The sequence below is a fragment of the Quercus lobata genome, chromosome 3 (assembly GCF_001633185.2).
Source record: "Quercus lobata isolate SW786 chromosome 3, ValleyOak3.0 Primary Assembly, whole genome shotgun sequence".
Lineage (NCBI taxonomy): Eukaryota > Viridiplantae > Streptophyta > Magnoliopsida > Fagales > Fagaceae > Quercus > Quercus lobata.
In genome coordinates, this window is record NC_044906.1 from 35,284,027 (window position 1) to 35,356,115 (window position 72,089).

At 37.8% G+C, this 72,089-nt stretch overlaps 2 protein-coding genes and 1 long non-coding RNA gene across 8 annotated transcripts in view; all 3 read left to right on the top strand.

Annotated features, from left to right (window-relative positions):
* The first annotated feature begins 16,066 nt into the window (after positions 1-16,066).
* On the top strand, positions 16,067-17,011 carry LOC115980814 (uncharacterized protein K02A2.6-like). Its single transcript, XM_031103026.1, has 2 exons — positions 16,067-16,256; positions 16,632-17,011. The coding sequence occupies exons 1-2, from the start codon at positions 16,067-16,069 to the stop codon at positions 17,009-17,011; spliced, it is 570 nt and encodes a 189-aa protein (XP_030958886.1).
* Positions 17,012-34,892: 17,881 nt separating this feature from the next.
* LOC115981609 lies at positions 34,893-39,247 on the top strand. Of its 6 annotated transcripts, none has more exons than XR_004089402.1 (5): positions 34,893-36,293; positions 37,782-37,893; positions 38,299-38,451; positions 38,639-38,783; positions 38,880-39,219. It is a non-coding gene; the product is annotated as an uncharacterized LOC115981609 (long non-coding RNA). The 6 variants fall into 6 exon arrangements; XR_004089401.1 differs by having other exon boundaries at positions 34,894-36,293; positions 38,639-38,726; positions 38,841-39,219; XR_004089398.1 differs by having other exon boundaries at positions 34,894-36,293; positions 38,639-38,726.
* A 31,530-nt stretch (positions 39,248-70,777) lies between these two features.
* The window catches only part of LOC115979038 (1-aminocyclopropane-1-carboxylate oxidase homolog 4-like), a 3,491-nt gene continuing 2,179 nt past the window's right edge, over positions 70,778-72,089 (top strand). Inside the window, exon 1 of the mRNA XM_031100983.1 lies at positions 70,778-71,480. Within this exon, the coding sequence (XP_030956843.1) occupies positions 70,903-71,480 (578 nt within the window). The 5' untranslated portion in view covers positions 70,778-70,902. The remainder of the gene's footprint in view (positions 71,481-72,089) is intronic.

Below are 72,089 nucleotides of genomic sequence, written 5' to 3' on the forward strand. Positions count from 1 at the left end.
TAAGCCAACGGCCCTCACATCAAATCAAGCATGTTCAAATATTCATTCAACTTAGAGACATCAAAGCACGATTCAAGATCAAGCTTCATAGCCCCTTCAGATCGTAACGTTTCTTGGAGATCAAATCAGAGGAATTTATTGTACTATTTCATTGTAAAGATTCATACAGAGGATTGTACTCACATATATACAAATCAATACAAATTAATTATTTGTTACACTATTTCATGACTATGTGATTTATCTTTTACAAAAATTGTGTGTACGAATTTTTGGCACGCCTAATGGGACCACTCTGCCTCTCATCTCTTTCTCCACCCTAGAAATCTTCAAATCTCCAATCCACCAAGTTCAATGGCCTCAAAGAAGTCTCAGACTCCCAAGAATGCTACGAAAAGCATTAAGGGGTCAACAAGCAGTAGTACTTCCACAGGTCCCATGACTCGAAACAAAGCTAAGGCAATAAGACTCCTCACATCATAAGAAGTTGTGGGAAAAGCTCCTATGACCAAACTCATAAGTGCCCCAACCCAACCAAAGACCGTCATCTCCTTGAGCACTTTAAGGACAAGCAAGCACACTTCCTCTAGGAAGGGAGATTCAGCATTCGTTCTAGAGGACTCAACGATAGGGAGCAAATATCACTATTCTACATCAAATGCTGGGTCGAGTACTACTTCACAGTCAAGTTCTTCCTAAGGATCTCCCCGAGAAGTCACTTCATCTATCTTCTCAAAAAATTCTTCTTGTACAATAGCTATAGCGGCCATGATGACAGAGACTGCTACCACTGACAAAAAGATTGCTGAAATAGGACATGCTATATCTAAACTTACCAAGACTATGGAGGAGAAAGACCTTCAGATCGCCATGCTTATGAACAAGCTTGAGGTTCAAAATCGAGGAGAGTCTAGCAAAGGCCATTCTCACACGCAATAGTATACATCCCAAGGAGCTCATACATCTTCTCCAAAGAAGGCTGACGGTCCACAAGGGAGCTCTACCTCAATTTCATCTCTATCGGTCTAGCAGTTGTAGGACATGACAATGAAAACCATTTGAGATCAATATGGTGGGGCACCACAAAACTCTCTAATGTATTCAAAACCATATACTAAGAGAATTGACATTTTACAGATGCCTGCGAGTTACCAAACTCCTAAGTTTCAACAGTTTGACGGGAAAGGGAATCTGAAGCAACATATCACTCATTTCATCGAGACTTGCAATAACACCGGTATGGATGGGGACTTGCTCATGAAGCAATTTGTGTGTACTCTTCGAGGAAACACCTTCGATTGGTACACGAATCTTAAGCCCGAGTCCATTGATAGTTGGGAGCAAATGGAAAGGGAATTCTTGAATCGTTTCTACAGTAGCTGACATACCGTAAGTATGCTAGAGTTAACTAACACGAAGCAATGCAAAGATGAACCAATGGTAGACTACATCAATCGTTGGCGCTCATTGAGCCTCGACTATAAAGATCGCCTTTCCGAGTCTTCAGGAGTACCGATGTGCATCCAAGGTATGCACTAGGGGTTGCTTTACATCCTCCTAGGAATCAAACCTCGTACCTTTAAAGAGCTTGCTACACGAGCCCATGACATGGAGGTTAGCCTGTCTAGCCATGGAGAAAAGGGCTTACCTATTGACAAGCAGCATAAAGAGAAGAAAGATATGAGGAGAGGGGATAAGTCTTCCAGACTCATGGTTAAGGAATCTATGGCCATTGGTATGGAGCTTGTGAAGATCTCCAATAAAGAGTATAAGAAAATGGAGAAAGGGTCGATCCAATGCAAGAGCGAGAGAAGCATCGATTGACTTTGAAGGAGATGGAAGAAAAGACATATCCATTTCCAGATGCTGACGTTCAAGGCATGCTCGAGGACTTATTAGAGAAGAATGTGATCAAGCTTCCAGAATGTAAGTGTCCAGAGGAAATGGGGTCTACCAACGACCCAAAATACTGCGTATACCATCGAGTTATAAGTCACCCTCTGGAAAAAAAATTTGTTCTAAAGGACCTTATCCTAAGGCTTGCAAAGGAGGGTAAAATTCTTTTAGACCTAGATGAAACTGCGAAGGCGAATCATGCTATGTTCACTATCGGATCCCCAACTTCTATGAAGTCACCAACTCTAACGGAAGTGGAGTCCACCTTGCCATCAACATCAAGGGCATATTACAAGCACATCCAATTTGGAACACTTGAGTTTATGCAGACATCATGCTTTAGCCCTCAAGATGATGATAAAGTTGACAACGAATTGGTAGGTGACAAAGAGGGCTAGACTTTTATGACCTAAAAGAGATTTCGAAAGCAATGTAACCCAAAACCCCATGTTCCTTACAAGAAAAGGGAACTCCAAGCAAGCGATTCAAAAGTTGCTCCCAAGTGGAAAGGGACAAATGGTTTGAAGAAACAAGGAAAGGGGGCTTGCTCGAATGAGTTATTGTAGAAGGAAGGCCTCCTATCGGTCACGCTGCGTGAGTTTTTCCCTAAAGGCTTTCTTACAAGGGCCTAATGACAACCACTTGCACAGTCTCTTGCCATGATGTTGATGATTAAGAAGACCTTACTGAAGAGGAGGAAAAAGTGAACATTGAAAAAACCAAAGTAACAAAGGAAGAGGAAAGTGAAACCCATGCCTCGGAAGAACTGATTGCTTTATGTGCTCACTGCCGTGACAAGATGACATTCACCGATGAGGATCTCCTATTGGGCTCCAAACCACACAATCGACCTCTTTTTGTCTCAGGTTACACAGGAGGGGAAAAAGTAAGCCGTATCCTCATAGACAATGGGTCTGCCGTCAACATAATGCCCAAAGGAACAATGAAACACCTAGGCATATTCGTGGAAGAGTTATCCAAAAGTTGACTCGTCATCCAGGGCTTCAATCAAGAAGGTCAAAGGGCAATCGGCATGATTTGGTTAGATGTGACTATTGATGAGTTGAAAGCAAGACCTCTCTTCCATGTGATCGATTCGAAGACTTCTTATAACTTCTTGTTAGGACGACCATGGATTCATGGGAATGGTGTTGTACCTTCTACATTACATCAATGCTTCAACTATTGCGATGGCAAGAAAATAAAGGCGGTGACAATAGATTGGCAACCATTTACAGTGGCAGAATCTCACTTTGCAGATGCCAAGTTTTACTTGGATTGTGACACGACTTGCGATGTAGCACAAAAAGAGTCTATGGAAAAGAAGAAGGCAAAATGTAAGGACGAAGGCAAGCCCCTCACAAAAGGTTCCCAACCTAACTCTGAAGTGAGACAGAAGTTCTGTAAAGAGAAGAAAGAGAAACCCATGGTCTTACGATATGTGCCCACGTCTAAATGGAAGGAAGGGCAATTCCTATTTGGATTGACGATGGAGACCAAGGATAAGTGCAAAAAGTCTATTCAAGAGGAAGATATCACTATCCTTAAAAGTGATTTCACCTTGCCATTACCAAAGTTAGACTAGGTGGCATCAACAAAATCCCCACTCAAAGGTTTCACTAGAGTCACTCATAACCTTGTTAATGAAGATTCATTGCCAGTCAGGAGAACAGAAGAGGGTTTCGACCCTAAAGTGTATAAACTTTTGGCAAAATTAGGCTATGATTTCTGATGGTGTCATAATCCCAAGTCCATAACTCGTCCATATGTCTCGTCCAACGAAAGAAGCTACAATAGGCGGTGAAAATTGCAAGTGTACTGGCGAACCTCGTCCATACATGGACGAGCAATACCTTGTGAGATCTACTTATCATTTTTGAACGTCAAGCCTTCCAAGATGATCTCGTCCATCTTCCACTAAAAATGGATGAGATCATCCTGGAGGTCTCGTCCATCCTTACTATGGATGGACGAGTTCATCGGCCCGTCCGACCTAGGTAACTTCCAAAGCGGTTATGGAAGTTACTCCCAATTCTCCGGACTCCTCAACATTGGGAACGGTTACTAAACAGATAACCGTTCCACACACACACTATATAAGGCTTCTTCGATGAAGGGTAAGGGGATTCAGACATTTTCACTTTTGAGAGAACATTTCTTCGTTACAGAGAGTTCAGAGTAACTAACTTGATCATCGGAGGATTTTTGGCCGGTCTCCACCGGTCCCCTCTGATTCTGTGTCTTTTGTATTATAGGAGATAGCCCAAAGATCAACGTTTCGAGTCCTGTCAACCCACTGATAAAGAAGGAATCATCAGTTGGCGCCGTCTGTGGGAAGAGAAATTGTTTCACAGTTTACTTCTCCGTGACAAAGGGTTGATGGTTCGGACTAGATCAAGGGCAACTAGCCCAGGCCATCAGGGAAGCAACAACCCGCATCGTGATCGCCAGTCTGCACCGGTCATGCAGTCATCGGCCCAACATGCACAATCTATGGCGGACGCTATGGCGGAGTTGACTCGCCAAAACCAAGAATTACGGATGGAGATCAATATGAGGAGACAAACGCATGAAGAGCGTGAAGGTGGACAAACACAGAGTCATGGCGGAAGAGAGAGTACCGAAGTTGGAAGTCATTTTAGAGGCACCACTTCACGAACGGTACCACACTTGAAGGAAGAAATGGACCAAATGAAGAGAGTTATGGAAGAAATGAAGGAAAATATGAAAAGGGCGAATCCGATAGAAGATTTGGTTCACAGGACTGACTCTCCCTTCACGGCTTCCATCAACGGTCACCCCCTACCATCAAAGTTCAAGTTGCCTTCTCTAGATTCATATGATGGAACACGTGACCCGTTTGATCACATAGCCACTTTCAAGACCACCATGCATCTTCAAGGGGTGCCTGACGAGATAATGTGTAGAGCCTTCCCTACCACCCTTAAGGGTTCAACGCGAGTTTGGTTTAGCAAAATACCTCCAAATTCGGTGAGTTCTTTTGAAGAGTTGAGTAAGTTATTTGTTAACAATTTCATTGGAGGACAAAGGCACAAGCGTTCCTCGTCCAGTTTGTTGACGATAGAGCAGGGAGAGAACGAGAGCCTTCGGTCGTTTATCACCCGTTTTAACAGAGAAGCTCTCAGTGTGGATGAAGCAGATGATAAGCTTCTACTGGCAGCCTTCCACAACGGGGTGAATTCGGATTTGTTTATACACAAGCTCTATGAAAAAGAGCCCCAGTCAATGGCCGAACTCGTCCATTCGGCTCAGAATTTTATGAATGCAGAAGATGCAATCATCGCTAAGAAGAGGAAGAGGTTCGAGAGAATGGACGCAAATCCCAATCGTCAGCACGAGCAAGGCACTCGTCCAAAGAAGGGACGGACGGAGGAAAGGAGAGATCGAGAAAGTAAGAAGCCAGGCCCTCCAATACGGAACCAGCAGTATACCCCTTTAAACGCCCCACTTGAGCAAGTCCTAATGCAAATCAAGGATGATCCTTCCCTGAAGTGGCCGGAGAAAATGAAGGGTGATCCCAACAAGCGCAACAGGAATAAGTATTGTTGCTTCCATAGGGATCATGGTCATGACACGGACGAGTGTTTTGACTTGAAGCAACAAATTGAAAACCTCATAAGGCAAGGGAAGTTGAGGGGTTTCCTTGGACGAGACCAGAGGGACGAGAAACAGAAGGGAAAGATGGAAGATTCATCGCGACCACCACTCGGGGAGATAAGAGTCATCATTGGGGGAAGTTCAACTGGCCAGTCGTCCAAGTCCAAGAAAGCATACTTGAAGGTAGTACAGAGCGTCCAGCTTTCTAGACGATCACCAAGAGCAAGGTCTACGGACGAGCGGGCGATCACTTTCACGGACGAAGATGCTGACAGAATTCATCACCCTCATGATGATGCCCTCGTCATCTCCCTACTAATTGCAAACTACACAACCAGAAGAGTGCTTGTGGACAATGGAAGCTCAGCAGACATTTTATACTATCCAGCTTTTCAGCAGATGAGATTAGGACGAGACCAGCTCCGTCTAGTGAACTCCCCCCTAGTAGGTTTTGGTGGGATGAAGGTGCAACCAGTAGGTACCATTTCCTTATCTGTGGTAGTGGGGGCATATCCACGACAAATTACCAAGGACGTGAACTTCCTTGTGGTAGATTGTCCATCCTCCTACAATGCCATCATTGGGAGACCAACTTTGAATAGCTGGAAAGCTGTTACCTCCACTTACCATTTATCAGTCAAGTTTCCAACAGAACACGGGGTAGGACAGGTACAAGGTGACCAACTGGCAGCAAGAGAATGTTACTTAGCCATGCTGGCCATGGATGAACAAGTTCAAGCAATGAATATTGAAGAAAAGAAGGTTGTAGCAGAGCCTACTGAAGCATTGGAAGATATTTCCTTGGATGAAGATAACCCTAAGAGGTGTACCAGGGTTGGAGCAGATTTAGAAGAGAATATTAAAAAGGACCTCGTCCAATTTTTGAAGAAAAACATCGATGTGTTTGCGTGGAGTCACGAGGATATGCCGGGTATAGACCCTAGTGTCATTACCCACCGTTTGAATGTATGTCCTTCCTCTAAGCCTGTGCGGCAAAAGAAGAGGGTGTTTGCCCTTGAGAGAGATAGTGCAATCAAGGACGAGGTCCAAAAGCTGATGGTAGCAAAATTCATTCGGGAAGTGTACTACCCGGATTGGTTGGCCAATGTAGTAATGGTCAAAAAAGCGAATGGCAAGTGGAGAATGTGCGTGGACTTCACTGGTCTGAACAAAGCTTGCCCCAAGGATAGCTACCCGCTACCGTGCATTGACAAGTTAGTAGACTCAACTGCAGGACACAAATTGCTTAGCTTCATGGATGCCTTTTCAGGGTACAATCAGATAAGAATGGACGAGGCTGACCAAGAGAAGACATCTTTTGTCACCAGTCAAGGCTTATTCTGCTATAAGGTGATGTTGTTTGGCTTAAAGAATGCAGGGGCGACATATCAGAGGTTGGTCAACCACATGTTTCGTCCGCAGATTGGGCGAAATGTGGAAGTCTATGTGGATGACATGCTGGTGAAAAGTCAAGACGAAGGAAAACATCTAGACGACCTGCAGGAGACATTCGAGACATTGAGGCAGTATCACATGAAGCTGAATCCTAGCAAATGTGCCTTTGGAGTATCATCAGGGAAATTCCTTGGCTTTATGGTATCCCACAGGGGAATCGAAGCGAATCCAGATAAAATTCAAGCAATATTGGACATGAAGCCACCGCAAAACACCAAGGAAATCCAATCCCTCACTGGACGAGTTGCTGCGCTTAACAGGTTTGTCTCTAAAGCTACAGATAAATGTTTGCCATTTTTCAAGGTTCTCAAAAAAGCATTCGAATGGACCGACGAGTGTCAGAGAGCTTTTGAAGATTTGAAGGTATACCTTACCATGGCACCGCTGCTAAGTCCATCAGTGGAAGGGGAGGAACTCTATTTGTACCTAGTAGTAACCCCGCATGCCGTGAGCTCAGCATTGATAAGAGAGGAAGATAAAGTGCAAAGACCTGTGTACTATACAAGCAAGGCATTGAAAGGAGCGGAAGGACGGTATCCACAAATGGAGAAGTTGGCCTTCGCACTAATCACAGCTTCAAGGAAGTTGAGGCATTATTTCCAAGCACATGTCATCAATGTTATGACAGATCATCCTCTCAAAAAGGCAATGAATAGGCCGGAAGCTGCAGGACGATTAATCCAGTGGGCTGTGGAGCTAAGTGAGTTCGATATCAAGTATCAACCAAGGCATGCCATAAAAGCTCAAGCCCTAGCAGATTTTATTGCGGAGTTTACCCCAAGTCATAACGAGACAGAGAACAGTAAGAGATGGATCGTCCATGTGGATGGTTCGTCTACACGGCATGCAGGAGGAATCGGTGTGGTCCTGTAGTCCTTAGAGGGAGATAAACTGAAACACAAAGTCCGTCTACAGTACCAAGCGACAAACAATGAAGTAGAATATGAAGCCCTCCTCAAAGGGCTAGAATTGGCCAAGTCCGTGGAAGCAAAGTCCATATGTGTCATGGGGGATTCCCAACTAATCATGGGGTAAGTGAATGGGATGTATGAGGCGAAGGAAGAACGAATGAAGAAATACCTTGGTAGGGTGATGCGCCTTGTGAAAAGGTTTGAAAAAGCTGACTTCGTTCAAATCCCAAGGGAGGAGAACGTGGAAGCTGATACTATAGCAAAAGAGACCTCAGCAGATGAATCATTAGAGAAGTCAGATGAAGTTCAATATATGCCAAGTATAGATGCCCAGGAAGTACAGCAGGTGGATAACAGAGAAAATTGGATGACTCCCATTATATCATACTTGAAAGACGGACGACTGCCAGAAGAGAAGGACGAGGCCAGAAAGGTGAGGGTGAGGTCAGCTAGATACGTCCTTATGAATGAAGTTCTATACAAGAGAGGTTTCTCTCAACCTTACCTTAGATGTTTAGCTCCGGACGAAGCAAACTACGTGCTGAGAGAAGTTCATGAAGGGGCATGTGGCAATCATTCAGGAGCAAGATCACTTGTCCACAAGGTCGTCCGTGCAGGGTATTACTGGCCTAACATGCAAGCTGATGCTAAAGCATATGTTAAGGTCTGCGACCAGTGCTAACGATTTAGCAACGTCCCCAGGCAACCATCGGAATACCTCACCCCAATGGTGGCACCGTGGCCCTTCACACAATGGGGACTGGACATTTTGGGTCCCTTCCCTTTGGGAGTAAGGCAGATGAAGTTTCTAGTGGTAGGCATCGATTACTTCACCAAATGGGTGGAGGCAGAACCGTTGGCAAATATCACACAGCAGAATGTGAAAAACTTCGTATGGAAGAACATTGTATGCAGATTTGGAGTGTCGAAGGTATTGGTGTCTGACAACGGACGACAATTTGACAATGCACTTTTCAAGGACTTCTGCTTACATTTTGGAATTCAGAACCATTACTCCTCGCCTGCACACCCCCAAGCCAACGGCCAGGCTGAAGTTGCAAACCGATCCTTGTTGAAAATCATCAAGACTCGGCTTGAGGGGGCAAAGGGAGTATGGCCAGATGAATTACCAGGAGTTTTATGGGCATATAGGACCACAGTGAGGACACCTACAGGAGAGACTCCTTTCAAGCTAGCCTATGGAAGTGATGCAGTCATACCTGCAGAAGTACATATGACTAATCACAGGGTGATGATGTATCAAGACAAGGATAATGAGGATCAGCTTCGTCTGAACCTCGATCTAATAGACGAGGTAAGGACAAACGCAGAAAACATGGCAGCAAAGTATAAGAACCTCATGGCTAGGCAGTATGATGCGATGGTGAAGCCTAGGCATTTCAACATAGGAGATCTCGTCCTGAGAAAGGTCTCTTTGTCAACCAAGAGCCCAGCACATGGGAAGTTGGGCCCAAACTGGGAAGGACCATATAGAGTTATCAACTGTAAGAGGCAAGGATCCTACTACCTGGAGGCCCTGGACGGGAGAAAGTTGGAACATCCTTGGAATGTGGAGCACCTGAGGAGGTACTACCAGTAAGAGTGAACCCATGGACGAGACTGGGTCTTATCTGTCTATTAACGTACTACTATGTATGATGCTGTTTGTGTTTGATACTATTATGTTTGGTGTTGCTTATGTGTGGAGTTTGAAACTATGATCTTATTACTTATTATAGTTGTGTTATGGTTATGGACGAAGTCATGAAGTATGTATTTATTAAATAAAAAGGCATCAGTGTGCATATGCCTTGTCTGTAAACAATATTTATGTTATGTACTAAATGTTGTGTGAAATTTCTCCATGATATTGTCGTCCAAGTCAATCCTCAAGAGGGTTGAAAGATTCAAGACGAACAAAATCTCTGGACGCAGAGATGTAACGTCTAAATTTTCTAAGGAAAAAACCACATCCACACTCGTCCAACTCATGGACGAAGTGGAGCCAACTAAACAATCCAAACTCTGGACGAGGGAAAAAGTTGGCAAAATAAGTAAGATGGTAAGTAAAGTTAGTTTGCAAGTCCTAAGACGAATCAAGCTAATTAAAAATACTACCTGCTAAGACGAGTTAGATTAAATGAAAAATATATATTCTCGACATGGACGAACTAAAGCTAGAATTAAAAATAGCTTAGCAACATTCGTCCATGCAAAGAAAATGAAATCACTTGTCCATGCAAAGAAAATAAAGCTTCATTCAAAGGGTGGACATCCTACGTCCAAAAACCCTTGATTAAGTTTGAAAAGCAGAAATAGTATACTTAAAAAACCCGTCCTAAAACCATGGACGAGTATAATGTATTCTTGTTACATAAAGGTCCAAAAACAAAGGACCAAATATAAAAAAAAAAAAAAAGGAAAGAAAGCCACTAAGGTAAAAAGTCTCGTCCTAAGAAGGGGGAGCATTCACAACTGGTCCGTCCTGAGGCTGGGTACTAGCGTCGTCTTCCACGTTGACGTCATCAGAGCCAGTCTGGAGAAGAGAACTTGTGGCGGCAGCAAGGTTAAGCTTGATTGCGCTAAAGTCAACTTCAGGGAAGTTCTCAATAGCGTCCATTCTGAAATCTTCAAAACCAGCTGCATAATTGCGATCCAAAGTGTCTGTATATGCTTTGGACGACTTGAACTCAGCCACATCGTCCTCTTTTGCCTTGGAGAGACGAGCATTCAATTCATCGTTCATCTTTTGCAGGTGATCAATGCGCGTATCCTTCTCCACTGCATCCGTCCTTAGCTCCTCAATCAGCTTGTTACGCTCCTTGACCTCGTCCTTAGCTTTTTCAGTAGCCCCAGCCCATTTTTTACAATCAGCATTCACCTGCTGAATCCTCGTCTCCAACAAGACTCTCGTCTTGTCCAGCTCCGTTGCCTGTCTAGACGCTGCTATAAACTTTGACATGGCCTATGAATAGACAAAGCAACAGAGTGATTAAATAAGGAAAAGTGGCTAAACTGAACAAGGACGAGAGATACTAACATACCTTGAAGAGGTCATGGACGCCTGAATGCTCAAATTCCTTCAAGCCCATGTTATAGCACATTTTTATGTCCTCGTCCTTGACGGCTAACTGGAAACGTTCCCAAGCCAGGTCTTCGTTCTCAACAATGTTCGTAGAAGGCTGGGACGAGCCAGGCGTGGTAGACTTGGCCAAAGGAGTTCTGGACGGAGTCTTGGACGGAGTGGACTCAACTGGAGTGGACGAGTCCACATCGACTATCTGGACGGCAAGCTGGGACTGGGGAGGTTTGGACTTGACCACCTTGGACGAGCTTTGTTTAACCCTTTTGTCTCTACGACTGGGGAGCCCTTCCAAGTCAATATTCTTTGGCAAGAACTTCCTTTTGTCCCCAGCCGTTGGACGTGTCTGACCCTCAGGACGATCCTGGGTCTGACCCTCAGGACGTTTCTCCTCTCCTGCAATCTCCTTCCCTCTGTTCTCTTTCATTGTTGACATTCCTAAGACGAGATGAACAAGTTAGAAACGTATACATAAAAAATAAAAAGAAAAGGAGGTTTAGCTAAAAACTTACTTTTTCGCACAGTAACTTCGTGGGCGATAGCTTCGTCTGAAGGCTCAAGACCTAAACCCCACTTGGCTAGACGTCTAAGCGTGACAAGAGAACGAAAGCTCCTGTCTGTATGTAGATGAGCCCTGTGGACGCGGTCACGGTGAAATTTGCTCAAGGACGGACGTTTGGCAGCTACAGCACAATGAACAAACAAAGGTTAGAAATTGTAAATATACCAAATAGAAGTGAGAATAAAAATAAACAAGGGGAAGGGACATACCTTCTGGACGAAGGTTCCCTAGGTCCCCAGTGTAAGGGGGAAAGGGATCCCTGCCAACGTCCACAGGGTTCCCTGCCCAGAAGCCTGAAACGAAAATGAACTCTGTCTTCCATTTCCTATCAGACGAAGCTAGGGACTTGATCAACCTACAATCATTCCCTCTAGCAGTAAACTGATAAAAACCTTCAGATTGACTTATGGCAGAAGGTTTATAACAATAAAGGAACTCGTCCACTGTAAGAGGACGGTCCCCACCGAAAACTTCCCTCCACAAAATTTGCATGGAGATAATTAGTCTCCATGCGTTAGGATTGAATTGACAAACACCTAAACCTAACTTAACTAATAACTCTCTAGCGAAGGCATTTAAAGGAAACCTAAGGCCACCTAAGAAGTAAGATTCATAGACGCCTATACCAAAACGGGGCTCACAACACCACTCTCTACGGACGAGCAGCCTAGGGTTAAACTCGTCTGGGATTTGATACCAGGATTTAAGGCTATTTAACCTCTGTTCGTCCGTCTTAGAATGGACGCCTACAGCACAACTGTAGACGGTTTCTACCTCGTCCGTAGGATTGGACGGAGAACCAGCTTGAAAGCCAGAAGCTCTCCTAAGCTGTTCTTGAACGACCTCAATAGGGAGCCCAGGGGCCCCAGAAGAGTAGTTCTCGTCCGTGCTTCCTCCACTCTCATCACTAGCGCTGCTAGAGTTAAACCTCTCACTAGTATCCTCACAGTACTCGTCTATAGCCTTATTAAGGCTATCAGTAGACGAGGAAGCAGCAGACATCTCTAACAAGAAACTTAAAACCTAAAGACGAGGAGAAGAAGAGTACCTGGCTCTAGACGGAAGAAGACTCTAGACGCAAAGGAACTCCTAGACGAGGCTCTAGACGACGGATGTCAAGGAAGAAAATCTCTGGAATGAAAAGGGTTAAGGGAGGCATTCCACTATTTATAGGATGCTGACCTGGGTAATCGAAACGACCCAACCAATACGAAAGCGACACGTGACATCTACCTCGGAAATATAAATCGACGGAATCAGTCGCCAATAAAAAAATGACACGTGGTGCAAATAATTAATAACCAATTACACCAGTCCAAGGACGTTCAACCATTTGGATGACTCACATGGACGAGGGGGCAACTGATGGTGTCATAATCCCAAGTCCATAACTCGTCCATATGTCTCGTCCAACGAAAGAAGCTACAATAGGCGGTGAAAATTGCAAGTGTACTGGCGAACCTCGTCCATACATGGACGAGCAATACCTTGTGAGATCTACTTATCATTTATGAACGTCAAGCCTTCCAAGATGATCTCGTCCATCTTCCACTAAAAATGGACGAGATCATCCTGGAGGTCTCGTCCATCCTTACTATGGATGGACGAGTTCATCGGCCCGTCCGACCTAGGTAACTTCCAAAGCGGTTATGGAAGTTACTCCCAATTCTCCAGACTCCTCAACATTGGGAACGGTTACTAAACAGATAACTGTTCCATGCACACACTATATAAGGCTTCTTCGATGAAGGGTAAAGGGATTCAGACATTTTCACTTTTGAGAGAACATTTCTTCGTTACAGAGAGTTCAGAGTAACTAACTTGATCATCGGAGGATTTTTGGCCGGTCTCCACCGGTCCCCTCTGATTCTGTGTCTTTTGTATTACAGGAGATAGCCCAAAGATCAACGTTTCGAGTCCTGTCAACCCACTGATAAAGAAGGAATCATCAATTTCAAAAACCCTTCACAATTGGGGCAACTTTATTCACATTATGTGGAAGAGAAGTCATATGGGCTTAACTCGACCTAAAGCAAATTGAAGCAACAAGGCTATGTGATCAAGATTCCTAGAACCGAGCTAGGGTATTCATCACAAGAGCCAATTCGAATCTCGGTCAAAGGGAAAGGAAAAAAGGGGACAGCATAACACATTACCTTTGAAGTTGAGGAGGAAGAGAAGTCTGAGCCTGTGTCAAGATCTTTTGTATTTAACCGTTTAGGAACATCTGCTCCTCGAGAGTCAATATTTAATAGATTGAGCATTTCCCTCCCTACAAAGGAAGGAACCTCACGTGCACGCAAATCAACATTTGATAGGCTTGGGTCTACGAGAAGCTCAACTGACACCCCGCAACCTGAGAAGGGGAAAAGCGGTCTACAAAAGAGAAATGGCATCGAAGCCCACAGCCTTATCCCTTCGCGCATGAAACGTGAGTTGATTGTAGAAGTTAGTACAAGAAACTCCCTTAAATTAAAGTAGTGGACTATTGTGCACACACGGGAGTTTGAGAAGCAAGTTGACGATAGGGAGAAGGATCACGAGACACTAGTCCTTCCTTCTTGCCATGCGATAGTGGAAACTGATTTTGAATCAGACGCATCATACTATGAACCAAATGAAGCCCCTTGGGCAATAGAAGATGGGGGGGGGCAAGCAACTATAGATAAGCTTAAAGAATTAAACTTAGGGACTAACGAAGAACCTCGCCTAATCTATGTGAGTTCGCTTTTGACACCGGAGGAAGAAAGAAAATACTTTGAGTTTTTAATGGAGTACAAAGATGTGTTGCCTGGACATACAAGGAGATGCCGGGTTTAGACCCAACAATTGTAGTTCACCGATTAGCAATAAAGCAAGGAGTGCGTCCAATCAAGCAGGCTTAATGCCACTTTCAACCTGAACTCCTCCTACAAATTGAGTCAGAAGTTAACAAACTCAAATAGGTAGGATTCATCCAGGAGGTACAATTCCCGAAACAGATTGCAAACAATGTCCCTGTCAAAAAGAAAAATAGACCAATCTGAGTTTGTGTTGATTTTCGAGACTTGAATAAAGTGTGCCCAAAGGATGACTTCCCACTTCCAAATACAGAGCTCATGGTTAACGCAACTATTGGTCATGAAGTATTATCATTCATGGATGGCTCATCAGGATAGAACCAAATTCAAGTGGCACCTGAGGATGAACAGCTCACTACCTTTTGAACTCCAAAGGGGATTCACTGTTATAAGGTGACGCCTTTTGGGCTCAAGAATGCTGGCGCAACATATTAACGGGCAATGCAAAGAATTTTCGATGAGTACTCCACAAAATTGTTCAATGTTACATTGAAGATCTAGTTATTAAGACAAAGAAGAGAGGGGATCATTTACGTGACTTGCACATTGTATTTAATCGACTAAGGAAGTATCAACTCAAAATAAATCCTCTCAAATACGTGTTTGGCATCATGTTTGGGAAGTTTCTAGGCTTTATTGTCCAACATCGAGGTATTGAAGTGGATCAATCTAAAATAGACGCTATCCAAAAGATGCTCAAACCAAAGAACTTACGAGAACTTCGAAGCTTACAAGGCCATCTTGCATACATTCAACGTTTCATATAGAATCTAGCAGGACGGTGTCAACCATTCAGTCGATTGATGAGGAAAGATGCCACCTTTGAATGGGATGAGGCTTGCAGGAATGCGTTTGATAGTATTAAAAGATATCTACTTAATTCGCCTGTCTTAGGAGTGCCTATGCCGAGAAACCTCTAGTGCTCTACATTGCTGCACAAGAACAATCACTTAGGGCCCTCTTAGCTCAAAAAAATGAAGAAGAGAAAGAGAAAGCATTGTATTATTTTAGTCGAAAGCTAACTAAGGTAGAGTTAAGGTATTCTCCAATAGAGAAGATGTGTCTTACGCTTTTCTTCTCCATTCAAAAATTAAGGCATTACATGCAAGCACATGTAATACACTTGGTTGCAAAGATAGATCTAGTAAAATACGTCTTATCTAGGGAAATCATGTTTGGATGGTTAGCAAAATGAGCTGTAGCCTTTCAAGAGTTTGAAATCACGTATGTGCCCCAAAAGGCCATCAAGGGGCAAGCACTAGCAAATTTCCTTGCCGATCATCCTATTCCTACTGATTGGGAGCTCTCAGAAGATTTTCTAGATGAAGATGTATTGTACACCGAAGTCCTCCCACCTTGGATGATGTTCTTCGATGGGGCCACACAGTGAGAAGAATCTAGAGCTGGGGTTGTTTTCATGTCACCACAAAGACAAGTGTTACCATTCGCCTTTGTGCTTAGTGAACCATGTTCAAACAATGTTGTTGAGTATCAAGCCCTTATTAACGGCCTCCAAATGGCCCTCGATATGAAGATCTCATACTTGGAGGTCTACAGCGATTCCAAGTTAGTAATCAATCAACTTTTGACACACTATGAAGTTGAACATGAGGGTTTGATCCCTTACTTTTAGATGGCTATGTGACTAATTGAGAAGTTGGACGGAGTTTCCCTAGAGCATATCCCCACAAATGAGAATAGGATGGCAGATGCTCTCGCCAACCTAGCCACCACGTTGGCTTTGTCAGAGGGTGAAAAGGCAAATGTTCTCGTCTGCAACCGTTGGGTGCTCTCTTACACAGGAGAATATGCGAGAGATACCAATGCCATATCGATATCTATAGTGGAGGATAAGGATTGGCGCCAACCTTTGATTGATTACTTAGAACATGGTAAGCTAACTGAAGATCCCTGCCATAAGACCAAGGTACAGCGAAAGGCGCCTCGTTTTATACACAACAAGGGCACATTATATAGGAGGTCTTTTGACGGTCTATTCTTACGATGTCTTGGCAAGGACGAAGGTGATCAAGCCATGGAAGAAGCTTATTTGGGAGTGTGTGGTGCCCATCAGTCTGGCCCTAAATTGTATCACTGGATAAAATGAATGGGTTATTATTGGCCCACCATGGTCAAGGATTGTATGGACTATGCAAAGACATGTGAAGCATGCCAACTTCATGCAAACTACATCCGTCAGCCGCTGGAGCCCTTACACCCTACAGTTGCGTCCTAGCCTTTTGATGCATAAGGACTTGATGTTGTAGGACAATTGCCTAAGTCATCGGGTAGGCATTTATACATACTAGCTACGATCGACTATTTTTCTAAATGGGCGGAAGCTGTATCTCTCAAGAAAGTAAAAAAGGAAAATGTGGTGCATTTCATCCGGACCGACTTGATCTATCGGTATGGTGTCCCTCACTATATCATCACGGATAATGGTAAGCCATTCTACAATAGTTTGGTGACCCAACTGTGCAAGAAGTTTGAGTTCAAGCAATACAAGTCATCCATGTATAATGCACCAACCAATGGTCTTGCTGAGGCTTTCAACAAGACGCTTTGCAATTTGTTGAAAAAGGTAGTAGAGCGCTCGAAGAGGGATTGGCACGAAAGGATTGGAGAAGCTTTATGGGCATACTAAACAACATACAGGACACCTACGCAAGCCACTTCATATTCATTAGTATATGGTGTTGAAGCAGTCCTGCCTTTAGTGCAACAAATTCCATCACTTCGAATTGCTATCCAAGAAGGGCCCACAAACGAAGAAAATGCGCGTTTAAGACTCAAAAATTTGGAAGCACTTGATGAAAAGAGATTGGAACCTCAACAATGTCTTAAATGCTACCAAGCGCGGCTTTTGCGAGCATTCAACAAGAGAGTCCGACCTCGATCTTTCGAAGTAGGGGACCTAGTACTTGCAGTACGAAGACCTATCAACATCTCCCACAAGACTGGGAACAAGTTCACATCAAAATGGGATGGCCCCTATGTTGTGCAGGAGGTCTACACTAATGGCGCTTATAAGATAGTCGACGGAGATGGCCTGAGGGTAGGTCCCATAAATGCAAAGTTTTTGAAGCAATACTATGCATGAAGTATTGAAGTTGCTCCTCGATAAGAGCTTAAACTGCCCACTAAAATAAAATAAAAATAAAAATAAAGAATTCCTACTAGGTTGAAATCCTTGAAAGAGGCAACCTAGGCAAAAGTTATGGACCAAAAAAAAAAAAAAAACTACTCTCTTGAACTACGTTATAACTTGATCCCTTTTGAGTAAGTAAGTAGCTTAGTATTCATTACTAAGTTCAGTTACACATGTACTAAAAATAATAATAATAATAAGTCCTTTGAACTACGTTATGACTTGATCCCTTTTGGGTACGTAGGTAGCCTAGCATCCTTTGCTAAGCATAGTCGCACCAAAAAAAAAAAAAAAAGAGAAACAAACATTGATCTGGGAATAAATGAAGTTTTATTAATATTGAGATAGTTCTCGTTACATCGTAATGACTACATCAATGAAAAAAAAAAGGGATTAACCTATTCAAGTTAAATGCTTAAACTCCTCTTTGCTAGTCTCTAGTAACCCTTGTAACTCTTTAGTTTTGCATCATCAGAAGCTTCTAAAATTGGAATAGCCTCAATCTTGGAAACCTCCCCTTTGATTTGAGAAATGATCACTTGTTGCTAGGTTAGCTCTTCATCACAGAGGGTGCTTGACGCTGTAAACTCTGCCTTTTACATTGAAAGTGACTCAAGTTCCTTCTTCAATTCAATCTCCCTAGATAAGACCTTGTCCAAGTTCACCTTGATTGCAACTTTTTGATTGATCTTAATGGCTTTCGAATCAAGGGCAAGAGTGAGACGATGCCTAGCGTCGGTGAGCTTCCATTACTTGACTTTAGACACGATGCCTTGTGAAAGGGTATGATGGGGGGAAGAATATCAATCTGCATCATCCATATATTTCGAAATACGCTCTCTTAAAGGCGTTACATCCACAACTTTTATTTGTGTGATAACTTGAAGGACCTTCTCGACTCCATCCCTAAGTGAAGTCACAAGCTCAAGACACTTCACAAGCTCAACTACTTCATTGGGCTATTTTATTATGAGTCTTATCTTGCTTGGGTTAACATTCCCAATCAGTTGCTCAGTCCCACTTGAAAAGAAACCACCAGATCTTCTAGCCCACCAATTCATATAGTCCTTTGTGCACGGAGCCCCGTGCTCAAATGGGCAAGTAGGGATTAAGAACTTCGAACCAGTAGCAAGACGAAGGCATCGGCACCAGAAGCATACTACTTGCTCTAAGGTGACAGTGCGAAAGTCCTCGTTAAGCTCCCTAGGGATGTGGATTGAAACCAAACTGTCAACCAAAGCAGTGAAGGCTATATGGTTCAACTATGCATATGCTTTCGCGGTGAGAGGCCAAGTAGTTGGAGCGTTGACTGATGAAATAGTCCACATAGGAGCTAGGTAGCTTGTCGTCATCCATTAGGATCTCTCGATGGCCTTTAAAAAGGCCAAAGCGATGAAACTTGAAACTACTAACAGCACGAAATAGCTTACATGCCATAACTTCGTCATAATGCTTGGCTATACCTTCCCCGGAGTATCTAAACATGCACAAAACAGCCTTGGAGCGAGACCCCCCAAGTTCAAAGTGAGTGTCGAAGTATTTGGCCAACCAAGCATTCGAGTAGTGTGCGGGGAAACTGGCTTTGTATTTACTAGGAGTCTTAGAAGAACAATTTCATTCAAGCCCCTATACATGTTGACTAGGACTGGGACTGCAAGGCAGTATCTCTTACCATAAGCCATCGCACTTGCACTCTTGAATACACCAGGGCTGATTAAGTTTGGTCCCCCGTCAGGTAGAGCGAATTTACACAGCCAACATGAGGTCAAAGCAGCTAACCAAGTCTCTTCTATGAGCCTTTTCTCCACTTTGAGCACGTCGAAGGGAGCCTCATCTTCTACTGTCAGAATTTTGGGGGCATTGATTTTACCAGAGGGGTTATGAAATTGCTTGCCTCTTGTAGTCCTCTTTATTGACCTTCTAGTCGGCGGTTTCTGATATTTAGACTTGCCACATAACCAAAACTTCACCCATGTGGCTGTAGTGACCAAGTGTGAACCACCAAGCTCAAGACTTAGGAGATGGAAAGTGGTGAATAGATGACGACAACTTGAGGGGAGAGATGATATGTCTTTTGCGTTTGGAACAACCTGGCCAAGATGAGAGCCCGCATCTGGTTCGTTTTGCACAGGCTCAACTCCGGACAACCTCGCTGCTTGTTACGCACAGGATGGCCTAGCAGATCCGGGAGTCCCGAGTGGAAGGGCTCTCGCTCAACGGATCAAAGGTACGCCGGGGATAACAGGCTGATGACTCCCAAGAGCTCTTATCGACGGAGTCGTTTGGCACCTCAATGTCGACTTATCACATCCTGAGGTTGAAGAAGGTCCCAAGGGTTCGGTTGTTCGCCGATTCAAGTGGTGAGCGAATTGGATGTAGCGATTCATAGGGGCTTATAGTTTAATTGGTTGAAACGTACCGCTCATAACGGTTATATTGTAAGTTTGAGCCCTACTAAGCCTACCGCCCCCTTCTCTTCACCCGATACAAGGCAGTCGAAGTCCCCGCCACCCTGCAGATCTCAATCTAGCGACGACACCTGGAACCACACTGCTGCCGCTGCCCTTCACAGCATACATCAAGGATGTTCCGGTTCCCAAAGTTCAGATTGACCCTGGAGCATCTCTTAATCTCATCACTCTTCCTGCTTTAGAGGAACTTGGGATTTCTCCAAGCAAGCTAGCTCACACTAGAGTATCTATATTTGAATATGACGGAGGAAAGACCTGTGGGCAAGATCAGGATCAAATTGCAATAAGCGCGAGATACTTCTCGAAGTTGGATCTACGGTCAGGCTACTACCAAGTGCATATCGCGGAAGGAGACAAGCCAAAGACGACCTGTGTGACAAGCAAACAACCTTACTAAGAAAGGGGCGTTTGATTGTCGTAAAATGAGCCATACACAGGAAGCCCACTAATCAAATGTAAGTCCTATAAGCTAATGGAGACCTCTCCTATAGATGTGTGCAATGTGTTCATAGCTGCACACCAACGCTCTAGGAAGGCTTGCAAGACATGGGTTTTTCGATCATAGGTGAATATCAACGCAAGTAGTGGCTCATAAAGCTTGGCATCACTTAAGACTTTAGAATTGCGGCTCAATATGTCTTCCAACCACCCCCAATATTTAGGGAGGTAGGAAAACTTGCCATTATATTGGAGTGGAGGAGTCTTGGAAGTAGGTAGGGTGTATTGCACTATTCCCGCACTTATCTGACGATCGAGGAGAGGAAATGGATTGATGTGGTCCACAATTAAGTGAAGGTTGGAGGCCAAAGTAAACGTCCTTGAGATGACATGCAGATCCTTTCTAGTTGGGTCATATAGTTCGTGAGATGATTCAAACCACCGTTGAGATAGACTTGGAGGTCGATAAATGGCAGTAGATGAGGATGAAGGGACACTGCTACCAAGTGGATGGACTTTCAAAATGACGCCTTCCGCCACAGGTTCGTTTGTAGAACGTAAGATAGTGATGGATTGATCATTGAGAGTCTTTGATGAGTCATAAAAGATGACCATGATGGAGTGCACTTGATTGCAACTATTTGGAGAAGAAAAAGCTTGTAGAGGTCACGACCTAAACAAACGTAGAAGAGTCACAAGTCAAGCAAACGGTTGACAGGCCCGAATCACCTGGCACAACTGACAGCAAACCAAAGAAAAGGAAGAATAACTTATTTGTTCAAATGCTCCTTAAAAAAAAAAAAAAAAAAAAAAAAAAAAAGGAGGCATGTGCAGTCATGGCTTATTTAAAAAAAAAATATATAAAAAAAAAGGGCACGTGGCATTGAGATTCAAAACCACGGTCAAGCTATTCATGCAATATTAGCATGCAAACATCATATGTAGGTGTTGAAATAGCCATAGGTGCATGTAAAGAGAATGACACGTAGAGGCTTGCGTGTACACTATCCAAACTTGAAAAACCATGTTCATAGCTTATTACTTATTAGGCGCGGCGTTGAAATTCAAGACTACAAGGAAGCCATGTGTACGCGTGGGGCATTGAAGCTTTAGGCGTGTATTTAATGTGCACCTTAGTTGTCACCTGAAGATGAAGGCAGTAGCACAAAGTCCAGGATGAAGCCGCCGATGCTCGAATCCGCAAGACGCTGAAAGAAGAGGAGCGTAGTTCAGAGATGAAGCAGAGATCTTACTACAGTATTGCCTCAAAGAGATGACAATTGGTGCTTGAATATGCTCCGGCGCCAACAGCTGCGAGGTGGAGACGAGGGATACGCGAACAAAGCTACGCACCTATGGTTGTGGAATGAGGGCAGTAAGTGCAATCCGTTGGATACTAAGACGAAGAGCAGAACGAAACTCTGGACTTAGCACCGACTCAAGAAGGTTGATCAATAACGAAGCCGCCAATGCTCGAGTTCGTTGGACACCAAGAGGAGAAGAATATGACGCCGCAATTTTCTTTGAGCCTTAGCGAACAGCACAATGGAGGTAGTTCAAAAAAAAAGCAATTGATGTCCTACACAGAAAATACAAGTAAACAAGGTGTTTCAAAGGGGTAAAAGGAAGAAGACAAAACCCGAATTTTTTTTTTTTTTAAATATATATATATGCTACAGTAGAAGAGTGAGTGGCAGATGACTTCACGCCTCCTTTGAAGTTTGTCTTCACTTGTAGGCTATGATGCTCTCTTAGAGCATCCACAGTAATGGAGTTAAAAATTTAGCTATTTGGTACTACAAAAAATTATTTTATCTATTTTACCTACTCATTTTACAAAACATACTACAACAATGGATCTATTTTAGCTTTCAACATAATAAAATAATATAAACATCACAATAAAATAATATATCTACTACAATAAAATAATATATTCACTACAATAAACAACAATTACAACCACCCGCAACTGCTACTGCTGCCACTACTGCCGCTGCCACTGCTGCCACCACCAACTCTTCCACTGCCACCGCAATCGCTACCGCTGGTATTACCGCCACCAACGTCACTGCCGCCCCTATTGCCGCCGCCACAGACTGTTACACATGCTGCCTTTCTTCCTTTTCTTTTTTTGGTTCAAACTCAACACGCCGCCCAGCTCCCTTGTATTACCGCCACCAATGTTGCCGCCCCTATCCCTGCCGCCGCCACAGACTGTTACACATGCTGATCAAACTGCCCAGCTCCCTTGCCTTCTTCTCCCATGTTGCTCCCCTTCCCTCAACCAAGCTGTCACCGCTCCAAGATCCTTTTCCCTCTGATTGAACCCAAAAACCCATGCCGCTAAATCCATGCTTTGCACTTCTCCCCCTGACCAAACCCAAAAAGATTGAAGAAGTCAAAGCCACCGCTGTCGATATCTAGCAAAGCCGCTGATGATGTCAAAGTCAAAAATCGCCAAATCTTTCATCTTTCTCTTCCCATATGCCTCCATGGGTTTTGGTGATGTTTTGGCCATGGTTTTGCCAATGTTTGCTCTTTTTTTTTTCTTTTTTTCTTTTTTTTTTTTTTCTGGTAGTGGTGGGTTTGATGAGTGTGGGTGTGGTTGGGTTTGTGACTAATGTGGTGGTGGTGGTGGTGGTGGTGGTGGGGGTTGCCGTGGTGATTGATATTAGTGGTGGTGGGTTTGATAAGTGTGGGTATGGTTGGATTTGTGACTGATGTGGTGGTGGTGGTGGTAGGGGTTGCTGTAGTCGGAGCTGGGTTTGTGGCGGTGTGGGTCAAGGGAGCGGGGGTGTGAGAGGTCTGAAAGTTAAGAGAGAGAGTTGAGAGATTGTGAGAGTTCTGAAAAAAAAATAATAATATTTTAATCTAGCTGGAGGAATAAATTTATTTTATTTTATTTTTAATTTTTTAGCTTTAAGCTACAATGCACATCTATAGATAGATGTGCACTGTAGCAATGAAGTTAAAAAAAATAGTTTTAGCTCCACTGCTGTATGTTTATTTTTGTGTTTTGGTGGAGCTAAAATAGCTATATAGCTTTTTAGCTCCACTCTCTTCTAGATGATGTTGACAAGAAACCCTAGCAATGTGCGGCCAAAAGAGAAATACTTGCAAGGGAAGACAATAGCAATATTGACTCCCTTACGGAGACCGGGCATGTGTTGCGGCCCAAGACAAGGTCTTGGTGTGAAAAAAAAAAAATCAAAAATCAAAAGAATTGGGCCAACTCTCTTCAATCCCAATTCAGAATATACAACATCAACAGGAAGGAGGCCCATCCCTCACATGAGTATGGGCATTGCTTACCCAGAAACCAAGTTTCCAAAATATATATATATATATATATATATATATATATCTTCAAGCCTCATCTTCCTTGCATCAAAATCATGCACAAAGCCAAATCTTGAAGTGGGGGCATTTGTAGACATCAAAATTTTATGATGCATTCACAACCGTCTAATTGATTATAATCAAATATTTGTGATCAAATTAATCTCCAATTGATGATGTGGACAATCACCAAATGAAATCAAGTCACGTGGCGACGTCAAATGAAAAAAGTCATATGGCAATGTCAAGAGAAAAAAACTATATGGAAAGTTCTTATTAAATGAAAGATGAAATTTAATTCATAATTAATTCTCAATAAATGCTGAGAGAAAATTCCAAATTAAGTACTATTAAGTTGCCTATAAATAGAGGTTTTTCATATGAGAAAAATGACACTTAGAGAGAAAACCCTACTGACACTTTGTCAAAATAAAGAGTCATCTCTAAGTTCACAAGAATTTCATTGTTCATCAAGGCAACACTCTGTCTCATAGGAGGGAGGTGTTGGACTAGGTTGGGGATAATGGTCATAGTTATGCAAACCTTCAAATCCTAGTCCTAGGGAAGTGGATGATCAAATCTGTTCATATAAAGATATTTAGTACTTGTTGACACTAATTGGATTATACTCATTGAAGGTGGTTGGCTCATTATGGGCAGATATTGATGGCCTAGCTTGGGTAGAACTGTACATATTGTGCTGTGTAGAGGTGGATGGTTCGGCTTCATCATTTTCGCGTTGTCCACGTTATGAGGAGGTGGACGAGTAGGTTTCAGTAGAGGTTTGTGGGTGCTATCTTCCTTGGTGCCTTTGTTGTCGCCCAAAGTGTGTCACCCTCTCAGTAGGGACGGAGGAACTATTTGCTTTCATTAGAGGTTTGTGGGTGCTATCTTCCTTGGTGCCTTTGTCGTCGCCCAAAGTGTGTCACCCTCTTAGTAGGGACGGAGGAAATATTTGCTTTCATCGATAACTTCACTCAACTAAGGCCTTTTACTATTGTTGGAAGGACTTGTTGTGCAGTCAGATCATTCCTCTGTTTGTTTGCAACAACCAAATTTAACATATTATTGATCTCAGTTTGTTGCCACATAAAAAGGAAAAAAAAAACGTTTATTAGTGTAGTATTATTGAAAAAGCTAAAATAATAATTTGTTATCAATATTAGTGCAATATTTTGTTTGTGTAAATAATTTGTTATCAATATTAGTGCAGTATTATTGAAAAAGCTAAAATAATAACTTGGTACATATGGGCAGCCACCTCTAGTGTCGTGAATAAGTGACCATGTTGATGGTACCATGTTGTGTAGTCTACACCTAAATGGAAATTGTCATCCCTAACTATATTTTGAGCTTGCTCGTTCCAAAGTCAGTAGTATTGTGCATACTGCCTATGCCAATTGACACTGGACTTTCTTGTCAACTTTACACAACACACAAATTTATCGAGATTGTTAGTAGGCCACTTTGGACATCTTTGCAACAACCCAAACTGTCGCATGACTCTTTTTGGATGGTAATACTCCATAATTTGGAAGCATAGCAATGGTGCTGTTGTAGTCCATATATGTTTTTCTGCAAGACACCGTGGATGCAAATAATTATCGTACAGTGTCTAAACAACCTGCAATTCCAGTTACAATAACTATGTAATAATTGATCAAGACAATAATATAACTAGTAAATTAACCATTGATGCATTGTGACAACATATATTACCTGTTCATTATTATGTATGTCATGATTAGAACGGTACGCACGTAGAACATGCATTGGTGTGTGAATAAAAGTTCTCTTGGTCGCCCACCTATACACAATTAATGATTGCCACTAATTTTAGGGTTTAGAAGTATCAAAGATAAATACTACAGTATACAATGTTGTATAGAATAGAAAGTAAATATTATACTTGCATCTGTATGGGTCGTCACCATTTAAATTCGTTGGATTTATTGGAATTGGGGTTAGATATGAAAGATGCTCCCAGGCCCATAATTGTAATATGAAAACAGGGCCTGCAACCTCCGTGCTTTTTTTAATAGCAGCAGTAGACAACTCTTTATAAAGGAAAGCAAGTGTGGCACTACCCTAGCTATATTCCCTAGCTACACCAAAGTCCGCTAACAGCTGGAGAAAGCAAAAATGCAATCTACTTTGGCTCTTATTTCCAAATTGTAAAACTAAAACTTGGAACATGTATGCCCTAGCATACTGTTAGGTTGTTACAACATTAGCACCCTTTGCTAGGTTCGAGAATGTATTCCTTACCCAAGTTATTTTAAAGCCACCATAATCCAATGCTATTGCAGGTGGTGTCACTCCAAGTAAATTCTGACAAACTGTACCCCAGTTCAAATTAGTGGGCCCGCACACTGCATTGCCATCAATAGGCAATCCTGTAATGATTGCTATATCCTGTAGACTAATCAACATTTCACAAGTAGGTAGGTGAAATGTATGAGTTTCAAATCGCTACCGCTCCACCAAAGAAGTGATAAGACCCCAGTCAATATCTAAATGTGGTAGGCGGGTAACACGGTATAGTCTACATTGATGCAAATGTGGGGTGATACGCTTGCCTAATTGCCGAAGGGGGGGGGGGGTGCAAACAGTTGGGGTCGCACTTGTAAGGTGGAAACCTGAAATTTTTAAAAAAATGTACAATGTTATATTGCTAATGTTGAAATTATTTTCATGTAAATTGAATAATTGTAGATATTATTAGGACATTAATAAATTTTGATCTAGCAACATACATTGCCTTCCATTGCATCATTAGAGATGTGATATTGTTGTTGGGTTAGCAGAGAATGATCGAATGGCACAAGCTCCATTTCAAACATATCCTACATAAAATGCTACAATGAGTTAAACCATACAACATCCATTACCTCTATATTAGTAGGAAATTGTCTATAAATCAAAATAAATTAACCATTTTTTTTTTTTTTGGGATTGAGATAACTTCTATGACATTAATGAATTGACAATAAAGTACTATTAAGATCTTGGTCAACTCTAAATTAAATTGAATATAAGAAATTAATCATAATCATACTTATACTCATAATTGGAATGAAATCAACCCTAATTATCGTATTCTTAAATTCATACAAACATAATACAAAAGTATAATATAAGTGAAGATGCGTTTTCACAGTATCTTTAATATAGAAACACTGAGATTAAAAAATTACAATATCTGAAGGTATATTTTTTACAAGCCATCTATATAAAAAATTACCAACTAAGAAAATAATTTCCAATTAAATTAGGGGGCCGAGAAGCTTACTACAATTGCGATACGAAGTGAAGTAATGTAGGAATCATAGAGTGATACTTGCAAGAAAAGAAAGAAAGAACAAAAGAAACACAATCAGATAATCATAAATATCTTCTAAAAAAATATAATCCTAAATAAAAACAAAAGAACAATAATAAAAAAAATAATAAAATTAATATATAGTGACTACTACAGTTTTTTATGCTAAATATTAAATATAACTTACAATGCTTGTTGTTCATAATAAAATTGAGAGAAACTCAAATAAAGGATTTATGAAGTAAATTTTTTATTAATAATAATAATAATAGTTTTAGCAAAAATAATCATACACACAATAATTAGTATTAACTATAATATAACCATATATAATATTTACAATATATTAGCGTATAATATTTATAAAGCATTTAATTAATTTTCATTTCCCAATCTATAACCAACCTAAAAAGCAAAGATTCAAGAAACTTAATAAATTTTTATACCAACTAACTTTTAAAGAAAAAGAAACACAAATGTACGATTTATTGTGCTAAATAATAATTGTAGGGACACGATTTATTTAATGGCCCAAGAATGACGTTGGGCTCGTAAGTAAAGGGCCCTACAATTGGCGCCGTCTGTGGGGAAGGCTTGCGTGTTGGCACAGGTGCGGCAGAGTTGAGTCTCTGTCGAGCAAAGGTCTGTGAGGGTTCCTACATTTCCAGCGACGTGTTGTTGTTGCTCCGACATAAATTTCCGCTAGGGGCTACGCCTCGCAGTGCCAATAGCATGGGCTATTTTAGGGGCTAAAAAAAAAAAGGGTGGAAAAGGGAAGGGTACAGAGCTCCTCGGACACTGTCCGAGGACTTAAACCCTGCAACTCACTCTAATGAGAGGCTTAGCTAGTCAAGCTAAGTCCACCCATAGAGAGGTTTCCACAGAAACCACGACTAAACCGTTAACCTATGGCTAAGGTCCTGCCTTTCAAGCCTACTCTCTACAAATCATATTATTAGGGCCCTTTACTTACGAGCCCAACGTCATTCTTGGGCCGTTAAATAAATCTTGTCTCTACAATAATAATAATAATACAACATATTACGCAATATATTTTTTCAAGTAATAGATGTAATAATTGACAATAACAAAGTAAAATTTATTATAAAAAGATCATAATAATACAATTTATTACAATTTTTGTGGTCATATACTAATAATAACAATAAATAATATTAAATAATTTCAAAATTAATAAAACACATACATAAATTTAATTAGAGAGTTGAGATGCTTACCACAATTGTGATACCAACTGAAAGAGTGAGAATTATAGAGTGATACTTGGAAAAAACACACACACACACACACACATACACACACACAATCAGATAATAATAAATAAACACAAAATAACAACAATACTGAAAATGCTTGTAGTCCTAACCATAAAAAAATTCATTAATCTAAAATTTGAATAATAACAACAACAGTAATCATAATCATAATCATAATCATAGGCATACAAACAATATTAACTACAACAATACATAATATTTTACAATGTATTATCTTCTAACATTTACAAAGCATATATTTATACAATAATAATAAATTTGTTAATTTCTAGAGCTGTAAGTTAATAAGCAAAGCAAAAAAACTTACATTAACCCAAAACTTACAATCCTTAGTTGTGCACACTGAAGCAAAGCAAAAGAGTAATTGAACAATCAAAGGATGTAAGTTTGTGAGGAGATGCAATCCTTTAGTGAGGGTACTTGTCTTTTATTATGAAGAGGAGAAATGAAAAGACAAAAAAGAATCCATGACATAGATTTTAGGCGTGATATCAGTAGGTTAGGTTTTATTGGGAATGATTAATTAATATATTCCAAGTACTTTGGAGAATAAGAATCAGAGGAAGAGGTGAGGTGATTGGATGATAGACTCCTCCAATTTTCAGTGCCACAAAATTTTTTTTCCTCCTATTTCGGCAATTCCATTGCCACAAATCAATTGTCACAATTTTTTTTTCCCTCTATTTCGGCAATGCCATTGCCACAAATTTTTTTGGTTGCCACAATTTTTTTTTCCTCCCATTTTCAACAACTTGGTTGCCACAATTCATATTTTCTCTCTCCTCCCTTCCCTACAATTTCGGCAACTTGGTTGCCACAATTCATATTCCCTTTTCAGCACTCCACCTAGCATAGCACTGGGGGCACTTCACAGGTAGAGCTTGGGGCAGCAAGAATTTCAATAAACTCATTACCGAAATTCAATTTTTTCTTCCTCCTCCATCACATCGCTTATCTTCCCTCTCTCTCATACTTTTTCTTGCAATTTTGGCAACGGTGTTGACGAAATTCACTATCTTTCCACATTTTTCCAAATAACTTTGAATAGTGCCTATATCACCAATAAACTCAGTTTTTTGCAATAATCAGCCAAAAAACTCTAGGAAGAGCCAAAGAAGAGTTTTTTTACTTTCTTTTTTTTCATTTTTATATTAAACATTTTTCTAAACTCGTTCATTAAAAAAACATCTTTAAAACATCCATTAATTTTTTCCATTTACAAAAAGGTTTATAGAGCGTTCTATAGGAGCGCTAAATTGAAAAATGTCCCAAGCCTAGTTGTTGTTATAAACAAAATTTGGACATTGATTGTATTATTTCCTCAGTTTATTGTTTACCTATCGTTGCTATTACATCTGTTACGTTATTGGTTTCACAAAAGGTGTGAAGTAGACAAACGTTCCACTCTCAATTCAGAAAAATCTTGCCATCCAAAATTATGAAGTCAATTCCAATGTCATGACACCAAAAGAAGTCAACCAATCAATATTTTTTTTAGCTTTTATTTTGTTAACATTCACAATGCTTAAGTAGGCATGTGTAGTTACCCCCAAAAAATTTTAATTAAAAAAAAATTAGGCATGCGTATGGTAGCTAATTTTTTTATTTTATTTTTCCCTATCTTCTTAATCCACCAATCAACATTTTTTTCCCCTGCTGGGAATCAACTTTCTTTTTGTTTTCTTTCTTTTACTTTTTCTTTAAGGTTGCGTTTGGTTCAATATAAATCGAATTCCGAGTGTAAAATGAATGTGGGGGAAAACAAATTCCCATAAGGAAATTAAAATTTGGGCATTTGAGTGTGCAATGGAAAATAATCTGAAAAACGATTTCCAGTGTTTGGTAACATTCTGAAAATGCTATTTTCCTACAAAATTTTCACAATTTCCCAGCTTCCAAACAAATTTTATATCAGAAAATCCACCACCACCTACACATCACCACCCACAGAAAATCCACCACTATCCACACAAAACCCACCACCACACAACACAAAAACCACCAAAACACCACCACCCACACCACCACAACAATAACAACAAAAAATCAAAGATCAAAGAGAGAAAGATTGAGAGATTGAGGGAAAGAGAGATAGATCGGGAAAGAGAGAATGGTCTTTAGTGGCGGCGACGAGATCGGTCTTGGGTGGTGACAACAATGCATGGCCTGCGGTCGTTTGTCAAGATCGAAACTCAACCTATACTCGTCGGTGCATGGCTGGCGATCGGAGAGGTGGGTCTCGGGTGTTTGTGGATTGGTGATGAGGGAGGGGTGGATCGGTGATGGCTGGCGATCGGTGATGAGGGAGAGGCACGGCTTAGATGGTGGTGCCGTCAATCTCAAGTTCAAGTGACCGGCCTCTCTCTCTTGGTTCGGTGCTTCTTTTTTTTTTTTTTTTTGGAAATGGTTTGAAGGTAAAATAGATTACAAATCTATTTTACACTTCAGCCAGCCACATTTTACAGTCAACGGAAATGATTTTCCATTTGACCAAATTTTCTATGCACAACCAAACACACGGTAAGGTGTAAAATGATTTCCTGAAATGTTTTTTAGGCGAAACAAACGCAGCCTAAGGCATAAAAATTCGGTAGTCTCTAATTTATGCATACCATAATTACAATTGCATAAGTGTGTAAATGTAATGAATAAGTATAATAAAGATCAAGAAATCTCTTTTATAGCTTCAAATCTACCATTTGAACAAAAAGATTAAAATAAATAAATCAATCAATTCATGTGCATTATAGGGATTTTTTTTTTTTCCTTGATTTAATCTAGATATATAAAATAAGTTTTTCACTTATGAGAGTTAATAAATAAAAAATTATGTATATAAAAATATTTTGAGTATAAATTCCCTATGTGAGAAAATTCCCTATAATCAAATACTTCAAACACTCTTTTATATCTAGATGAAATTAACCAAAAAGTTCATAACAAGAGCAGATTGAATTATGTAAGAGGCAACACACTGACACTTCACACTTTTAGTACAAGATACACAGACAGGGGCCGCTCTATATGTAACTCAGAGTGGTTACTGGACCACCTTGACTTGTCAAAAAATGTATGTTTATACTTGCAAATATATATATATATATGTGTGTGTGTGTGTGTGTGTGTGTGTGTGTGTGTGCGTGTGTGTGCGTGTGCGCGCGTTTGGGTTAGAATGAAAAATGAAAATTATTTCACTATTCAACTTATTTTTACTACTATTTATGAGCCTCACTGCACTTTTTGGCACTATTCACCCCAAGCCAAGTATCAAGCTTTTAGCCTACTTCAGGGAGCTCCACTGGAGATTTTTTATGCTCTCCAAACCACATTTTCCTAAATTTCCCCTTTAGGAATTCATGGGCTTGGTTCATGAATTAGTTTTTATACATTTTTAGTACTTTGGAAGCTAGTTTATTGAAGTTTGGATGATTTTGTCATGGCTTCCTCTAGCAGTAACTGAAACTTTAGGGAGGAAGAATAGCATTTATTGCATTTCAACTTTTTGGTGTCAACCCAGCCCCTTAGTATTGTTCATGTCAGAAATGGCAAGACAGAGAGGCTGATGCGATAGGTGGTCAGCTTCTAATTTGGTTTGGGAGTTTAGTTGCTTCTTAAGGTGACCTCCAGCGGAAGGCAGAACTGAATGAAGTTCTCTAGCTAGGTCAGTTTGCACACATGGGTTGTTTTGGCTAAGACTTCATGTTGGGTTTAGTCACGAGGGCTGAGTACTTTGGTGGGCCTTTGACTTGGTGGTTCTCTTCATTTGGGCCTATCTTTTTGCTTTCTCATTGTGAGCCCTACAAAATGGATAAAGTCATCATATATTGCCATGGATTTTTATTCCACGTGGGCTTTAGTTGTTAGTAAAAATAAAATGTATTCATGAGCTTTAATAAATATTTATGATAGTTTTTGGGTATTAATTTCCATGGGCTTTACATATCAATTTGTATAGTTTCTCATAATTTTTGCCATGGATTATTTTGCAAATGATATTTTCTTTGGGGCTTTTAACTAGTAACCTCCAATGTTTTTTGTGAATAATATTTACCTTGGGTTTTAATAGAGGCAATATCCATGGGTTTCAAATAAAATATGGTAACAACTATTATAATGGAATAATGTGATAATCTCATGGGTTTTTCTATAGGTAATCATAATGGGCTTGTAAGGTAAATAATTACCATGAGTTTTGGAAATGTTGTGATATAAATAGTGACCATGGGTTCTTATTATATAAATTCCATGGGTTTGTAATATATTATGAAATAAATAAATGTCATGGTTTTAAGATAAATAATCATAACTTTTCATGGGGCTTTTATAAGATTATTGCCATGGTTTTTGAGAATAGATAATTGTCATAGATTCCATGGGCTTGTAATATTACAGTAATAAGTTTAAGAACTTAAAACATTGTTCATCATTGGACTTTTAAGTGAAATACTTATGATATAGTATTTTGCCAAGTATTAATAATCTTGGGCTTTTGATAAAATAGTGCGAAGTAGTTAGTTTGGGCTTTTAATAGTGTTAATGAGAATTGGGCTTTTAATGTCGCCAACGAGAATTGGGCTTTTAATATTGCCAATGTGAATTGGGCTTTTGATAAATAAATTGCCATTGGTTTGAACCATGAGCTTTGATTATGGATTTGAATTCTATTGATAAAATTGTCATGGGTTTAAACCATGGGCTTTGATTATGGATTTGAATTCCATTAATAAAATTGCTTTTCCATAGACTTGAATCATAGGCTTTTGAAATATTGCCAAGCATAAGTAAGCTTGGGCTTTAAAAAGAATGGGATGTGTGCATTGAGCTCGTAGGGCCAGTTTTGGACTTAGCTAAATAATGATAATGAAATTGGAGAAGAGATGAGTTTTTTTTTTTTTTTTTGGCTTTTTGTGATGGTTTATATCATGGTCCAATTTAGATAATGAGATATGAAATATTTGCGGGCCAATAGGAAGAGAAATATTCATGGAGGCTCAAAATAATTTATGGGTGATATTTTGGTATTTTTTTGGTGAATAAATAAATGTGATTAAATAGGATTGGGGCTTGTAGTATGAGTGAAAAAATTGTATCTCAACAGGGGTTATTTTTGTCATTTTGGGGGTTTCATGGGTATTTTGGGCATTATTTAAATTTTAGAGGGTATTTTGGTAATTTTGGATGTTTCGGGGGTATTTTTGTCAAATTAGAGGTTTAGGGTATTTTGGTAATATTTGAGGTTTTGGGGAGTATGTTGGTCATTTTTAGATTTTTGGGAGTATTTTTGTCATTTTTAAGGTTTTTGGGTATTTTGGTCATTTTTAGGGTTTATGGGGGTATTTTGGCCATTTTTGAGGTTTTAGATGTATTTTTGTTATATATATTCATTGATTATTAGGTAATTGGGTGAATTGGATTTTACTTATTAGGTTGGGTTGGTTTGGGTTATAAGAGCATTCACAATCTGAGGATGTAAAAAAAACATCTATTTTACATTCTCAAAACCTACTTTATCTATTTTACCATCTCATTTTATAACTCATTCAACATTCCAATTTCTATTTTTACATATATCTCATTAAAATAATATAAACTAAACCTTCAAATAATATTTAAAAAAAACTGATAAATATTTATGAGAGAAGAGAGAGAGTGATTAATATATAAATATATATATATATTTTTTTTATCTTTACACAACCCATGAACAGTAGGTTGTATAAACACAAACTTACTGTTCATGGTTACTAAAATTTCTTAGCAACTCACGCCCGAATAAAGCTCAATTTAAGCAAGTGGGTTGCTAAAATAGCAACTGGGGGGTTTTTCAACCTCCAATGCTAATACTCTAACTAATTGGTAATTAAATAGGTAAATGATTTTATATACCTAACTCATTTATGTCCAACCCAAACCCACCAATTTGACACCTAACTTCAACCTGTGATTGCCGAACCGTTTCACCTCTTTGGCTCTGTTGTAACTTCCAGAGCTGCTCATGATGGTTGGGCCACGGGGGCACATGGCATCATCAGGTGGCTTCCAGTTTCGCTTTGGAACAAAACTGAGGCAATGATAGAAGTAGTCATTATTGCTTTGCTATCACTGTTGAGTGTTAGTAATTAGGATTTTACTAACGTATGCCCTAAGGGTATTTATTAACAAACTATTTTAGGAAACTTTTATATGAAAAAAGAAAAAAATGATTAACTATTTTAACAACTTTTTCAAATTCTCATAAAAAAATTTCTAATAAGGGCATACAATAACGAGATTAAGCTTTCTATTATCACTATAACAAAATTGACTTTTTTCAACATTTTTTTATCCACGGTCACTAAAAAGCGTTAATAAAACCTTAAATTTCTACAATTGTACTCAACCGTTGATTAAAATGTGAAACAAGTGTATACTTATTTCTACAGTTCGCACAACTGTCGAAACAAAGGTGTATTCTTATTTCTACGGTTGGCACAACTATTGAAACAAGTGTTAAAAAAAAATTTTAAATAGGGAAAAATACTTTTATCCGCAGCTTCATCATTCAGGAACACGGAAAATAAATTACATCTTTTATCAACGGTCGTAATAAATGTTGAAAATCAGTAACACTGAACTTATATAGAGCTACCGTTCAAATCAAAGTTTTTTAGAACTTAGTTTCACGGGTTTTCTCTTAGCTCAAATCTCTCTCTCACAAAACCTATAATTTTCAAAGCTCTAGCAATCACTATTCACATCTCAAAATTTCTCTTCCAATTTCCATAACTAAACTTTTCAAAATTTTTTTTTTTTTTTTCATGGGACGAAGCTCCTCTCCGCCTGGCACTAGCGAGAGTGGTGGCAATGGAGAAGGCGGTGACGCTTTCCGCTCAATCCGCGATCATTTCCCTATGAAGCGAAACTGACTCAAGTCCGACACGGATCGTCCGGTTCTTCTCCGTAGTCGATCTCACCCGACCCGCTTCAATCGCAAGAGTTTGCCCTGGCTGAAGGAGAAGTCAGCATTCTACTTCTTGGTGCTTCTTGCTGTGTTCCTCTATGCAATTTCGTCGATGGTGTTGCAGAGCTTGATCACAACGGTGTCAAGGCAAGGAAGCGAGCAAGGCCGGAGGTTGAATAGGGAAGGATTGAGGATTGGAGTTGCGAGGCTGGAGGTTGAATTGTCTCGATTCGTTGTGATCGAAGCTGAGGATTGGAGTTAGGGCACCAAAGCTCGCACGTGTGAGGTTTTTCAATTTCTTTGGTATTTGATTCTAAGTTATTGTTTGCATGTTTGATTTTATGGCTTTAGTAAATAGTTCTCCTAGAATGGAATTTGAGTTTACTTCCTTTTATTTTTGATAGTGCATTGGAATTTCAAAGCTCACATTAATGCTTTGTTTGGTTGCTGTGAAAATTAGAGTCCATCAACGTGTTACTTTTGCAGTATTTTCCTCAATTTTTGAAACCAGAGGCCAATAGGAAGGCCACAAACAACTTAGTCTATGTTTTTCACATTCTTACAACAAATTTTGACTACATCATTATGTGACATTATTCCACTATGTCATCACATGTTGATGCAGGGTATATATTCCTTACCCGTTTCAATGGGAAAGCCCCACATTTCATGCCGGAGAAGCTTTTGCTATGATTGCCGCTTCTTTTGTTTCACTTTTTGAGGCTCACTTCTAAGAAACAAATTCATGTATTTCTTGTTTATTAGCTAGCTACTCTGCGATCAAGTTCTCTAATTATGATAAGGAGGAGGTGAGGAGAGAAGAGAACACAGTGGGACCCATGGCTAAGGAGGAGGAGGAGGTGGAGGTGGGGTCCAGCTTGACCATGAAGAGGGTGGCTGTGGCTAAACAGTATATAAAGAGCCACTACAAGGCTTAGATGAAGCACATCCAAGAACACAAGGAGAGGTAATTGTAGAGAATGGGGTTGTGATAATTTGGTTCATTTTGGAACATGAAACTGATAATTTGGTTGATTTTGGAACATGGGCCTTTTTTTTTGTTTTTTCTTTTTTGGGAGTGCTTGTCATATGTTATGTTTCGTGGGCTAGAGCAATTATTTTATGTGCCTAGCCAATAAAAAGAGAGAAGGTGGGTTTAATCTTGGCATGTTATAAGAAATAAGAGATGAGGGTTGTGTTTTTTTCTTTTTTGGGAGTGCTTGTCATATGATATGTTCCGTCGGCTAGAGCAATTATTTTATGTGCTTAGCCAATAAAAAGAGAGAAGGTGGATTTAATCTTGGCATGTTATAAGAAATGAGAGATGAGGGTTGTGTTTTTTTCTTTTTTGGGAGTGCTTGTCATATGTTAAGTTTCGTCGGCTAGAGCAATTATTTTATGTGCTTAGCCAATAAAAAGAGAGAAGGTGGGTTTATTCTTGGCATGTTATAAGAAATAAGACATGAGGTTGTGTTTTTGTTGTTTTATGGCTTTGTTATGATGGTTATCATTTATGTGCCATTGAATTTGGATTTTTGATTGGTAAAAGGGGACATTTGTTTATAAGGAAATTATGAATTAATGTGGTTTAGCTGTTGTTGGAGTAGAAGTGGACTACATTAATTTGAGTAATAGGAAAATTGCATGTCTAAAGTGAGACTTTGAATGTTATACGTTTGCAATTTGTGATTCTGTGTATTCAATAAGCAATTTGTAGAATATCAAGACTAGGAACTATATCTAAAAGCCTTTGTAAGTATTTCAAACATGACACTGCTCAATAAAAAAAGCCTCACACGATGTTCAGATTATTTAAGAGTAGGAATTATAGCACTCAACTATGTAGAATTGAAGCTGAAATGTGTGTTAAGAGCTAGATTATGGAAGGAAGTAATGGCAAGAATAGAAAGATGGGAAAGAAAGATATTGGTCACTTTGAGGGGACCACCTCCAAACAGAGTCAGAACAAGAAAAGAAGAGTAACTGAGTTAATTCCAAGCTTATCCTCATTATCCCAAAATTTGGGCTTATATACAATTACAATCAATTACAAGCTCAGTAACTACCAAGTGTAACTATCTCTAACAGTTTCCTAACTAACTCTCATGAACTGATCACTTTAACTGCACATGCCTCTATATAGCACCAGTACATGCACCCATCATCACCACAACAGGCACACCTCATCACATTGTTAGGCACATCACACACACTACTAAGCCAGCTATTAGGCACATCATACACACCACTAACCAGCACACCCAGTATCTTAACAATGTGGTTGCACTCAACTCGTTATTTTTCATAATTCATCATCATTTTAAAGGTAGGTAGAACTAGTTAACATTACCTTTGTTAGAATTTTCATTTATCTTATATGGTTGTAAACTTGTGAGCTTGTACATTATGTAATTTTTTTTCTTTTTATCTAATGGTTGCCATGGTCATGAATTAGGTACTGGAAATTGTCTCTTTTAGTGCACCTGGATAAATGCCCTCATCCTCAGGCTCATCAAACATTTATCAAATTAAATAAATCTTTTAAAGAATTGAAAGATCCAAATAAGGTCAGTTTCTCATGCATATGGGGTTAATATATGAATCTATTAAATGCTCCTATTTTTGCAGTCACATTCTGTGATGCTTCTTTTCATTCATCAAAATTGAGATCTCATACAGTTGATTTGGCATATGATAGCTGAAACTTATTTTTTTGAGTGCAATAATCATATGCATAGGGCATTATATATTTCATTGTGAAGAGTATAACTGTATTTATGATTAGCCACTATTTGTACATGGCTTTTTGTAATTTCCAAATTGTACAAGCCATCATATTTATCTACTATCATTGCAGAGGTCACCAAGTTATGGATTTATATAAACTGTTGGCTCTAGATGCTCACTGATAGCCTGATGTACAATTTAATTTGGACTTTCATATTTTCATGACTAATGACCAAGGTCCATAGGTAAAATAAGCCCTACATCATCTAGTTGGGCTTGCTTGTCTACCATGGATTTTCCTTCCTTTTGCCGCATTTCGCTCAAGTAGCCTTCATTTAAGGTTATAATAAATAGGTGGAGCACTTGGAACTAATGGGCCGTGAAGGAGGACAACTTTAGTGAGTAGTGACATACAACTCGTGATGCTCTCTGGTTTCCTTTTTTTTTTTTTTTTTTTTATTGGTCATTAATATTAGTTAGATATTTTTAATTCTTTAACTTGATTTTTCTAATTGTGTTGGACATTTTAATATGCTCTGCTTAGGTTTTGACCAATTTAAAATAGTTCATTTTTTTTCTTGTTAGGTTGTGTACCATTATGTTGGTCATAGTTGAACTGCTTGGGACATCATTGAGTTTCTATATTACATATAAGAACTAAAGACACAGATTGGTAGGACTTTTCCTCCCACTTTATGGTCAAGTGTCTGCCTTATGGCATGTATTAACTGTTAAGTCGCTTTATGAATTTTTCTTAGCTGAGAAAATTGTGAACAAAACTATGTAGGATTTGCATGTTGGCTAATGCACTTTTTCACGTGAACAGCAAGGCAACCAAGGGTGGGAGGAGAGTCATTGCTCGAAGAATAGCAAAGGGCCGGTCAAGAATTACGGCTTAGCATCCTTGCCTTTGGTTTGAATACAAATCATATGATCTCTTTCTTAGTTATGCTAAAGTTTGTAGTTTCAATGCCTGTAAACTTCAATTTTGTTATATTGATTTTGGTTTAACCTCTATCCATTGTAAGAACAAGAAACAAAGGAAAAAGATAAGGGTGCAGTGATCTAGAGCTATAGTAATATATGTGATTTTGGTTTAACCTCTATCCATTGTATAACAGTGTATGTATCGAACTAAAAGTCTTATTTTTTGGTTTTGGCGATTACATGTAGTGATTTTTGTTTCAAATTTAACAGTGTAGAGGGCAGTAGGCAGAGCAATTAAGTTGTGTTGATTTGTGCAGTTCATTTCACTATGTGTTATAAGAGTAGTTGATTGGTTGTTGTAATTCAATTTGGAATTGCACGATTGTGTTATGTTTATATTTTGAATTAGGTTATTAAATTTTGATAAATGTGAAAGAGCACATCCAAATTTATTTAATTTTTAAGAAGAAAATACTTATTTCAACGTTTATAAACCGTTGAAACTTCTCTCAAGAAACTCTTTACAGACGGTTGATTGCATGTGGAAAAAAGTAATAAGCATACTTTACATTTATGTGTATATGTTTCAATGGTTTTTAATAATACTTCGACATTTATTAACCGTTGATAAAGGTGTACCATTTTTTTCAACAGTTACATAGGCTGTAGAAAAATATTCTCGACATAGTTTTTAGTGACAGTTCTCGATGGTCATTTCAACCATCGAAAATAGTATTTTTGACGGTTTTTAGTACTTTTTTTCAACGGTTTCAACCATTGAAAATAGCTAAATTTCTTGTAGTATGGTAGGTTGTGAGAGTTATAGGACAAAAAAGTGTTCAGCTTTACCGATGAATTGGGTGTTAAAGAGAAGAGTTTTAGACTTGCAAGATAAAGGAGCAGTGTAGAACACGAGTTGTCAACTTTTCTGGGCCGCAAAACAGACAATTGATGATCAGTGATTTCCCAAGCGTTAGTGTCCAATGCATACATGCTGCTGGGCCAGACAACTTTACTGCTAAACCACACTACTAATATGGATTCCAGGGTGGTATGGGAAAAGAGCTAAATTAGCCTATATTATTAGTTGTGGTTGTTAATTGGTGGTGTTGTTTTCTTTAGGCGTAGGTAGATCTCACAAAATTGAACTCGAATATTTTTTTTTTTAAAAGAGTGTTTCAATCTATAGCGTCTGCTCATGATGATAACTAGTTCTTAATCGAACTCGAACTTAATAATATGATTTGAACCCAAAAGAAAATACTTGATCCAAAATAAACAAGTCAACTTATATTTGACCCGCTTAACTTATGGATTGAATCAGGTCAACCTATACTCAACTTGCTTGAGCATCCACATCAACGGGTGTAAAGATGTGTATAATACAAAAAGTATCCAAATTTACACAATTTTCCGGCCAAAATGGTAAAATGGCCATAAAATCCTAACTATGTAGTTAGTAGTTCTGGTTCCCAAACTATATTTTTTACTAGCATTTCGAGTCTAAGAGACTCGATTTAGGGTCTATAGATCGAGTTTTTCAGACTCGATTTTCATGGGTTGTTCACGTCTGATGTGGCACTTTTTCCACGTAGCATCTATATGGAAATCGAGCTTCTAAGACTCGATTTACATTTAAAAAGAAAAAAGAAAAAAAAAAAAAAACCACAAGGACAACAGGAAAAGAAAACCACAACAATAGAAAATATGAGGAAAAAAAAAAAAAAAAACCTAGATCGCGCGGCCTGGGTCGCGCGGCGGCCTGGATCTGGCATGGCCTGGTCTTGCGCGGTCTGGGTCGGCTTGCTGCATCTCCATTTCTTCTTTTTCTTCTTCTCTTTCTTTCTTTTTTTTTCTTTCTTTCCAGTTTTTTTTTTTTTTTTTTTTTTTTTGCTGTTTCTGCATTTTGGGTCATTAATAATATTATTTTTGGGTTAGAAATCGAGTTTTAGAGACTTGATTTCCATGTAGATGCCACCTGGAAAAAGTGCCACATCAGATGTGAACAACCCATGAAAATCGAGTTCCAAAAACTCGATTTATAGACCCTAAATCGAGTCTTTTAGACTCGAGATGCTAGTAAAAAATATAATTTGGGAACCAGACCTACTAACTACATAGTTAGGATTTTATGGCCATTTGGCCATTTTGGCCCAATTTTCCTCCAAAACTACCCACATCAGAGGGTGTAAAGATAAGTATATTCACACCCTTGCTATAGTAATTGTGTAAATATACACGGTTACTGTAGCTGTGTATAACAATATTTTATTATTTTTTTTCTCTCTCATCGTTCATACTCTCTTTCACCATTCACCAACCCAGCAAAAGATACACAGAACAAACACAGCATCCCAATGATTTTATGGCCATTTGGCCATTTTGGCCCAATTTTTCTCCAAAACTACCCACATCAGAGGGTGTAAAGATGAGTATATTCACACCTTTGCTACAGTAACCGTGTAAATATACACGGTTACTGTAGCTGTGTATAACAATATTTTATTATTTTTTTCTCTCTCATCGTTCATACTCTCTTTCACCATTCGCCAACCCAGCAAAAGATACACAGAACAAACACAGCATCCCAATGGACACTACAATCCAGGAAAAGAAGAATAAAAGAAGAGGAGGAGAAACACCTAACCACCAACCCAGCACCACCCAATCACCACCACTGCAACCCATTCAACAGTTGATAATCAACCACAAAATTGAACCAAAATCAACAGAAAATCAAAACAAACCATCAGAAAACCCAACTTAAAATCAAGCCAAACCCACCGGAACCATTGCTCTTGTCAGATTTGCCTTGATGCTGCCATTGCTGATTTGCCTTGCTGCTACCCGGATTTGCTTGTTTCCGCCGTCGGATTTTCTACCATGTGTGAGTTTTGGGTTTGATATATGAGAGAGGAAGAGAGGAAGAGAGGAAGAGAGTACCAGACCTTTTGATAATCACACGGTTGAGACTTGAGATGAGGTTAAGATGAAAAAGATATTAAAAATATAGATATTAATAAAATAATAAAATAATATTATTTAAATAGAAAAGATGGTAAAATAGAAGGATTAAGGTGGGTGTTTTGAAAAAGTGGTAATATAAAATAGAGAAAGTAGATTTTTTTTTTTTTTTAGAGAGTTTCAACCTATGGTGTCCGCTCCTAATGATATAGTTCTTTATCATCAGACCAAAACACCAATCAGTTTTTGGTGTAGGCGGGGATTAAATCCCAGATCTCTTATACAACCATCAGAGACTTTACCAATTGAGCTAACTAGAACTCACAGAAAAAGTAGATTCTTAGTGTAAAATAGACAGAAGAATTTGGCCAAACTGATGCAATTGCTTTTAAAGTGAATGTTTTTACCCCCACCTATCAAATTCAGATTAGACAATACGGTATATTTACTATTCACAGTTTTACTTGCACACGCTACATTACACTTGTACGCAAGCTTGAAATCATAATAATAATAATAATAATAATAATAATAATAATAATAATAATAATAATTAGTTGCTAACCTGTGCTATGCACGGAAACCTACATATTTATGTGGTAAACTAAAATGATTTTATAAAATTTTAAATTGATTAAAAAACTACATTATTGCATGAATTGCTCTTGTATAACTTCAATTTGTGTTACAATTTGATAAAGAAGTAATTGTTTGAATGTGCAATGACTTACAAAAAATATTAAAGAATAGTTCATGACTATAAACCTATAACTATTAAAAAGAATCAAAAGATTAAGAGCTTAAAAATTATAAAAATATATATGTGTGTGTGACTACACAACAGAAAAATATAAGAGAAAAATTTGTTACACTAAAAATAATAATTCATGGTTATAATCATTGAAATTTTCCAGATAGTTTTAGATATTACAAAATTATAACTCAAAAAGTCAGACGTTAAAACTTCCAAAAGGCCAAAAAATATTAAGGAATCATAAGATTTACATCCTATAAATTATTGAAACAAAACTATATATATATATATATATGATTTTATAATAGAGAAATATAAAAGAAAAATTGATTACCTTCAAAAGAGTGATACATGGTATAGTTGTTGAAACCTGCTAAACATGTTCAAATATTGCAAAAACTAACACAAAAATTCAGATGTGAAAACTTCCAAAATGCCAAAAATATATGACTATTCAAAAGAGAAAAATAAGAAGAAGAAAAAAGTACATGAACCTATAAAGTAATAAGTTTTAAATTTTAATGGGTCTAAACTTTAAACAATGAAAAAAAAATCACATGTTAGGTTGTGTTCCTAGCAACCTTGAAAGAAAAGGTAAAGGGAAAGAAAAACCATGAAATACCATCAAGCAATAAGTTTTAATGGGTTTAAACTACAAACAGTGAACAAAAATAATCATAAACAATCATAGGTGCAGGGTTTGGTTACCAAGATCAGATGGTTGTAAAACACAACTTTTCAACATTGATTTAGGGTTATGCAGAAGGCAACATAATTGACAGAAAATTGTTTTTACATTGTCTGCTATGCCAACCATCTAAATATATTAATTCCAAAAAATATTAAATAAAATAATTCCTAGAATTATATGAGATAATTAAGAAGAACATCAAGCCCTTGTGTGGATGTTATTTGTGGTCGGCTGTCCATCACTGCAATTCATAGACTTTGTTGTTAATAAGACAATCGAGTTTAAAACTAAAAGCGATTTGGTGGCCTTTGTACTACAGGATTTGTTCTTGTTGAAGAATCAACTTGCTTCCTACTATGACTTCAATTTGATATGTGTGTTTTCTTTGTGAAAATTTGAGTGAGTATGAAGGGTTTCAACCTTGGCAGAAGTTTATATTTGTGAAAATTTTTGTTATAGAATTTTAGTTGAAATAGAATTTTCAAGTTTTTGAAACATATATCTAATAGAGTTTTATTTAAACTAAACTATTGTAATACTTAATAAGATATAAAACCAAAAATAAAAAGAATCTAAAATAAAAAGAAAAAGAAAAAGAAAATAGTGATGACGTGGAAAATTGTAGGAGCTCCAAAGGCTTCGGTTATATATATATATATATATATATATAGATAAACAAATCCTAAGAATTTATAGTGATTATATACTGTACCTAAAAAAATTTATTAGTTTGTGTAAATTTAAACTTTTACGTATTATTTAACTTTTATTTTTTAGCATTGTTTATTTTTTTTTATCTTATTTGTATTGAAAGAAAGATAAAGGCACTTTAATCAAATTTATTATTATTTTTTTTTTCTTGTACATAAAAAAATACAGTCAGATAGTAACCAATTAACCTGACTTGTAATTTGATTGATCCATCCCACTTGCAATTTATTTAGGGCGATCCATTTTCGATCTGATCCACTCGAGGACATGTTTGTGTTGTTTTCTTTTAGAGATATTGCTATATTGGGCTTGATATAAGCGTTTTTGTAGTGTTCATAATACTTATTGTACGTGTATTTTGGTGTGTCACACAAATTACTTACTAGTTTGAACACAATAGAAAACGCATTGAGAGATGAAAAGTAAGATCATGTTCATTGTGTGCGAGTCAGAGATGTAATTAAATGGAGTTGATGATGGCCACAGTGCAGAACCAGCTGTAACCGGAGTTGGTCCAAGCGTTACTTCAAAACGTACACTGAAGTAATGCTTTGGGTGTCACTCCATTCAACAATGGGATGATTTCAATATATACAACCGGTCCCATTCCTTTGGATGATAAAACATTAACCATTTAATTATCCAAAAAAAAAAAAAAAAAGATAAAACATTCACCATCAAGAACAGGAAAGTGCTCTCTCTCTCTCTCTCTCTCTCTCTCTCTCTCTCTCTCAATGTGTACACTGTTTATAAGGCTGTTTGGCTGTGAATTTTGTCGTATCTATCAAGAGTGGAGCATCATCAGGTATAAGTTTGGGCATTGTACTAAAATATACAAGCTAGAATAGAGGCCAGTATAAAATTATTGGTATTCATGGATGCTAGCTTTGGACGACGTAAATCAACTATCCAAAATTTGTGCCATTATATAGTTTTAATTAAAATTAACCTTTTAAATTTTAGGGTTTTGATTTGAAACTAACCACAAACTATAGAGATCATCAGAAGACTATACATTTTGTAAAAAATATATTTTTTTGAGTTATATAAAGAATATATGTTTATATATATATATATGTGTGTGTGTAGAGAGAGAGAGAGAGAGAGAGGTTATTCTATGGATTTAAAATATTTGTAGCTCCATCATATTTTCAAGTTGAGATAATATTTAAAATTACATATGTGGGTGTGTACTGCCTCTATAGTTGTTTGGGTAGTATAATTTTACTTAAGATAGAAAGGCATAAGCGAGACTTCGAAAACACAATTTCTTGGTCTATTTTTGCAAAGTTATATATTTTTTAGTTATATAAAGAATATATGTTTATATATATATATATATATATATAGAGAGAGAGAGAGAGAGAGAGAGAGAGAGAGAGAGGTTATTCTATGGATTTAAAATATTTGTAGCTCCATCACATTTTAAAGTTGAGATAATATTTAAAATTATATATGTGGGTGTGTAATGCCACTATAGTTGTTTGGGTAGTACTGTATAATTTTTCTAAAGATAGAAAGGTATAAGCCAGACTTCAAAAACACAATTTGTTGGTCGACTATTTCTGCAAATTAAGTTACTGGCATTGAGGGGCCGGTACTCTAAATCATGATCGTGGAAAATAAATGTGGACAAAAAGGACAACATAAATGAATTTAAATGGGTAGGAGTAGGATCCTCTATTCTGTGACTGTCAAGTGTCAACAACTAAAATTAATATAGTCTAGTCACTTTCTTTTGATTTCAGCTAAATCTTCTGCTGTTTATTAAAAAAATCATCTGCTGCATGCAGCCTGGAGGACAAGCTCAACTCGTACATGCAAGAAAGTGACTATTCAAGTGCAGGGTAACTATCAAAATCAAACCTATTAACTAGTCTCACATTATCAAGAAGGATGAGTGTTAACATTACTACACACAATGGAATTTAATAAATCACCATTCTTTTTTTGGTACTTGACTCTCTCAGATTGAAGCAACAATGGCACAAATTTTGGATAGTTGATTTAGGTCGTCCAAAGCTAGCATCCATGAATACCAATAATTTCATACTGGCATCTATTCTCTAGCTTGTATATTTTAGTACAATGCGCAAACTTATACCTGATGATGCTCCACTCTTGAGAGATACGACAAAATTCTTCACAACCAAATAGCCTTATAAACAGTGTACACATTGAGAGAGAGAGAGAGAGAGAGAGAGAGAGAGAGAGCACTTTCCTGTTCTTAATGGTTAATGTTTTATCTTTTGGATAATCTAATGGTTAATGTTTTATCATCCAAAGGAATGGGACCGGTTGTATATATTAAAATCATCCCATTGTTGAATGAAGTGACACCCAAAGCATTACTTCAGTGTACGTTTTGGAGTAACGCTTGGGCGTTGCTCTGTTCTATATATCTGACCAACTCCGGTTACAGCTGGTCCTGCACTTTGGCCATCATCAACTCCGTTTAATTACATCTCTGACTCGCACACGATGAACATGATCTTACTTTTCATCTCTCAATGCGTTTTCTATTGTGTTCAAACTAGTAAGTAATTTGTGTGACACACCAAAATACACGTACAATAAGTATTATGAACACTACAAAAACGCTAATATCAAGCCCTACATAGCAATATCCCTAAAAGAAAACGACACAAACTTGTCCTCGTTGAGAGATTGGATCAGGTCGGAAACGGATCGTCCTAAATAAATTGCGAGTGGGTTGGGTCAATCAACTATATTAAAATTTTTTACTCCTAAGCACAATAATTAATAAACAAATAATCTTCAAAATATCAATTAAATAATCATATATCACATAAATTAAAATTTACCACAAAATTAGAGAACAATTGAGAGATATTACCTCAACGATGCTTCAAAGTAGTCTCATAACATTAGAAGCAAATTACCGTCGATTCATACTTGTTTTTAAATGGTGGAGTTGAGGCGTAGATTAAGTCACTGTCTTGAGACGATACACACGTTTATGGGGTTTTCGGTACAGTAGACTAAACATTGTGCATGCCGCCACCAAGATACAACAATCCAGCCATCTTTGCAAATTATCCTTACAAGCCTACACTGCTTATAAGATAGAAGCTCTCAATACTACTTTCTTTACCCAAAAATATAGTGTGTAGAATTAATTGTATTTTGTATAAATTAAATTAACAAAATAGTTGAGGGATAGTAAATATAAGAACCGGCTCTTAGAACATGGAGACTTGAGTAAGAATATGGATGTATATATTATCTGATTCACCTAACCACGTACATCTATATATATATTGTGGTGACCTCATATTAAGTTCATATTTTAATTTCATTCTAGCTTTGTGCTCTGTCCGTTGATCCATAGCTGGAAAGATAATGTTTATGAATTTAAGGAATTCAAACTGTTAGAAATACTGAATGATTGTATTGTATTTCATGAATTAAAGAATATACATCACTGCCTTTATATAGGAGGCATATGTGTGCAGTACAAGTAGAGTGTAGTACAAGTACCAGTGTGCTATACAAGTAACCTAATTGGGCCTAAAGCCCATAACATAATATACATTAACAGCCCCCCTCAAACTCAAGGTGGATGTGAGACCAACTTGAGGTTGTCAACCAAATCACGAGTGCGTCCCTTAGGAAGTGACTTGGTGAAGATATCTGCAAGTTGATCTTTGGAGGAGACGGAGAAAAGCTTAAGAGCACCATGGACAAGATGATAACGGATAAAATGACAATCAATCTCGATGTGTTTAGTCCGTTCATGAAAGACATCATTATGAGCAATATGAATGGCACTCTGGTTGTCACAATAAAGGGGAGTAGCAGAGGAGGTGGACACACCCAAATCCTTAAGGAGCCATCGTAGCCAAAGGAGCTCAGATGTGGTATCAGCAAGAGCACGATATTCTGCTTCAGTACTGGAGCGGGCCACAAAAGTTTGTTTCTTGCTTCGCCAAGAAATCAAAGAAGAACCAAGGAGAAAACAATAACCTGTAGTAGACCTGCGATCAGTAGGATCTCCTGCCCAATCAGCATCAGAGAATGCACGAAGTACAAGAGGAGACTGAGCTGAGTAGAAAAGGCCATGAAAGAGGGTGCCCTTCAAGTATCGAAGAATGCGCAAAACAGCAGCATAGTGAGTTGATCGTGGAGCAGACAGATACTGGCTCACCTGATGAACAGCATAGGAGATGTCTGGACGAGTAACTGTGAGATAAACTAGGCTGCCAACCAATCGTCTGTAAAGAGAGGGATTAGACAATGGTTTCCCCCCTGAGGGAGTCAGATGCGCATTAAGCTCAACTGGAGTGTCAACAGTCTTGCTATCAGTGAGTCCAGCTCGAGACAAGAGTTCAGAAGCATACTTAGCTTGAGTAAGATAAAGTCCATCAGTAGAATGAGTGATTTCAAGACCCAAGAAGTAGCTGAGATGTCCAAGATCTTTCATCTCAAATTGCTGACTGAGAAAATCCTTGAGTTCTTGAATGCCACTGAGGTCATCACCAGTTATGATCATATCATCCACATATAGGAGAAGTAAAATAGTGCCTTTGTCAGTGCGACGAAGAAATAAGGCAGAATCATAATGACTGGCCATGTAACCCAAATGAGAGATGGTAGAGCTGAATTTAGCAAACCAAGCTCGTGGAGCTTGTTTAAGGCCATAAAGTGCACGTCGAAGGTAACAAACCTTGTTTGAGTCAACAGAGAGACCAGGAGGAGGTTGCATATAAACTTCTTCATGTAAATCCCCATTAAGGAATGCATTTTTGACATCCATCTGAAAAAGATCCCATTTACGGGCAGCAGCAACAGCTAAGAGGGCACGGACAGATGAGATACGAGCAACCGGAGCAAAGGTCTCTTCATAATCAATCCCATACTCCTGTGTAAAACCTTTTGCAACAAGACGAGCTTTGTAGCGCTCAATGGACCCATCAGAGCGAGTCTTAATCTTGTAGATCCACTTACAACCAACCACAGATTTCCCGGGAGGGAGTGTCACCAAATCCCAAGTATGATTTTTAGATAATGCATCAAGTTCCTCTTTCATTGCAATCTGCCATAAAGGGTCAGTGGAAGCCTCACGATAGGTGTGAGGCTCATGTAGTGTAGCAAGAGCAGTGTAACAATGATAGTCAAGTAAATGTGCAGGAATAGATCTTACTCGAGTTGAGTGACGAGGTGGAATGTCTTGTGCAAGATCTTCAGGCGGAGCAGGAGCAGGGGACCCAAGCTCAGGGTTGGGGTTGGGTAGCTCGTCTTCAACCTGTTCATCTTCCACCTGTTCATTAAAGGGTGAACTAGGAAAGGGATCAGTGATATCTGGTGGTTGGACAGAGAAGTCTACAAGAGAATCAGGAGCAACTACAGGAGGATCAGGAGCAGCTATAGAAGGAATATGTGCCTCATCTGGAAAAATATCTAAAACAGAGGAGGAAGATAAGGAGGCACGAAAGTGAGAGAGCTCAACAAAGAGGCGATGTTCCCAAAAGACAACATTGCGGGAAACACGAAGACGATGAGAGACAGGGTCATAACACCGATACCCCTTTTGAGTTTCGCCATAGCCAAGAAAACAACAAAGCCTTGACCGAGGCTCAAGTTTGTTATGCTCATGTGGCTGAAGAAGAACGAAACAAGCAGAACCAAAGGAGCGAAGGTGGTGATAGTCTGGAGATGACCCAAAAAGGCGCTCATATGGAGTTTGATTTTGGATAACCGGACTCGGAATGCGATTAATAGCATGAACAGCATGAAGAGCAGCTTCACCCCAAAAAGGAGCAGGAACTTTGGCAGAGAGAAGGAGAGCACGAACAGTGTCAAGAATATGACGAAGTTTCCGTTCGGCTCTACCATTTTGCTGAGAGGTACCTGGACAAGTTAGTTGATGAACAGTGCCATAGGAATGCAAAACAGCTTGGAAAGCATATTGAGTATATTCAAGAGCATTATCAGATCGAAAAATTTTGATGCGTTTGGAAAACTGAGTTTCAACCATTTTTGCAAAATTAGAATATACTTGCAATAATTCAGAACGATGTTTCATATTAAAAATCCAGCTATAGCGAGAGTAATCATCAACAAAGACAACAAAATATCGAGACCCACCAATACTAGAGACAGAGGAAGGCCCCCAAACATCAGAATGAATAAGGTCAAAGATATCAGTTGTTATTGATTCACTAGTATTGAAAGGCAAGGCTGGTTGTTTTCCTAACTGACATGAGACACAATCAAAATTTTCGGTAGACACTGAACCTAACAAACCTCTAGAAGCCAATTGTTGTACCCGAGAGGAAGATGCGTGATCAAGTCGAGCATGCCAAAGTGCAAGGGAAGGAACAGAAGAAACTACGGTAGCTGCAGCAACAGAAACAGGAGCAACAAGTGGAAGACGAAGGTTGTCCACGGGAAACATACGCCCAACTCTGGGACCGGTCCCAAGCTCCTGTCCCGTCCTTGGATCCTGCACAATACACCCAGAATAATCAAAGATAATGCGATAACCCAACTCAGCTAATTGTCCCACAGAAAACAAATTGTAAGAAAGGTCAGGAACATTAAAGACTCCAGGAACCGAGAGGTTAGAGGTCGAAACAGAGCCTATATTATGACCAGACATTGTGGAACCATTTGCTGTGCGAATATTAAGAGGGTGTGGTGCAGGTTTAAGTTCAGAAAATAAGGACGAGTGAGGTGTCATGTGATTGCAACAAGCAGAATCCATAAGCCAAGAGGTAGGAGACATACCAGATAAAGCTGAGAGAGAAGAGGAATAAGATGCATTACCAACCATACGAATGACATTGGCGATGATATTTATAAGGTCATCTCTGGAAATGGTGAAAGTGGATCCAGAAGACTGAGACTTTGCAGAGACGGGAGCCATAGGTTGGACATTCTTAGTGTTAGCAACAGTAGCAGAAGAAATGGAAACAACTGATTTGTTGCGTTGAAAGCACGTCTCAATATTATGGCCAAAACGTTTGCAAAAATTGCAAAAACGTTTGTTGGATTGTCGGCGACGATTGTTGCAAAAGGAAGAAGACTTGTCCTTATTCTTCATTTTGAAGCAAAATATGCAAAAATAGACTGCAAAAACGAAATCTACGCGAAAAACTGGGTAAGGAGCACCTGGACTGCAAAAAGTCAACTCTGCAGAAAAGTCAACGGTCAACGGTCAAAGTCAACGGTCAACGGTCAACGGTCAACTCCAGTGATGACGTCAGCAAGATGACGTTATCGGATGACGTCAGCTAGGGCTGACGTAGATGATGACGTGGCAGAGATGACGTCAGCGATGACGTCAGCAGATGACCCAGCGGCGCGTGAGGCGCGTGAGCGCGTGGTCCAATCTTCGCCGAAACTTCTGTCGGCGCGTGAGGGCGCGTGTAACGCCTGATGATGCTGATTCTTCGCCGGTGATGTAGATCGGAGCAAGACGAATCCGATGACTGCGGCGGTGAGATGATCGGAGCAACACAGACGGCGCGTGGAAAAGCGGCCGAATCTTTGACCGGCGCGTGGCGGCGCGTGAGAGGTCAGATGATGATGATTCCGGCGGCTGTGTGTAGATCGGTTGAAAATCTAGACGTTGATATTTCTTATGTCTTAATCGGAGGTCTGATGTGGAAGACTTGACGGAGGCAGTGATCTTGGTGGCGGTGATCGAGCTTCTGACGGTGAAGATTCAACCTTGGCACCTCTGAGGGCACAAAAAAAAAAAGGTTTACTGACCGAAGAAGTCGAGGCAGCGGAAAACACCAACAAAGACAGGACTGCAAGACACAAGAAGGTTAGAGCAATGGCTCTGATACCATGTTAAATATTAGCATTGATACGCCATGTTGAATATGCTAGTATAGATGCGGAAGCGAAAGCATAAAGTATAAAACATAATAACACATGAGGGTTACGTGGTTCAGCCTAACGGCCTACATCCACGGAGGAAACCCTAAAGGGTTACATTAATAATATATTAGAGTATAGTACAAATCCCTGTGTTACAATGAATTATAACATGTGTATATATAGTAGACTAAACCCTAGACTAATAGACTTCTAGTACAAGTAGGAGACTTGACTTGCACACAAAGTAGAATTAGGCTTGGGTTTATGCTAATGGACTAATATATCTCTAACATTGTTAAATATTAGCATTGATACGCCATGTTGAATATGCTAGTATAGATGCGGAAGCGAAAGCATAAAGTATAAAACATAATAACACATGAGGGTTACGTGGTTCAGCCTAACGGCCTACATCCACGGAGGAAACCCTAAAGGGTTACATTAATAATATATTAGAGTATAGTACAAATCCCTGTGTTACAATGAATTATAACATGTGTATATATAGTAGACTAAACCCTAGACTAATAGACTTCTAGTACAAGTAGGAGACTTGACTTGCACACAAAGTAGAATTAGGCTTGGGTTTATGCTAATGGACTAATATATCTCTAACACCCCCTCTCAAACTCAAGATGGAAGCTTGATGAAATCTTGAGATTTGATAAGGTTGAAAAGATCCCTTGAATGAAGTTTGGCTCTGTAACGGTAGTTTGACGAAAGCAATGGTCTTGTAGTGTTGATGCGACTTCTAACAGTGGCTTGACTATACCGGAGAGTTTTGACGGCAGTAGTAGGAAGCCAAAGAAGATGAACGCAGCGAAAAAAAAAAACACCAAGGAAGACAAAGATTGCTCTTAAATATACCGCAAGAACAGAAAACCATGGCCACAAGAAAGTGGCTCTGATACCATGTTAGAAATACTGAATGATTGTATTGTATTTCATGAATTAAAGAATATACATCACTGCCTTTATATAGGAGGCATATGTGTGCAGTACAAGTAGAGTGTAGTACAAGTACCAGTGTGCTATACAAGTAACCTAATTGGGCCTAAAGCCCATAACATAATATACATTAACACAAACGTTTCTAACAACTAACTTTTAAGATTTTCTTTCTCAAAAAAAAAAAAAATAAATAAATAAAAAAACCTTTAAGATTTGAAAAGTTTCAGCACTAATGATAATAACTTCTGCCAATTAAGATCAGAATTAAAAGCAATGTATTAAGATTGAATAAAGGGAAAAACGTTAGCCGTTAACGTTTCCTATGCAGCCAACTCATAACAGATAAAAGTTGGGCCAACTGGACATTTCGATTTTCTGAGTTTTAAAATTTCATTTTAAGAGTCCAAAACATCATGTTTTGATGTGGGCCGGATCATAGATCCTTGAGAACATCCAAAGATCATTAAAAGGTCCCAAAAACCCTAATTTTAATTTATAAATACTCATCTTATGTCTCCAATAAAAACCCTAGCAAGAGAGAGTGATTTTTTGGCCTCCATATTCTCTAAAATCCTTTTTTCTCTTTTCAAAACCGTAAGGCAGCACCTTAGAATGTTGTTTACAAAATCAAAACCTCTCTTTAATTAGTTCTAAGGCAAAAACTATTTTTCTAAATCAATTTCTCAAAACCTTTTTCAAAATCTTTTGTTCTTAAGTTGTGATTGTGTTTTTTTTATTATTCTTGTCCTCAATCTAATCTTTGTGTTGTAGGCACTAAAGAGTCTGTTAAACAATCACAAATATGTGATTCTAAAGCAAGGTGAGATTTTTTTCCCATGATTTCTCACTTTGCTACATAGGATTCACATGGTTCTTAATTTGTTTTATTTGTTATACAAGCATAGAAATATGTTTTGCTTTGTTTGATTTTGTTTTGTTGTGTCTTACCATGCTTTGAATGAATGGTTGAATTGGATATGAGAAGCATATTAGGTTTTGTTTGATTATTGTTTTGTTGCTACTTTAAAGTTGTGTTTTTGGGTGTGTATGTGTGCGCATGCTTTATGTATGCGTACGCATACTCAAGGCATGCATACACATACTTGATGTATGCGCACTTGAGCCCAGAAATGCAGATTTAGGGTTACTGATATTTTGTGTGTTTTAATTAGTTTCAATCCTCTGTTTAGGTCTTGTTGAGCCTAGCTTTCACATGTTTAGGTCTAGAGTTGGTAGAATAACATGTTTCACATGCTTGAATTGATAGATTGATTAGGGTTTATGCTTTGATGAATCACTTTAACATTCATGAGAATTTGAACATGCATTGAGGCATAGGTGCTAAGGTGTTATGGTGCAACAAAGTAAGTCATGCATAATTACATGAACATGCATTTGACTTGGTTGATGAACATGATGAACTTTCTTGGATGAATATACTTGATTAATGTCTTGTTGATGTTGTTGTTTTGTGATGTGCTTGCTGCCCTTGGATATATATTGTAATGTAATCTTTATATTGTAATGTGATCTTTAACATATTGTGTGTTTAATTTTTCTTAAGTGCATGATGTACGTTTAGGTTAAGGATTATGCCTCTCTTAATAAACTTTTTAATTAAATATGGCCTAGCAACACATAATGGAGGCCAGCTCACAAGCTGAACAGTCTTGGATGCCTAACACCTTCCCAAGCCGTACCCACACTCTAGACCCATAATCTAGTATGTGGACTCATGTATGTAAGTGATTGGCCCAAAAGGCCTAATATGGTTCCTAGACCTAATCTAGGTGGCGACTCCACTTTTCTCTACTACGGTTCACTTGATTGGGGCATACTCTCCTTTGCGCTCACAGTGACGACTCCGCTGGGGGTAGAGATGAAGTTTAACTCTGATGTGTTATTAGGCCATAATTAAATAAAGATTTTATTAATTAAGCCAAATCCTATTTTATTTGTTTGCACACACTTCACTTGGTTCTTTTGTCCCTTTCACCCCGATTGGTAATGAGTGGGAAGATGAGTATGCTCCATTCAGGCCAAAATCTTCTAGAGTTCATCCCACCAACTAACCATCTGTGCCATTGCCTATGATAGGCTTTGAGTACATTAACGATTTGCCACCAATCCACAACGATCTGTTTAGGCCCAAGGTTGGAATCATGGCCCACCTAGTTGTCAGTAACCTACTGATTTGTTCCTTTAGATTTAAGGAACTTACCCACACGTAAATGAGCTTATAACCCAACCATGTAGGGTTAACCAAATGTGTGTGCTTTGTTTGAATTGTATGTTGGGCTAATTAAATTGGTCAATCTTTTTTTTAGTCTTTTATGTTTTAAAAAAAAAAAAAAAATTTCTATTTTTCAATTTCCTTTTTTAAATAAAAAAATTTTCAAAAATCAGTGAGTTTTCAGTTAGGTTTTCTTATATAAATTCCAAAAAAATTTAAAAAGGGTGAGTTTCTTTGTAAATATATATATTTTTTTTCAAGAAAGAGTTGCTTTCAAAATAAAAAATTTTCAAAAAAACTGTGAAGTTTTAGTGAGATTTTTTTATATAAATTCCTAAATAATTTTTTTTTTTTTTTAAGTGAGTTTTCTTAAAAAAAAAAAAAATCAAATTGAGTTTTCAAAAAAGAGTTTCTTTCAAAATAAATTTAAAAAAAAAAAAAAAATCTTTTGAGTTTTTCTTTAGTATAAAATTTTTCAAAGATTGGCCATTCTAGTAGCCCATTTTTGTTTGATATTTTGAGTATTTCCTTCGTTGTGTCTTGGGCTTAGGCCCCTTCATGTTTTATCTTGTCTTGTTTTGGGTCTTAGGCCCATCCTTGTTTGGTCTAGGGGCATTAGGCCCATCCTTATTTCATCTTGGGCCTTAGGCCCACCTTTGTCTTGTCTAGGGGCAATAAGCTCATTCTTGTGTTGTCTTGGGCCTTGGGCCTATCCTTTGTCATGTCTTGGGCTTTGGCCCATCTGTGTCTTGTCTTGTCTTGTATTGGGCCTTCGACCCATCCTTGTGTCATCTTGGGCCTTAGGCCCATCCTTATGTCATCCTGGGCCTTAGGCCCAACCTTGGTTTTGTCTAGGCTTTAAGCTTTCCATGTTTTTGTTTTGGGCCTTAGGCCCATATCATGCCGTCTACGGTTGTCACCTTATTTTATCTTTTGTCAAGGGCCCTAGGTCCACTCTTGTTTGTCTAGGGGCATTAGGTCTATATCTTGTCAAGGTTTGTCATCTTTTTAGTGTCTTCTTTATTGGGTCTTCAAGTTTCATTCTCTTGGGTCTTATCTTTCTTGGATCTTGTCTAAATTTTGTGGTCTCATTCTAGGGGCATGGTTAGGTGGGAATCGAATGTAAATTTCTTTTGTTGGTGATCTTTATGAAATGTTTCTCATAAGGATAAGTCTCTTGTAGGTGACCCATCATTGCTCCTAAAAAGGGTATTACCCAACCTTTTTGGTATCGAACTTCTGATAACTGCCTCATAAGAACATAACTTACTTCTATTGACCAAATGCCATTAAGTGACCAAGATATTTTGAAGAAGATGGAAGAAATGATGACAAGGATTATTGCTCCTATCATTGAGAGGCTTCACCTTCTTGAGGGTGCTCAATGAAAGAAGAAGAAGGTAGTGCAAGAATCTCAAGATGAAGACTCTATATTTGATGATGATTGCTTTGAGGAAAAAAAGGCTGAGATCAACAAGGAACCTAAGAAGAAAGAACAGTCAATGGAAACCAAAGAGATGTCGCAAGAAATTGAGAAGATGATAGGTATGCTTAAGAGGTCCCTAGGTATGGAGGACTACATGCTTGATATTGAGGGATTGTGTCCATTTTCCAATGTCCAACTCCCCCCCCCCCCCACCCCCAAAGGTTCAAGATGCCAAAGATGGATTCTTTTGATGGAACTGGAAATCCCAAGAATCATTTGAAGCAATATGTTCTCGCCATGAAGCTTTTAGGTCTTACCAAGGAGCAAATCATTTTGTGTTTCCCTGAAACTCTTAGTGGTGTAGCCCTACAATGGTATCTCTCATTGGAAAAGGCTAAAAAGAATGATTGGAACAAGATGGCTGAAACTTTTGCACAACAATATTCATATAATGTTTAATTGGATGTGAGCCTTAGAGACTTGGAGATTACAAAGCAATTGAGCAATGAGTCATTTTTTGATTTTCTGATGAGGTAGAGAGGAAAAGCTTCCAAGATGTCTAATTGTCCTAGTGAGAAAGACCAAGTGATGATGGTCATGAAGAACATTCTACCTATTTATGGGCGTCAACTTGCACCAATCCCTTAAAGACTTTTGTTGATTTGTATGATGTTGGTATACAAGTTGAGGATGCTATTAATAGTGAACTTATTAAGAAGAGTGATGCAAAACCTCAAAAGAAGTCTGGGGTAGGGAATTCAAGTAATAGTGATAACAATGGTGGTAAGACAAGTGAAGTTAATGCTGTTAATGTTTGAAGGGAGTTCACTCCATTGGGAATGACTTTATCCCAAGCACTTGAAGCTTTTTCAACCAAAGGATTTATCAAGCCATTGGATCTTGGAAGGTATACTCCAAACACCTCTGCTCCAAACTACAATACAAATGAGTATTGCAAGTACCATTAGAGCCATGGTCATTCTACTAATAAGTGCACTCATCTCCATCATGACATTGAAGACCCCATTCAATCTGGCAAGGTCCCTTTGCCACCCATCAACCACCCAAACATCAAGAGTAATCTTCTTCCTGACTACCATGTTGTTCCCCCTCCTACTTGGGGTTGATCGATCAAGAAGTTTAGTCTTTGTTATTGCATCCATAAGAGGGTTTTTTTTTTTTTTTCCAGTGTCTTTTAGTTCAAAAGTGTCGTTATTGTTTCAATTTAGTGAGTCTTTCAATTCATGTACTCTCTTTTAATTCATCAATAAAGTGGTTTGCAATGGTTTGAGTTTTATGATAAGTTCTCAAAGTTTTAAGTTGATTTGATTCTCAATATGTGATGTTGCATGTTTTCCCATAATTGAACAATGGAAATCGGGATAAAGAGAGCCATTATTTTGCTATCTTAAACACATTTGCTTACCCCTTTTGAGCCTTCAAAATTTGTTTTCTTTTGAAGTAACCCATGCCGAGGATTACACCCTACACTAGGGACAATGCATGAAATAAAGTGGTGGGAGTAAAAAAAAAGTGAATCGAAAGTAAACAAAAAAAGTGAAAAAGTGAAGTGAATTGAAATGCAAAAAAAGAAGAAGATGAAAAGTGAAGTGAAAAAAAAAAGAAAAAAAAAAGTGAAAGTAAAGAAAGTTCAAAAGTGATGAAAAGTAATCCTTGACCAAGTTGTAACCCTCAAGAAAGTAAGTTTGAGCCTTTGTTATTCATTTCTTTGTGAGCCAAGAACTAAAGCCTTCATTATAAGCCAAGTAAAAGTCCTCTATGATCAATTGAAGTTATTCGTGTGAACTACATTAGGCCTGATCCCTTTTGGGTACGTAAGCAACCTTGTGAGGTGCAGCCACATCACATCATGTCAATTGTGCAACTCATGTATTGAGAATTTGAATCAACAAGATTTTTTGAGGATAAATTGTAGCACTTATTCATTCCTTATCATTTGTTTTTTTCTTGTAAAAGTGAAAGAGCCCATTAGGTTGAAAACCTGCAAGGGCGGTCTAGGCAAAGGTTAGGGTCTAAAAATAAATAAATAAATAAAGAGTAAAAAAATGCCTGCTAGGTTGAAAATCAATAAGGGTGGTCTAGGCAAAAATTAGGGTAAAAAAGAAGAAGAAAAGAAAGCAAATCAGTCAAGTTAGGGGCAAGGTGGAACCTACAAGGAAGATGCTTTCTAATGATTGAACATCTCAAAAGTTATCCATAATGAATCAAGTGTTTGGTTTCCATTTTTTACCATGCCTTTTAGGATGGTCTTGTTTCGTGTCTTCTTTTCTTAGAGTCTGTTTAACCTCTTGTTCTGTGCACTTGTCATCTTTGTTACCCTTTGTTTTGGGCATTTATCACTTCCTTAGAAGTTGTCATGTCTGTCCTTGTCTTTGGCGTCTTCATGTTTGTTTGCAATCCTTGTAGTTGGTCTTTGATCTTCGCTATTTGCTTTTATGTCATGTGTGTTTGCTTGCTTGTTTGTGTCCTTGTTCCATCTTGGGCCTTAAGCCCATCTTATACTCTGTTTGGGCCTTAAACCTCTCTTTGTTTTGTGTCAGGCCTTAGGCCCATCCTCATTTTGTCTTGGGCCTTAGGCCCATCTTATTTAGCTTTTTGTGTGTTTGCATGCTTTGTTATATGTGTGCGTCTCCTACGTTGTTGTGTTCATCCTTTGTTATTTTTTGTGATCACATATTTGTTTGATATTTTATGTGAGTCTTGTGTGTTTGTTTGTTCTTTTTCTTATGTGAGTCATGTGTGGTTATGTTTTGTATTCTTGCATGTTTGCATGAATCTTGTGTGTTTGTTTTTGCAAACCTTGTGTGATTGTGTGTTTGTGTGAGTCATGTATGACTATTTGTGTCTTTGGTGTAAATTTCTCATTTTTGAGTGGCCTGATTGTATTTAGACATAAATTTGCTCGGTTGAATGGTCCCCTTTGGCGTTAATTTCTCATTTTTGAGTGGCCCGTTTGTGTTTGGACGTAAATTGCTCGATCGAGTGGTTCCTTTGGCGTAAATTTCTCATTTTTGAGTGGTTTGTTTGTGTTTGGATGTAAATTGCTCAGTTGAGTGGTCCATTTGGAGTAAATTTCTCATTTTGAGTGGCCTGTTTATGTTTGGACGTAAATTTCTTGATTGAGTGGTCCCCTTTGGCATTCATTTCTCATTCTTAAGTGACCTATTTATGTTTGGACATAAATTTCTCGCTTCGAGTGATCCCCCCAACTTTAGGTTGAGTCCTTAAAACTCGAAAACATCGTAGTTTTTCTTTTATGATTCTTATGATGCATTTCTTGTTTGCATGATTGTTTGCATGTATGTGTGTCATGAAGGTAGAGCTCCTTAAAATGCAAACACATCTCAGTGTTTTTTTTTTTTCACACTTCTTGTTGGAAGTGCACCAATCACCTTTTTTAGCACGCCTCCATGTTTGTATGATTGCTTACATGTTTGTGTGTGTTTGTATTAACTTACAAAATGTTTGTTTCTTCAAGCTTTTAACTATACTTGCAGTGCAAGCAAAGTTAAAAGAGGGTCATTTGTAAACACCACATCTTGTATCCGTTAATAAAACTTGGTCCCTGGCCCCAATGATGAGCTTGACATATATCAACCAAGGGTAATTAAATAGTTCACAATAGTTTGGAAGTAATTACAACTCAAAAATGCTCAAATTGCTTTGAAGTTGATACTAAAAAAGGACATTTTCTCACTTTTTTTACCAAAAATTTTGATAGACAAAGATTTGAGTGAGGTTTGTTTCATTGGAAAGTAGGCATTCTGGGCTTCAATTTGAATACAAAATTTGCCTAATTTGGACTTATATTGAATAAGTTATAACCATTTGAAGTTAGGCCAACTGGGTAGTCCATTTTTTAGGTTTTAAAGCTTCATTTTAAGGGCCCAAAGCAACATGCTTTGATGTGAGTTGGCTCATAGACCCTTGAGAACATCCAAAGATCATTAAAAGACCCCAAAAACCCTAATTTTAACTTATCAATAATCATCTTATGTCTCCAATCAAAACTCTAGCTAGAGAGAGTGATTTTTTGGCTTTCATATTCTCTAAAACCCTTTTTTCTCTTTTCAAAACCCTAGGGCAGCACCTTAGAACGTTTTTTACAAATTAAAAACCTCTCTTTAGTTAGTTCTAAGACAGAAACTATTTTTTAAAATTGATTTCTCAAAACCTTTTTCAAAATCTTTTGTTCTTGAGTTGTGATTACTAACTATTATTGTGTTCTTTTGATTATCCTTGTCCTTAATCAAATCTTTGTGTTGTAGGCACTGAGAGGTCGATTAAACAATCTCAAATCTATGACTCTAAAGGAAGGTGAGCCTATTTCCCATGATTTCTCACTTTGCTACGTAGGATTTACATGGTTCTTAATTTGTTTTATTTGTTATACATGCTTAGAAATATGTTTTGCTTTGTTTGATTTTGTTCTGTTGTGTCTTACCATGCTTTGAATGAACGGTTAAATTGGATATTAGAAGTATGTTAAGTTTTGTTTGATTGTTGTTTTGTTGCTGCTTTAAAACTGTATTTCTGGACGTGTATGCATGCACATGCTTAATGTAGGTGCACACATACTTGCGCCTAGAAATGCAGATTTAGGGTTATTTCTACTTTGTGTGTTTTGATTAGTTTTAATCCTCTGTTTAGGTCTTGTTGAGTCTATTTTTCACATGTTTAGATCTAGGGTTAGTAGAATAACATGTTTTACATGCTTGAATTGATAGATTGATGATTAGGGTTTATGCTTTGATGAATCACGTGAACATTCATGAGAATTTGAACATGCATTGAGGTATAGGTGCTGAGGTGTTATGGTGTAGTGAGGTAAGTGAGGTAAGTCATGCATAATTACATAAACGTGCATTTGACTTGGTTGATGAACATGATGAATATACCTGATTAATGCCTTGTTGATTTTGTTGTTTTGTGATGTGCTTGCTGCCCATAGATATATATTGTGATGTAATCTTTATATTGTGATGTGATCTTTAACATGTTGTGTGTTTTATTTTCCTTAAGTGCATGATGTGCATTTAGGTTAAGGATTGGGGCTCTCCTAATAAACTCTTTAATTAAATATGGCCTAGCAACACATAATGGAAGTCGGCCCACAAGCCGAGTGGTCTTAGGTACCTAACACCTTCCTAAGCTGTACCCAAACTCCAAACCTATAATCTGGTATGTGGACCCATGTATGTAAGTGATTGGCCTAAAAGGTGCAATTTGGTTCCTAGACCTAATCTAAGTGGCGACTCCACTTTTCTTTGTCACAGTCCACTCGGCCGGGGTGTACTCTCCTTTGTGCCCACAATTAGCATTAAGGGTTGTAAAACCCCCCAGTTGCTATTTTAGCAACCCACTTGCACCAATTGAGCTTTACTCAAGTATGGGTTGCAAAAAAATTTAGCAACCATGAACAGTAAGTTTGTGTTTATACAACCTACTATTCATGGGTTGTGTGAAGTTAAAAAATATATTTTAATCACTCTCTCTCTCTTCTCATAAATATCTATCAGTTATTTATTTATTTATTATTATTTGATGTTTTAGTTTATACTATTTTAATGAGTTGTATGTAAAAATAGAAACTAGGATGTTAGGTAAGTTGTAAAATGGGATGGTAAAATAGATAAAGTAGGTTTTGAGGATGTAAAATAGATGCTTTTTTACATCCCTAGATGTGAATGCTCTTATAATCCAAACCAGCCCAACCCAATAGATAAAATCTAATACACCTAATTACACAATAATCAATGAATATATATAACAAAAATACATCTAAAACCTATAAAATGGCCAAAATACCCTTAACGCACTCTAAAATGATCAAAATACCTAAAATCCTTGAAAATGACCAAAAAACCCTCAAAGACCTAAAAATGACCGACATACTCCCCAAAACCTCAAATATTACCAAAATACCCCTAAAACCTCTAACTTGACAAAAATAACTCCGAAACATCCAAAATGACCAAAATGCTCCTTAGAATTTAAAGAATAACCAAAATACTCCTGAAACCTCCAACTTGACAAAAATACCCTTAAACCTAAAAATGACCAAAATATCCATAAAACCTAAAAAATGGCCAAAATCCCCCTGAAACCTCCAAAAGGACCAAAATACCCCTAAAGTCTAAAAAATGACTGAAATACCCTTAAAACCTCCAAAATGACCAAAATACCCTTAAACCACCAAACTATCCCTAAAACCTAAAAAATGACCCCCCCCACCCCCAAAAAAAAAAAAAAAAAAATGAAATAAAACCTCCAAAGCTACCAAAAATCATTTTAGAGATTTTTAGGGTATTTTGGTAATATAAAAAATTTAGGGATATTTTGCTCGTTTTAGAGGTTTCTAGGTATTTTGGCTCATTTTAGAGATTTTGGGGGTATTTTGATCATCTTATAGATTTCGGGGTATTTTTGGTTATTTTAGAAGTTTTAAGGGTACTTTGATAATTTTAGAAGTTTCTAGGTATTTTTGCTCATTTTAGAGATTTAGGGGGTATTTTGGTTTTTTAGAGGTTTTTGGGTATTTTGGTCTTCTTAGAGTTTTTTGGGTATTTTTGGTTGTTTTAGAGATTTTGAGGGTATTTTGTTGATTTTAGAGGTTTCAATGGTCTTGTGGTCTTTTTAGAGGTTTTTAGGTATTTTTGATTGTTCTAGAGATTTTGAGGGTATTTAGGTCTTTTTAGAAGTTTCTTGGTATTTTGGCTTATTTTAAATATTTTGGTGGTAATTTCGTCATTTTAGGGGTTTTGGGTATTTTTTGCCATTTTAGAGATTTTGGGGTTATTTTAGTCATTTTAGAGGTTTTGGGGTATTTTTGGTCATTTGGAGTGTATTTTAGTCATTTGGTGGTTGCAAGGGTATTTTGGTCTTTTTAGTGGTTGTGGGATATTTTAGAGATGAGTGACTTAGGTAAATGATAATTAGGTCATACTTGAGTCTAATTGGGTACCTAGTTCAAACCCAATTAATACTTATGTTAATTGGGTTTAATTGAGTCAATACCCATTTGACCCAATTAATAATTAGGTGGATTTGGGTATGTAAATATGTTTGGGTGCGTAAATAGGTTTGGGTAGATTTTGCCACCTCTAGTCATAGTGAAAGGCCTTGTTGACTTTAGCATCACTACAATCCCTTGCTTCTTTATTCACCTACTCGAAACACTATCCAACCTTAAACCCGAGACCCGATTTGGGTTAGGATTTGGATCTAGATCCGAAATCATTCTCATTATCGATCTCTGTGGAGTGGACTCAAGTAATCAATGGTCATATATCGTCAATGAGATCAGACAGGAATCGTCGACTTTAGGGTTTTTCATGATTGTTAACAATGGTATGTCGTTGAAGGTTTAGGACTGTGTGATGGCATCCATGAAAGGTTTCCATGAGCAACCAACAGAGATAAAGTCATGAGTGTATCGTAATGACATAGGTACGGGTGTATCCTACATGTCCAACATGGACTTTTATCATTCTAAAGCTGCTAGTTGGAATTAAACAAAATCTTCCAAATTCCATTTTTCTATAAATTGGTGTAGGCACCTCATTTTGTACTTGTTAATAACTTTTGGCATCCGGCCTAATGATGAGCATGGCATACATCAACCACAGGTAATTAAAATGTTCTTCATAGTTTGGAGGTAATTGCAACTCCAAAATGCTCAAATCACTTTGAAAACAATGCTAATAAATGATATTTACTCATTATTTTGACCATAAATTTTGAACCAAAAAGAATTTTTGAGTGCAATTTTCTTTATTGGAAAGTAGATATCCTGGCTTTAATTTGAACACAAATTTTGCCTAATTTGTAAACATTATAATTTGCATCTATGAATAAAGAAATTAAATTCAATAAGGATGTGGTTTAAATGTCCTTTTTATACTGGCTGATAAACACAATAACAACACTTAAGAACTTGCAATTGACCAGCAATTCACGTTGATAGACTTCATCAAATTATATACAAATACAAACGCTCAAAGCACCAAGTGTTGGCCAACTTGGTTTTTTCAACCCTTGTACTAGAGAGTACACTTAGAGCATCCACAGCAGTGGAACTAAAAATTTAGCTTTTTAGCTCTACCAAAAGTTACTTTATCTATTTTACCTACATACATGCTGCAGCAGTTGATCTATTTTAGCTTTTAACACAATAAAATAATATAAACATCACAATAAAATAATATATCCACTACAATAAAATAATATATCCTATACAATAAACAACAATCACAAACACCTTCAACCACCACCGCCACCGCCGCCGACGACTCTTTTACCGCTGCCTCCGCCACCGACTCTTCTGCTGCCACCGCCACATAATAGCAAATAATAGTCTAGTGTTAACAAGTGATTTTTTTAACCCCAAATTATACTCATACAATTTTTTTTTACTAAAACAATTTCTCAATTATCATAATACCCTATTATCGTCTCAATTGTCCGAAAGCAACCTGGGAACAATGTGAACTATGAAATGGAGGAACTTTATAAGAAAACATATAAAATAGAACACATCTTATAGCAGGAACAATGTAGTCCATAGATTTGCTCACATACATAACTCAAACCAAATTACAATAAAACTCACACACTCACACAAGTTCCTATGACACATGCTTCTCAACACAACAAATTACAGAGACATTTATAGACATTTACAGAGACAAATTACACAACAAACTTACATTTATATTACAGAGACATTTATATTATAGTTATAGACATTTATATTACATTTATAGACAAATTACAGAGACATTTATAGACATTTATATTACAAATTACAGAGACAAATTACACAACAAACTTACATTTACAGAGACATTTATATCAACACAACAAATGTAAACTTCCCTGCACACAGAAAATTCCCAAACGTAACTCTGTGGTTTTGTCATGGATGTCAATACCGTACCGTACCGGCCAGCAATCCGGTACACTCAACCCCCCTGTTTCGTACCGGAAAAAATACCGGCCGTACCGGCCACGTACCGGCCGTACCGGCCAATTTCGGGCAATACCGGCCGGTACCGGGCGTACCGGCCGGTACAAGAAAAAAGTTTTTTTTTTTTTTTTTTTTTAAGTTTTGTAATTTTTGAATTTTTGTTAGGACAAAATGGTAACTTATTTGTATTAACTTATTAGTATTGTTTGTTTTTTTAGCATGCAATGGTAACTTTTAAGCTTTCTATTTTATTTTTTTTATTTTTTTCCCTTTTAATTGATACTAAAGTCTAAAACCATGAATAACTAGTTCTAAATTGAGGAAATGTTTTATGGTAAACTTTTATATTTATTATAATATATATATACACAAACACACACACACACACACACACATATATATATATATATATATATATATTTATATTTATAAATATAAAAAATAGCGGTAAACCCGAAACGGTACACCGGTATTGACCGGTATCCGAAATATATCGTACCGGTGGCCAAACCGGTACGGCCTCCGGTACGGTATTGACATCCTTGGGTTTTGTGCAACACAACAAATTACAGAGACAACAAACATGTAAACTTCCCTTCACAAATTACAGAGACCATAAGAACTTCTATTACAAGAAAACCACACAACAAATTCCTGCAAACAGAAAATTCCCAATACATTCCTCCATTCAGATGTTATACCCAGCAAAAGCAACAAAAAAATAACACCATTTGCCCAAAACAACATAGGGACAACACCATTTTTCACCACAAAATAACACTAAACCCAGAAAAATTAAGCCAAAACAACAAACACCCAGATGAAAAAATTCACTACAAAAGAAGAGAGAGCACTGACCTGAAGTGGATCGGCTGGGACGGCGTGGGCTGAGGCGTAGGCTGGGATGGCGACGGCGTGGACTGGGAGGTGGGAGAGATGAGAGCTTGATGAGAGAGATGAGAGCTTGAGAGATGAGAGAGATGAGAGCTTGACAGACGACGTGGGTTGGGATGGCATGGGACGGCGACAGCGTGGGCTGGGAGATGAGAGAAATGAGAGCTTGATGAGAGAGATGAGAGCTTGACAAATGAGAGAGATGAGAGCTTGAGAGTGATGATGAGAGAGAGCACGGTGAGATAGAATAAAAGAAATGAAAAAAAAAATAAAGTAAGTTGCATTATTTTAATCGAAGGATGAATAAATTTTTTTTTTTTTTTTTAGATGTCTGTTACAGTGCATATTTATAGATAGATGTGCACTGTAGCAAATCAGCTAAAAATTATGACTTTGCCTCCACTGCTGCAAGGCTTTTTTGGTATATTGGTGGAGCTAAAATAGCATTATAGCTTTTTAGTTCCACTGCTGCAAATGCTCTTATTATGGACCATTGCCAAAACTCATATTAGTAGAGAAACTTGCAATTTAAAGGCAATTCACTTTGACAAACTTCATGACTAAGTTTTCAAAAAGGAGTTGGGTTGCAAATCTTTGACTAATTTATATATATATATATATATATATATATATTAATAGTTAAAGTTGAGAGAAAATCTAATTAGATTCTTAATTGGATTTACAATTTTGCGCCACATGTCCCACCTAAGGTTTTCAATCTTTGTGCCTAGTGAGTTATTATATCAATTTAATTTCTTAATTTTGCTGCAGTATTTATCACATATTGCAATAATCAAAGTGTCAAATATTTGTTTTTAATAAATGCAATGAATTTGGCGCGTGTTAATTCTTTATAAAGATGGAATGTTGAGGAATCACATTTGTGATTGCCAAAAATTATGCAATTTGAGTAGCAGCTATGGCTGAAGCCAAAAATCCAAGCATAAAGTCAATTCGATTCACACATAAGAGTCCTCCATGAACAAGGGAAATTATTGTGTACTCCGGGAGTACACAATAATTTCTCCATGAACAAATGTATTAGTCCCCTCTGTCTTGCTATCTAATTGCTAATATTTCTCTCTCTAACTTTTCTTATTAATTTGTTAATCCTTGTTTGAAAAAATTCTTATATCTTTGTAGAGCAAAGGCTACCTTTACCGTTTAATTTGATAATACGCTATCTAATATCTAATTTTTCTCTCTTTAACTTTTCTCATTGATTTGTTAATCTTTTATTGAGGAATCCCTTCTATCTTCGTGGCAAAGGCTACCTTTTTTCTTCTCTTTTTTTTTTTGGTCTAATTTAATAATATATAATATAATATGATTTTAAGTGTTTTATGTTTCTTCTTACTGGTTGAATAACTTGGAAAGTGATAGACTTAAGAGAGGGATTAGATAGCAATTGACATTAACACAAGACTAGTCATGTACATATTTGGTTAAGAGTGCTCTCTAATATGTGTTAGTCAATCTGCTGGTGAATTAACATTTGATATTGTTTTCCCCCAAAAAAGTGTTTGATATAGACATAGCATTGTTAGTTTATTGTGTGAATTAAAATTCTATATCAATTTTTTGTTTATTTATTTAGGCCAATTTATATAATTTTTTAGCTTACCAAGTATTTAAAGTTTTATCTTCTCAAAAAATTAAAAAAAATTAAAAAAAAAAAAGAGTATTTGAAGTTTTGATATCTAATTGCAACTCTCTTATGAACAACTTTTATTTTAGTAAAGCCCATTACCATATTTTAAAGTTGAAGCAGAACCAAAATCTAAATAAAATCCATATTAGCTTTTAATTGTAATTTAATTTTATGTCAAGTGCCCAATTTTAATTTTCTTAATTTTTCAATCAAGTAACTCATTCATAATATTTAGCACGAAGTCAAAATCACTACTTTATTGTCACTACTGTTAAAAGTTTCCATGCATAAACACGTATTACAACCTAGTTACTATAAACTGTGAAACACATAGGAAAAATAATATGAACAATGATAACATGTAGATTGTAGAGTATATACATACAAACTTGTAGGCTATACCTGATTTATAATTAAAAAAAAAAAAAAAAAAAAAAACCATTTGTTTGTCCATATTTCAAAATTTTAAAGTCATAATTTATTAATTTAGTATAAGTTTGGGAACAGTCTATTTAGCTAAACCTAAAAACTTTTTGCTAAAAGTACTGCAGATAAATGTAAAAGTTAGCTAAATAGTGCAGTGGAACCCATTAATAGTATCAAAAAGTACAGTGGAACTCATGAATTGTAGCAAAAATAAGTTGAAAGTGGAGATAAGCTGAAAATTTCAGCTCATCCCAAATGCACACTTAGGGTCTATTTAGGATTTGCTTATTTTGCTAAAACTGAAAACTTTTTGCTGAAAGTACTATAAATAAAGGTAAAAGTTAACTGAAATAGTACAGTGAGATTCGTGCATAGTACCAAAAAGTGCAGTAGGGCTCATAAATAGTAGCAAAAATAAGTTGAATAGTAAAATAAGCTGGTTTTTTAAGTTGGAACCAAACACACACTTAGTCTAAAGAATACGTTTCACTTAAAATGGAAAAAATAAAAAATAAATTCATTTTACAGTTAAGATTTTATTAAGAATATTTGATATTTTTACAAAGTGCCAATTGTCATTGGTCTCTTCTTTGTGCATTTGGAGGCTTAACACTGATACTCACTCTAATCCTCCATTAGTTTTTTAATATCTACATTTCTGTTTTAACTTTGTATATCTTGTAGACTTGTACTGAAAGTGGAAAGTATTAGTGTGTTACCTCTTACATAACTCAACCGGCTCTTGTTATGGATTCTTTCGTTAACTTCATCTAGATGTAAGAGAGAGTGTTTGAAGTATTTGATTATTGTGAATTTTCTTTGATGTGAATGCTTTAAGATATGCTAAATGCTAAATTTTTAGCATTTAGAACACCAAACAGCAAAAATTCCCTTCACTAGATGTTTCAAATGCTAAAAAAATTTATCATGTGTTCGTACACTTCTATTAGTAGAAGCGTACGGACTTGGCTGCTAAAAAAATCATTTTTTAATCGATTTCTCTCTCTCTCTTTTACTAACATATTCTCTCTTCTCTCTCTCTCTCTCTCTCAAACCACGCTGTGGAGATCAGCGTCATGGAGATCGGTTGGTGGAGATGGTTAATGACGCTGGGAATACTGAGTTGAATTTGTTTGGTTTTTGGAATGGGTTACGACATGGTCCGATTGTTGGTGGTTTTGGTTCTTTGTTGGCCTTTGGGTTTCAACGGTAATGATCTGATTGTGGCTTTTGGGTTTCAATGGCGGTGGTTTGATTGTGATTGGTGGGTCATGGCGGTGGCATGAGGTTTGATGGGTTGTTTTATATGGGTTTGCGATTTGGTGTCAATTTTTTTTTTTTTTTTTTTTTTTGTGTGGTTGGTGGATATGGATTTGTGGTAGCGGTAGTTGTATAGTTGTAGAGGTGGGTTTCGATATGATGTGATGGCAATGGTTGGTTTTGAATGGTGGTGGTGGTGGTTGGTTGGTTGGTTGGTATTTTTGTTTTACTTGAGGAATTTTTATAGGTTATTTTAATGTGTTGTAATCTTAAAATAAAAAATGTGATGTAAGATATATTGTTAAATAGTATGTTAAAATAGATAAAGTAATTTTTTTTAGAAAGATTTAAGGTTTGTTTGGATAAAACTTATTTTGTTGAAACTGAAAACTGAAAACACTGTAGCAAAATAATTTTTAAATGTGTGAATAGTACCGTGGGACCCACTTTTAATGAAAAAGTTGCTGAAAAGTGTAATTTGTGAATCCGTGAACAGTGTATACGTGTACTGTTCACTGCAGAAAGTCAACATTTACGATTACTGTTCAATGAACAGTAACTGCAATACTCCAAAACGCGTGAAAAAAAAAAAAAAAAAAGAACAAAAACGCAGGAACAAAACGCAACGCAGCTTATAAGTGAACCCAAACACACACTTAATCTATAACGTTCAGAAATCCATTGATTTTTAATGTAAGTAGGAATAAAATAACTTTTTAATATATGAAAATAAGACATTATCGTAGGATACTTCTATAGCTCAATTGTAAATTTTTTTACAATTAGCATGCTGGGTAATGCTTCCCTTTTGTGATTTGATGCTAAAATATAGCATTTTGACAATCATCATCAATTGTCTATTTTCGGCCAAGAAAAGTTGACAAGTTGTGTTCTACACTTCTCCTTTGTCAATTGTCGTGCAAGTCTAAAACTCTGCTCTTTAAACACCCAATTCGTCGATAAAGTTGAATGCTTTTTTGTCTTTTAATAACTCTCACAACCCACACGCTAGAAGAAAAACCAAAAAAGGAAAGAGCCAACATAAAAAATAAAAAATAAAAAGAAGAAAGCTTAATTAATTATTAACACTCAACGGTCAACAGCCAAATACCAAAACAATAATGGCTACTACGACTACTGTCAGTGCCTCGGTTTTGTTCCAAATCGGAACTGGACGCCGCCGCCACGTGATGACGCCACGTGTCCCCGTGTCCCACCGGCCCCGCAGCACAACCATCATGAGCAGCTCCGAGAGCTACGACAGAGCCAACGAGGTGAAACGGTTCGACGAATCCAAGGTCGGAGTGAAAGGCCTTGTCGACTCTGGCATCACCACCATCCCTCCTTTCTTCGTTCACCCACCCGAGACCCTGTCCGACCTCAAACCCGAGACCCGAACCGGGTCCGGATCCGAATCCGAAATCATTCCCGTCATCGACCTCTCTGGAGCGGACTCGGGTAGTAATCGACGGTCAGATGTCGTCGATGAGATCAGACGGGCAGCGTCGACTTTCGGGTTTTTCCAGATTGTTAATCATGGTGTGCCTTTGGAGGTTCTGGACCGTACGATGGCATCCATGAAGGGTTTCCACGAGCAACCAACGGAGATTAAGGCGCGGGTGTATCGTAGAGACATAGGCACCGGTGTATCTTTCATGTCCAACGTGGACTTGTATCATTCTAAAGCCGCCAGTTGGAGGTAATACTAATTTTTCTCCTATCTGAGTTTTTGTATATATATATTAGATGCTAAGATGCTAAAATGTATTAGATGGCATGTTAAAATGCTAAGATGATCTGAAATAAATTGGAGAACTTCAGATAAAACTTGTTTATGTTTGGTTATTTTAACAAATGAGGCAAGTTTGAACCAAGATTTTGGACTTCACTATTGATTGAGTTAATCTCGAATATAATATATTTTTGAACAAGTTGGTAAGAATCAGATTTGTTTTGACTATATATAATATTCATTTTTGTTTGGCTCTTTCATACTCCTACGTTCACCTTATTGGAACTCATCGTCCAAAATCATGCTGTAAAAAGGAATGGTGTAAAAGAATGAGTATAAGAATAAAGGTCATGATATATATATATATATATATATATATATATATATATATTGTAATTTAATTATTTTTATTTTGAATAAGTCATACTTTCCCCCAATGATTACAATTTTCTTAAATTTATTTCTATGCCACTCCTAGCGTCCCTTACTATATATATATATATATATATAGTATATTTTTTTTTGGACACAAGATAGAAATTTTATTTTAATCTAATTTAAATATATATGTATGTG

What these genes read in the sequence shown, in the direction of transcription:
- LOC115980814 (XM_031103026.1), top strand. Translation starts at nt 16,067, where the DNA reads ATGGCAGATGCTCTCGCCAACCTAGCCACCACGTTGGCTTTGTCAGAG. An exon ending in GATTGATTACTTAGAACATG is followed by an intron (nt 16,257 to 16,631) that starts GTAAGCTAACTG and finishes TTGATGTTGTAG; the next exon opens with GACAATTGCCTAAGTCATCG.